This window comes from Rutidosis leptorrhynchoides, chromosome 1 (genome assembly GCF_046630445.1).
Source record: "Rutidosis leptorrhynchoides isolate AG116_Rl617_1_P2 chromosome 1, CSIRO_AGI_Rlap_v1, whole genome shotgun sequence".
Taxonomy (NCBI): Eukaryota; Viridiplantae; Streptophyta; class Magnoliopsida; order Asterales; family Asteraceae; genus Rutidosis; species Rutidosis leptorrhynchoides.
In genome coordinates, this window is record NC_092333.1 from 143070109 (window position 1) to 143142197 (window position 72089).

The 72089-nt window shown below is 34.5% G+C and overlaps 3 protein-coding genes across 3 annotated transcripts; all 3 read left to right on the top strand.

Moving 5' to 3' along the window:
* Positions 1-12623: 12623 nt before the first annotated feature.
* Positions 12624-16927, top strand: LOC139866000 (uncharacterized). The gene is made up of 9 exons (XM_071854131.1): positions 12624-12689; positions 13565-13811; positions 13985-14189; positions 14276-14366; positions 14586-14731; positions 14819-15062; positions 15175-15279; positions 15470-15854; positions 16343-16927. The coding sequence occupies exons 2-9, from the start codon at positions 13586-13588 to the stop codon at positions 16834-16836; spliced, it is 1896 nt and encodes a 631-aa protein (XP_071710232.1). The 5' UTR covers positions 12624-12689; positions 13565-13585; the 3' UTR covers positions 16837-16927.
* A 14288-nt stretch (positions 16928-31215) lies between these two features.
* Positions 31216-33261, top strand: LOC139889679 (uncharacterized). Its single transcript, XM_071872616.1, has 2 exons — positions 31216-32351; positions 33198-33261. Exons 1-2 carry the CDS (start codon positions 31216-31218, stop codon positions 33259-33261), a joined length of 1200 nt encoding a protein of 399 aa, XP_071728717.1.
* A 655-nt stretch (positions 33262-33916) lies between these two features.
* LOC139889684 (putative syntaxin-131) lies at positions 33917-34714 on the top strand. The gene is made up of 6 exons (XM_071872622.1): positions 33917-33971; positions 34053-34141; positions 34218-34291; positions 34382-34424; positions 34513-34548; positions 34667-34714. The coding sequence occupies exons 1-6, from the start codon at positions 33917-33919 to the stop codon at positions 34712-34714; spliced, it is 345 nt and encodes a 114-aa protein (XP_071728723.1).
* The last annotated feature ends 37375 nt before the right edge of the window (positions 34715-72089 follow it).

Here is a 72089-nt window from a genome sequence, read left to right on the forward strand (position 1 = left end):
TATGATTTAGGCCCCGCTAAATATAAATTTAAAACAGTACCCCCTCTTGGTGGTTAATTCTGACGTGTTGCGACCTAACGACACTGCACAAATAAAACTGTCCGTTTCGGCCATATCAGACACACTTGCCTTTTGGATCTCGACGCTTTGCTGTTGTCTTTCGAGACTTTATTGTTCCCTCTTGGAATATTGGCACAGGATGAACATGTGAATTTGATAGGTCCTTTATTCGTTTGATCTCTCCTTGCAACCGACTTCACTTTCATAAGCCTTGAAGACACCTTCTAAATACATCAGTCCTTTTTGATCGTACTTTTTATGCGTTTGGTATTTTTCTTATTAGTCGTTGTTGAATTACTAACACAATCCCTGCCTTGAATATTTGATTGGTCACGTGTGGATTTTGACCTACCAGACCCGTTAGGCCCAACATAATCGATTTTAGACTGGTCACGTGGAGAGTTTGACCTACCAGACCCGTCAGGTCCAAAATAATCGAATTTAGGATGAGGCCCATCGTATAAAATATCCTCATTAGCATTAGCCCATTTAGCAGTAATATGTGGACTACAAAAAGGTGTTAAAGGATTTTCCAGATTGAGCTCACAACTTCTAATTGGGCTGAAACAATTGTTCTCCTCATGGGCCATATCATGTAACTCCCTATTTTTGTTAAAAAAAATACACAACGGAAGTCTTGACAACGAAAATACCCTTAAACATGCATAAAATGTGATTACTACAAATCTATTAAGTTATATTATTACAAACGACCGGCGTTACATTAAAATACATTTTTTCATAGACACAAAAGCTTAGACATCAGAGTTCAGCTTTGTCAAACATATCGTCATCCGGAGCACTCCCTTTTATCTAGCATGCAAACTAATCAAAACCTGTAAGGGAGGAATGTGGGGGATTAGCGCAACGCTAAGTGAATGAACTACCTAACAGATATAGCATACAATACCAACTTGTACATAAACCACCGAACACAACAACCACAGCAAGTCACAACTCCAACTAGAGGATCCAACCTAACATATCGAGGTTGACCTCTTTGAGTTTCACCTGACAGATAACTCCCACTAGAGGACCCAACCTGACAGATCGAGATTGACCTCTTTGAGTTACCTAACAGATCGAGGGTAATAGTCACAACTCCAACTAGAGGACCCAACCTGACAGACTGAGGTTGACCTCTTTGAGTTTCACCTGACAGATAACTCCCACTAGAGGACCCAACCTGACAGATCGAGATTGGTCTCTTTGAGTTACCTGACAGATCGAGGGTAATCCACATAGTGTATATATACAGTCCACAAACAACTCAGCAATACAACCATAATACTAAGCATGGCAATCTAGCAACAGTATAAACAAAGTAGCACAACTTGCTACTCTATGCTACACCCAGAAGTAGTCCACTTACCAATTACCAGCAAGACTCAGTAGTCTAATGTCACTGAGTCTTCACATCCACTTTATCACCTGAGAATAATACGTACCAAGTCAGTACACTTATCTCAATCACCTTTTATTAAACTAAACAGTTTCAATCATCAAACGGTTTAGCATAACAAAATCTTAAAATATACAAACTATATCCATTACAAATTTTAACATATGAACAACATATATTTAGATTTGATCACTACCATATTAGTTATCATAACTAATAAAAACTAAATACTAATCCATATAACATAATTTTATACTTAGAACCATCTATTTTATCATATATAAATATCACATATTCATATAAATCAAGTTATATAATCCATAAAAACCTCATTATTGTGTAGCGACCCGACAAAATTGTCATTGACGGAGCCGTCTACTTAGGTCCCGTCACGTAGTTCAATGACAAGTTATATTACAACGTTTAAAGTACAAATGAAACCTATGCGACACGATTTAAAGTAAGTCAAAAGACGCTCCATGTAATGATGTATACTCGACATCCAATCAAGTATCAAAAAGTAGAGTGTGGAAGCATGTATCACTTAGCATTCAAGAACCTGAGAAAAACATATAGAAAACTGTCAACGAAAAACGTTGGTGAAATCATAGGTGTATTAGTAAGTGTATGTATTTGAACCACAAGATTTAGTTTAAGTTGATTATCCAAATCGTTTGCATTCCAAAGATGTTGTTTGTATCACGAGCACCCACTTATCAAGGCTTAACTGAATATTACCTCTGAATCCATAGTGTTAGAACATACACTATACTGATAAAATTATATTTCATTCGCTAACGGTAGCGAACCGTCTGAATGAGGGTTCGTCAACCCGTATGGCCACACAACATAATTACTCGCTTACACCCTACAAGTGTAACTAATGATAATTGAATTGAGGATTTTTGTTCTAACTCGTACGTGAAATGTTTGTTTTCATACTTGTGCTCAATGTATAAAAGTATAAATCGTTTATGTTTTCTCATCCCAAGTATAAGTATAAAAGAGTAAAAGTGGGACTATGATCTCACCTTGATTGCACGAATATAAATGTACTTCACAAAGTAACGTGTGCAAGAACAAATGCTAGTCTTGACCTAAACAAATAGGTTGTATCAATATCAGTAAACACGGTCGGTCAAAGTGTTCAATTAGTCCTATGGCTCGTTATAACTCAATTTCGTAGCATGTGAATCACGTTGTCAAGTTTCATGCAAGATACAAGTATAAAAGCACGCTAGAACGATCGCATAAATATTTGGTTAAGTTTGACTAAAAGTCAAACTTGGTCAAAGTCAAAGTCCACGGGGTCGGGTCGGGTATCCGACAATTTTTCTATGAAAGATAAGCATATATAAGCATGTTGGCCAAGTTTCATGTTAATCGGACATGTATAGCATAGCAGGAATTAAACGAGAAAAAAAGACAATTTGGACAGCCTGCTTCGGATGCGCCACATCCCTTAGTGATGCGCCTCATCTGTCTGCTGATGCACCGCATCCAATAAGGATGCGCCGCATCACTACCTGATTCCAGTGGAAAAAGCTGAAAAATTAACAAGTCTTGAACCAAACTTCTTTTAAACACAATTTATGAACCGAAGACACTAAAAACGCATACCATATATCGTTGGCAAGGTATTTTAACGAGGAATACAACTAGATACATATCATCAATCAAATATAACATTTACAATAATCGAATTTCCAAATTAAATGATCAATCAATGCTCATCATAAATGCTTCAAGTCCATAAATGCACATTGATGATTCGGGAATTAAATGCACGCATATAATACGCCGTTTCGTAGGTAATCATGTATACAATACAACTAAACACTCACAATTAACATTGCAAAGTATTTAATGCATCAAAAATCCATTTTACTTCTATCAAACCCTAACTCAAAATCATAAATTTTGTAATTATGTTTAAGGAGTCTTTCTAAGTCAACCTACACATCAAATTGAAGCTAGTGATGCTAGTAACACATTTAATACATGCACTTTTAACATCTAACAATATTTAAGTAACCAAATCTCAAGATCAAACACACCCATTTCAAGTTTAAGCTAGTTACATTAAAATAGCAAGAACAAGCAAATAAATCACACAAACATGTTAGACTTGAGCCCTAGACACTAATTAACACACTTTTAAGTCAAAAACATCAAGAACATAAAATTTAGTGTTTTTAGAAAGTTACCCAAATGTAATAAAGTTGGTATGGATTTGAAGAGAAAGATGCAAGGATTCCAAATATGCAATTTGTTTTGATGAACCCTTGCTAGATCGAATTTAGATGATGAATTTGTGTATTGGGTGTTTGAGAGAAAAAGTTGAAGTATTAGATTTGGAGGGGGTAAATGAATGGATGAGGAAGAAGTTGACCATTTGACCTAGTCACATCTTTAGTCACTTGGAAACATTGGTCCCTCAAGTTTAAAGCGGGTGTGTGAATTACCTAAACGAAATATTTTAAAACGCGTAATAACGAAAGATGTTATAATTATATAACGGGCTTTAAATTAAATAAACGGAAAGTAAACGGAAAAAGGCGGGATGTTACATATTGTAACTAATAAAATTCATATAGTTACCTTGATGTAGGAGCTAATAATCACCACAAGACTTGATTAAATCACAAAACTCAAAAGCTAAGAATTATGATTCAATGTGTGTTGATCTTTATATATATATATATATATATATATATATATATATATATATATATATATATATATATATATATATATATATATATATATAGTGAATGAAAAAGCATGAATCAACAATTAAAAGTATGATATTATGTCATGTGTCCAAGTCTATGCCATGTGTCAAATTCTATGCTATGTGTCAAATTCTATGTCATGTGTCAAATTCTACCATGATAGATTGCCATGTGTCAAGTCTACCATTCTATTTATTACAATTATATTTAAATTGAAATGTCCCGTTCTTATTGATTAAAAACGTTCCATATTAATTGATTTCGTTGCGAGGTTTTGACCTCTATATGAGACGTTTTTCAAAGACTGCATTCATTTTAAAACAAACCATAACCTTTATTTCATCAATAAAGGTTTAAAAAGCTTTACGTAGATTATCAAATAATGATAATCTAAAATATCCTGTTTACACACGACTATTACATAATGGTTTACAATACAAATATGTTACAACAAAATAAGTTTCTTGAATGCAGTTTTTACACAATATCATACAAGCATGGACTCCAAATCTTGTCCTTATTTAAGTATGCGATAGCGGAAGCTCTTAATAATCACCTGAGAATAAACATGCTTAAAACGTCAACAAAAAATGTTGGTGAGTTATAGGTTTAACCTATATATATCAAATCGTAACAATAGACCACAAGATTTCATATTTCAATATACATCCCATACATAGAGATAAAAATCATTCATATGGTGAACACCTGGTAACCGACATTAACAAGATGCATATATAAGAATATCCCCATCATTCCGGGACACCCTTCGGATATGATATAAATTTCGAAGTACTAAAGCATCCGGTACTTTGGATGGGGTTTGTTAGGCCCAATAGATCTATCTTAAGGATTCGCGTCAATTAGGGTGTCTGTTCCCTAATTCTCAGATTACCAGACTTCATAAAAAGGGGCATATTTGATTTCGATAATTCAACCATAGAATGTAGTTTCACGTACTTGTGTCTATTTTGTAAATCATTTATAAAACCTGCATGTATTCTCATCTCAAAAATATTAGATTTTAAAAGTGGGACTATAACTCACTTTCACAGATTTTTACTTCGTCGGAAAGTAAGACTTGGCCACTGGTCGATTCACGAACCTATAACAAATATGTACATATATATCAAAGTATGTTCAAAATATATTTACAACACTTTTAACACATTTTGATGTTTTAAATTTATTAAGTCAGCTGTCCTCGTTAGTAACCTACAACTAGTTGTCCAACGTTAGATGTACAGAAAAAAAATTGATATATATTATCTTGAATCAATCCACTATCCAGTGTATACACGTCTCAGGCTAGATCACAACTCAAAGTATATATATTTTTGGAATCAACCTCAACCCTGTATAGCTAACTCCCACATTACTGCATATAGAGTGTCTATGGTTGTTCCAAATAATATATACACATGGGTCGATATGATATGTCAAAACATTTGCATACGTGTCTATGGTATTCCAAGATTACATAATATATTAGAATACATGTAAAATATAATATAAGTTAGCTAGGATATGATTAATATAGATTTGTTACCAATTTTCACGTTGCTACAACAAGAAAAATTATCCAATCTTGTTTTACCCATAACTTCTTCGTTTTAAATCCGTTTTGAGTGAATCAAATTGCTATGATTTCATATTGAACTCTATTTTATGAATCTAAACAGAAAAGGTATAGGTTTATAGTTAGAAATTTAAGTTACATGTCAATTACTAAAGAGGTAGTCATTTCCGTCGAAAAAACGACATCTTGATGACCATTTTGGAAAATATACTTTCACTTTGAGTTTAACCATGATTTTTAGATATAGTTTCATGTTCATAATAAAAATCATTTTCCCAGAAGAACAACTTTTAAATCAAAGTTTATCATAGTTTTTAATTAACTAACCCATAACAGCCCGCGGTATTACTACGACGGCGTATGTCCGGTTTTACGGTGTTCTTCGTGTTTTCAGGTTTTAAATCATTAAGTTAGCATATCATATAGATATAGAACATGTGTTTAGTTGATTTTAAAAGTCAAGTTAGAAGGATTAACTTTTGTTTGCGAACAAGTTTAGAATTAACTAAACTATGTTCTAGTGATTACAAGTTTAAACCTTCGAATAAGATAGCTTTATATGTATGAATCGAATGATGTTATGAACATCATTACTACCCCAAGTTTTCTGGATAAAGCTACTGGAAATGAGAAAAATGGATCTAGCTTCAAAAGATCCTTGGATGGCTTGAAAGTTCTTGAAGCAGAATCATGACACGAAAACAAGTTCAAGTAAGATTTCCACTCGAAATAAGATTGTTATAGTTATAGAAATTGAATCAAAGTTTGAATATGAGTATTATCTTGTATTAGAAAGATATATTACTGTAAATAATAAAGATTTCTTGAGGTTGGATGATCACTCTACAAGATTGGAAGTAAGCTAGCAAACTTGGAAGTATTCTTGATTTTATGAAACTAGAACTTGTAGAATTTATGAAGAACACTTAGAACTTGAAGATAGAACTTGAGAGAGATTAATTAGATGAAGAAAATTGAAGAATGAAAGTGTTTGTAGGTGTTTTTGGTCGATGGTGTATGGATTAGATATAAAGGATATGTAATTTTGTTTTCATGTAAATAAGTCATGAATGATTACTCATATTTTTGTAATTTTATGAGATATTTCATGCTAGTTGCCAAATGATGGTTCTCACATGTGTTAGGTGACTCACATGGGCTGCTAAGAGCTGATCATTTGAGTGTATATACCAATAGTACATACATCTAAAAGCTGTGTATTGTACGAGTACGAATACGGGTGCATACGAGTAGAATTGTTGATGAAACTGAACGAGGATGTAATTGTAAGCATTTTTGTTAAGTAGAAGTATTTTGATAAGTGTTTTGAAGTCTTTCAAAAGTGTATGAATACATATTAAAACACTACATGTATATACATTTTAACTGAGTCGTTAAGTCATCGTTAGTCGTTACATGTAAGTGTTGTTTTGAAACCTTTAGGTTAAAGATCTTGTTAAATGTTGTTAACCCAATGTTTATAATATCAAATGAGATTTTAAATTATTATATTATCATGATATTATGATGTACGAATATCTCTTAATATGATATATATACATTAAATGTCGATACAACGATAATCGTTACATATATGTCTCGTTTCAAAATCATTAAGTTAGTAGTCTTGTTTTTACATATGTAGTTTATTGTTAATATACTTAATGATATGATTACTTATCATAATATCATGTTAACTATATATATAACCATATATATGTCATCATATAGTTTTTACAAGTTTTAACGTTCGTGAATCACCGGTCAACTTGGGTGGTCAATTGTCTATATGAAACCTATTTCAATTAATCAAGTCTTAACAAGTTTGATTGCTTAACATGTTGGAAACACTTAATCATGTAAATAACAATTTCATTTAATATATATATAAACATGGAAAAGTTCGGGTCACTACATAAATCATATTATAAAATAATATTATTTCTACATTTCGTCTAGACCATTAATCGGGGTGTTACAAATTTACTCCCTTTAAGAAGATTCCGTCATCGGAATCTGGTCAAAGTCATAGGTCACGACAACAAAATTTCATCAATTATTAGTCAGGCAACACGGATTATCATCAATTTAAGCAGTAACTTATCCTACTTCTCTTCTAAACTTACTGAAACTTCCGCATGATCTACCAAAATGTACGTACGTTGGCTAGACGTAATACATCTTCATAGATCATATCTCCATTTCACGTCAGAAAGTCTGAGAAATCTAAGTCCAAATCATATAAGCATCTAGCATAGTCAGACTACATTATCTACATCAAAATACAAACACGAAGCAACACATAAGTACAATCCCATGGTACTCTACTAGATACAACAATGTAATAATATGTACCTTTATAGAAAAGAAGACATCTTCTGTATCTATCAACACCTCGATCTCACCCGCACCCATGACCCTCCTTCCTTCTGCAACTAATTCTCATCACTGGAACACTATAGATGGTACTAAATAAGTCTTCCATTACTTCATCTCGCAGTCTCTTTTATTCCTCTAATTTTTACCAGTCCTTATCGAAATCCATCATGAAACCATCCTGCGAAGCTCTGACAATGTTGAGGGTCATCAGGGCATCGGCAAGGTTCGATTGATCTTCTCACCTGTCTCATCACAACATCTCACACAAAGCTTAGTAGATAACCAGTTAGTATTAATCAACTAACACACAAAACTCCTACATTCACTTAACTCGTCCCCTCAGATATGTTTGACACAACACTAGGTTTGGGAACATGACATTCAACACAATGTACATGCGGCCAAACCAATGCTCTGATACCAAGTTGTAACACCCTAATTTTTTTTTTAAATACACAGCGGAAGTCTTGACAACGAAAATACCCTTAAACATGCATAAAACGTGATTACTACAAATCTATTAAGTTATATTATTACAAACAACCAGTGTTACGTTAAACTACATTTTTTCATAGACACAAAAGCTTAGACATCAGAGTTCGGCTTTGTCAAACATATCGTCAACCGGAGCACTCCCTTTTATCTAGCATGCAAACTAATCAAAACCTGCAAGGGAGGAATGTGGGGGATTAGCGCAACGCTAAGTGAATGAACTACCTAACAGATCTAGTATACAGTACCAACTTGTACATAAACCACCAACCACAACAACCACAACAAGTCACAACTCCAACTAGAGGATCCAACCTGACAGATCGAGGTTGACCTCTTTGAGTTTCACCTGACAGATAACTCCCACTAGAGGACCCAACCTGACAGATAGAGATTGGCCTCTTTGAGTTACCTGACAGATCGAGGGTAATAGTCACAACTCCAACTAGAGGACCCAACCTAACAGATCAAGGTTGACCTCTTTGAGTTTCACCTGATACATAACTCCCACTAGAGGACCCAACCTGACAGATCGAGATTGGTCTCTTTGAGTTACCTGACAGATCGAGGGTAATCCACATAGTGTATATATATAGTCCACAAATAACTCAACAATACAACCACAATACTAAGCATGGAAATCTAGCAACAGTATAAACAAAGTAGCACAACTTCCTACTCTATGCTACACCCGGAAGTAGTCCACTCACCAATTACCAGCAAAACTCAGTAGTCTAATGTCACTGAGTCTTCACATCCACTTTATCACCTGAGAATAATACGTACCAAGTCAGTACACTTATCTCAATCACCTTTTATTAAACTAAACAGTTTCAATAATCAAACGGTTCAGCATAACCAAATCATAAAATATATAAACTATATCCATTATAAATTTTAACATATGAACATATATTTAGATTTGATCACTACCATATTAGTTATCATAACTAATAAAAACTAAATACTAATCCATATAACATAATTTTACACTTAGAACCATCTATTTTATCATATATAAATATCACATATTCATATAAATCAAGTTATATATATAATCCATAAAAACCTCATTATTGTAACTAATAAAATTCATATAGTTACCTTGATGTAGGAGCTAATAATCACCACAAGACTTGATTAAATCACAAAACTCAAAAGCTAAGAATTATGATTCAATGTGTTTTGATCTTTATATATATATATATATATATATATATATATATATATATATATATATATATATATATATATATATATATATATATATATATATATATATATATATATATATATATATATATAGTGAATGAAAAAGCATGAATCAACAATTAAAAACATGATATTATGCCATGTGTCCAAGTCTATGCCATGTGTCAAATTCTACCATGATAGCTTGCCATGTGTCAAGTCTACCATTCTATTTATTACAATTATATTTAAATCATATTATAAAATAATATTATTTCTACATTTCGTCTAGACCATTAATCGGGGTGTTACACATTACAATCTAGGTTTTGATCCACCACATCCATCTCGTCTCATTTTTCTGTCCCACCCCGATATCCCTAGACCTACGTGAACTATTGGTCTTGGGAGATGAACCATCGATATGCATGCCATACCCGTTATCTTCTTTTCGGGAACACCCAAAATTAGGGACATCCTTATTGTCATCATTAATGTTGCCATGGATATTGGACTCACCATTCACACATCCAGACTCCTCGTCTTCCACTGTCTTCCTTACCGGAGTATTGTTCTAGCCAGATTGAATCACCAGAGAAGGAACACCACCATTTTTACTGATCATCAACATGATCATCATCGGAGAAAGGATATTCATCATTTGATGACCCAAAAGTATCATCAACGAATTTGTCATCAGAATTAAATTTGTCATCTTTAACAGTTTCATCATCTTCTTCACCATTATCACACCCTGTACTCGGAATTTCACGATCAAGTTGAACAACTCTACTTGTACTTTCTTTGACATATATATATATATATATATATATATATATATATATATATATATATATATATATATATATATATATATATATATATATATATATATATATTAAAACTATATTACTCGTATATATTTTTATTAAAGAATTATCGCCTAACAAGTCACTGGAAAAAGTCAAACAATATATATATATATATATATATATATATATATATATATATATATATATATATATATATATATATATATATATTAAAACTATATTACTCGTATATATTTTTATTAAAGAATTATCGCCTAACAAGTCACTGGAAAAAGTCAAACAATCTCAACTTGACCAAACTAATCGCATTGAAAAATTGCATATCTTACTTAAAATATGAAGATTTATACTTATAATAACTTCAGTTAATAACAATTTCTTTATTCTAATATGTGTATTCAATTTTAGAATAATACTAGTAAAATGACCTGTGAAAATACGGGTTTGTTTAAACGAAACAGTTTACTGATATGTTTAAGTATTAAGTGAATGTAAGTATTAAAGTCATTTAGTTTATTGCCCCGTGGAACCACGGATTCCGACTAAGAAACTTGTCGTTGATTTTACAACATAAAGTTCGCTGAAAATTGAATATTTATATTTATATTTTTAATAATAATAATAATTATTAATAATAATAAATGCCTTTTAAATTTTTTTAGAAAAATAAAATTACAATTTAGAAGTGATTAATATTTTCGTTTATAAAAGATTTTGTATTATTTTTTAGTTAAATTAATATATAATTATGGCATCATCATTATGAAAAGTAAAAAGTAATTTAACTTAATGATGATGACATTATTTTAGAGGTTTATTAGACTATATAGAAGATTGCTATCAAGGTTACGTTGCCTTATGTCTATCGATGATCTCTTCATGAATGCAACATTTTTTTCTGTGTTTGTTTTTGTTTAGAATGTACGATAATTAGACAAAGATAAAGTCTCTCGGCACATATATATATCGACGATGACATGCCACAATCTTGATTTTTTTTCGCTTGGACTTTTGGTATAATCATCATAGAATACGTACATTCCAAAAAGAAATTTGTGATATACTCATTTACATCTTATTTCTAAGTTTGAAAACTTAATTTAGTACTAGTATTTATTTATTTTTATGTATTCATTATTTTAAGGGTAGTTTGTTGATAGAAGATAAGCCCCGTTTGTTTTTTAAAGACATTTGTAACGAATCCCTTGAAACGATCCAATGTTACGGGTCACGTTCTTTAATTGTATAACGATAACAACTTTCAAATATTAGATAATAAACCAAATATAACTACATCTCATTATATAACTTTTATAATTTAAACATTACTATGAGAAAATGATCTATACACGACACATTGATTTAACCTTTGTAGGCTATATGGTTCAAGTTTAGGTGAAACTATTTATAAATATTTGTGTATTTGTGTATATTCGTAATATATTATGAGATTTTTTCAAAAAACCATTTACATGTATTTGTTTCGAAATATTCAACGTTTTCACCTAATGAATAAGTTTTTTAGAAACTATTATGTGTAGATCTTATCTATAAAAAAAGAGTATTATCCATAATTAGATGTTTATTGACTGTTGGACTATGTATAATATATAAGTATAAGTATATAACATTAATATACGGAGTAAATTTTTTCATACACTAAAAAAATGCTTTAAAACCACAAAAAATTCTTCAAAATAATTCTTGACTAGTAAATACTCCTTTCGTGGAACAATACGATATTCAATATTTCCTTTTTCTTTTAATTTGAGATTTATTTGATGAGTCATGATGATGGTATTGTAATTATCATAACTGATAATTAATTATTAATTATGTTACATAATTTCAAAAACTAGACGTTAATCAACTGGTCATTAAACCTCACACTTATACACAGTTTCCTATAAAAACCACCATCACCTTCCCCACATTCTCCAATTTTCATCCTCTCCATTTTTCCATTATTATCGAATACCTCCAACACCAACATTATTCGTTTCTCATTCCAATTCTCTGTAAGCTCAAATCATAGTTTTTGTATTGATATAATTCTATATAAAATATAAATAAACATATAACATATATATTGTGAGTGTTTCTTGTTTTTTTTTTGTTTTTTTTTTAAACTTTGATGGACATGCAGTTGTTTTATGTTATTTGTTTCCTGTTAGAGTGTTTTCTCATTTAGTATACGGGTTTTTGATGTTATCTTATTTCTCTTTTTTACCCATTTGTTCAGAATCAGATCGATCTTTATTGTTTATGAAGTGTTTTTTGGTTGTTGTTTTGTTTATAAAAAGTTTTGATCTTTATAAATTGGCCGGGTCCACAAGATCTTGTAAAACATGTGTGTTTTTGGTTCCTAGTATTTATTATTAATAAAGGTGTAGCTATTTCATAAATTGACATAAAAAGTGTGGTAAATAAGCGGTAAATTACTATTCTACGAAGGTTGTAACTTCCACTCCAGGTATCATTTTAAATGTAAATGTAATATTTGAGTTGTTATGGATGGAGGGAGTATAAAGATTGCTATGATTCTTTTGTTTACAAATCTTTTTGTTCATGTGAATATAATGTTGAATTTAGCTTGCTTTGCCCCGAAAAGAACAATATACCCCTTTCCTTGAAAAGGGGCTGATGTATATAATTTTGTAATCTTATTCTCTGCCTGATGTTCTAAGAATTGGATATTTCTCTATGGAATTAACCTAGTTTTGGCTTATTCATTCTTTACTTATATCTATATTTTATTTTATTTGGATTTGAAAACAACTAGAAACTACCCCACAAGCCTAATCTTTTGGAGTGTAACAAAAGATTAAGCTAAAGCCAATGAATCAAATCACTTGTTAGTTTGATTTTCTAATCAGTGTATTACATCTTGTAGATAGCTATTGAAGGCATAAAAATGGCAAAACTTACATCATATGTTATGGTGATACTTATGATGTGTTGTTGTTGGGCCATTTCAACGGCTCAAAACGAATACATGAGATACAAAGATCCGAGACAACCTATAAATGCTCGAATAAATGATTTAATTAGTCGAATGACTTTGGAGGAGAAGATTGGTCAAATGACACAAATTGACAGATCTGTAGCTTCACCTGAAATAATGCAGAAATACTTCATAGGTAACAACACCAAACTACTCCATTTTTGTTTCTTTTGTTCAAGAATTCATGTTAATGAACGATGATCGATGTTTTTATACAACCTTAAATGGAGAGGTAGGATGTAGACAGTCGCATATAACTGATATTTTTTAAATAGTTTGTATTTTATAAAAGTGTTTGATTATGGGCAGGGAGTCTATTAAGCGGTGGAGGGAGTGTTCCGGCTAAAGAGGCGTCCCCGGAGACATGGATTAATATGGTTAACGAATTCCAAAACGGGTCGTTGTCGACTCGTTTAGGTATACCGATGATTTATGGGATTGATGCTGTGCATGGTAACAATAATGTCTATAAAGCCACCATTTTTCCTCACAATGTTGGTCTTGGAGTAACAAGGCAAGTATCAATCTCATTAAAAATTGAAGGGTATTTAGGTCATTTGACATATAGTTGAACTCTCATTTTGTGAGAAATTATTATAGGGACCCTGTACTGGTCAAGAAAATTGGAGCTGCAACTGCTCTAGAAGTTCGAGCAACGGGGATTAACTACGCATTTGCACCTTGCATCGCGGTAAATGATCTAGTGTCATGCGTTTGATGAAAAAAGTGTTCACAGTCTCATAATCATTACCTTTTTTTTGGCGAAAAAACGTAATAAAATTAAAAGGATCCGAAGATCAACAAGTACATCTGTCAGAAAGGGTTCACAGTCACACAATCATTACTTTATTACATAAAGAAAAAGGCGGTTAATTTTTTAAAACTTTATTTTTACAATACCTATTGACAGGTTTGTAGAGACCCAAGATGGGGTCGTTGTTACGAAAGCTATAGTGAAGACCCGGCCATTGTTCGTCAAATGACCGAGCTTATACCTGGACTTCAAGGAGATATTCCTAATAATGGTCGAAAAGGCGTACCTTTCGTTGGTGGAAAGTAAGCCCATCGCAAGTTGCACCTTTTAAATAATTTTGCAAATAATAATTGAAATATCATCTCTTATCGATTTTTGTTTGTTTGTAGAGAAAAAGTGGTGGCGTGCGCCAAGCACTATGTTGGTGATGGTGGCACAACAAAAGGCATCAATGAGAACAACACTGTTGTTACCCCTAATGAATTATTCAGTATTCATATGCCTGCATATTATGATTCAATAGTCAAAGGCGTTGCAAGCATTATGATCTCTTATTCGAGCATAAATGGAGAAAAAATGCATGGAGATCATGAACTTGCCACTAACTTCTTAAAAAACACCCTCAATTTCAGAGTAAAAAACCCAATAGTTTTCTAATTATTATTATTTTTTTTTTTTTTTTTTTCATATCTTTAATGAAGTAACTGAGATTGAATCTTTTGATGTTTTGTCTTTATTTTTTTAGGGATTCTTGATCTCGGATTGGGAGGGTATCGATAGAATTACGGATCCACCTCATGCTAATTATTCTTATTCTATTTTAAAGAGTATCGAGGCTGGTCTAGACATGGTAAGTTCATCATTCTTTCGTTTGTTTTAGACGTTTTTGTTAAGATAAATAAAACTGTTAGCGACTTAGCGGTACACCGCCCATTTGAACCCAAAGCCATCTTGACTCATTTTGTCACCCTAGCATCTATAGTGTATCCAAACTTGCAAAAGCTACGAAAATAAAATGTGTTCATATATTTCGACCGCAGATCATGGTACCACATAATTATACAGAATTCAAGGACGGATTAAGTTATCTAGTGAACAATAAGTACATCCCCATGAGTCGAATTAATGATGCGGTTAAGAGGATTTTGCGAGTGAAATTTGTGATGGGTTTATTCGAAGAACCATTGGCGGATCTTTCGATGGTTAAATACCTTGGAAGTCAAGAGCACCGGGAACTTGCTCGAGAAGCGGTTAGGAAATCATTGGTCTTGCTGAAAAACGGTAAAACCGCCAACGAGCCACTGCTTCCTTTGCCCAAGAAGTCTACCAAAATACTCGTCGCTGGGACCCACGCGAACGATATTGGTAACCAGTGTGGTGGCTGGACCATCGAGTGGCACGGGCAAAGCGGAAATATCACAGCAGGTAAATATTGCTAATGTGTGTTAAAATTTATGGGCGGGTTGGTAACATGTCAAAACGAGTAATGTTGGTTGCAGGTTGCATTGACCCAAAATACTTTTTGGCCATAGGAGTATTTTTTCAGAAATTTAATGTGTCAAATGTGCTTACAATAGTTCTATTATTTCATTGATATGATTTTAGGTTTTTGAATACATTTGGAGTTAATTACACGGATTATCCCCGTGTTTTATCAGATTTTACAAGTTTTGTCTATATACTTTTTTTCTTGTATGGATAGTCCCGTGGTTTGCAAATCTGGCACGGATAAAACATGGCCCGTTAAACCTGTTTTTTAGTAGCTAGTTTAATGCTTTGTATTTAATCTGTTTGACCTGTTATAGATAAAACATGATCCGAATCGGTCTAACGAATATATGGGTCAAAATTGTCGCCTCGTTAAACATAATCTACCCGGAAAGGATTTGAATCGTTCATCGCTAATTTTGTAGGTACTACGATTCTAACGGCTATAAAGAACACAGTTGATCCGTCAACCGAAGTTGTGTACGAAGAAAACCCAACACCCGACTTCCTCAAGTCCAATGATTTCTCATACGCCATTGTTGTAACGGGCGAGTTTCCATATTCCGAGACACAGGGAGATAACTTGAATCTAACTATTCCTGAACCAGCTACAAGCACCATCACGAATGTATGTGGGGCCGTTAAGTGTGTTGTGGTGCTCATTTCAGGCAGACCGGTTGTGATCGAACCTTATGTGGCTAGCATGGATGCATTGGTTGCAGCTTGGCTACCTGGGTCAGAAGGTCAAGGTGTTGCTGATGTTTTGTTTGGTGATTATGGTTTTACCGGTAAACTTGCACGTACGTGGTTCAAGACGGTTGAACAGCTCCCGATGAACGTTGGTGATCCACATTATGATCCGTTGTACCCGTTTGGATACGGGCTTACAACCGAACCGGTTAAGCAAGCTGTATATTGATTTGTGTTTGATTTTTGACGATTTGTATTAATTATTTAATTGTTCTTTTCTTTTTTAGTAACTAAATTAAAACTTTTATTATGTTTTTCAAGTGACTTAAATTATCTTGTGAGTTTTAATAAAAGTTGTATTTAATGAAGGATAACCCCTAAAAAAAAAAAAAAAAAAAAAAGTGTGAGAGAGAAAATCAAGTGAGAGAAAATCAAGTGAGAGAAAACCTAGAGAGAGAAAATCAAGAGGGTGTGTGGCAAACTGTAACAAGAAGAATCGGTACAAATCTAGGGTAAACGATGAACACAAGGAAGCTGGTAATCGAGGAAAGAACAACGGTAAACTCCATCAAGGTCGAGTTATGTGGTCGGACAACTCAAGGCTGACATCGTTCATGGTGTACAATTTTCCGGAGACATGGGGTATCTTAGATTTTTGGGATTTCTTCAAACCGCATGGGGGGTTTAGAGATGTGTATATAGCAAAGAAGAGACTACAAAACGGTCAGAGGTTTGCTTTCTTGCGATTCAAAGGTGTAAAAGATGAAGTCACTTTCCTAAGAAGACTAAACAATCTTTTTGTTGATAAGTGGCCACTATATGCATTCAAAGCATATGAGAGAAAAAAGAATGACGATGGAATACAGGAGGAAAAGCAAAACCCGGCATGTAAGACAAGCAACGTTCAGAACCAGGAGGGTCAAAAAACTCACAAGACAAGTGTTTTCAATGATGCTTATACTGATCATAGAGGCTATAATGAGGTGGTGGGTAATAAACTCAACAAAGACAAAGTTCAATGGGTGAAGAAGAGCACAGCAGAAGATTGCACTCATGTTCAAAGTAGTTCAAACATAGGAAAAGAAAGGGTAATTTCATTAGCAGAAGATAATCAAAACATGGAGTTTCTCAAAAGGGCTATAGTGGGTGATGTAAAAAGCATTGAAGTTTTACTCCAACTTAGAACAATATGCGAGGTAGAAGCGCTGAGAAACGTCGATATTAAATTCTTGGGAGGGTTAGACGTGATGTTGGTATGCGATACCGATGAAGTACTCCAAACCCTGATCAACAATGAAAACCATAGTATCCGTAAATGGATTAGTAATATCAAGAAGTGGGAGAAAACTACTAAAAATCCGGGTAGATTAACATGGCTTTCAATCATAGGAGTTCCAGTGCTGAATTGGCACGAATCTACTTTCAAAAAAGTCGCAAATTGGTACGGTAGTATCTTTTATACTCGAAACTGCTCTCTAAACGGAGATCAAAGTCTAGCTTGTGGAAGGGTGCTAGTTAAGGTTATGGGTCGAAACCTAATTAAGGATTGGGTAAAGGTCAAAACCACCGATGGTTGCTTTTATGCAAACGTTATTGAAGATCCAAGAGATATATTTCGTATCGAAGCAGATTCGGAAAATGTAAGTGAATGGGAAACGGATATCAATTCAGTCAACAATGATGACCCTGCAAATAGCGATATACATCTGGAGGGGCAAGAGTCACCGGATCATCAGAATTCTACGGCAAAGGCAGGTCAATCTAATGTAGAAGATCAAAGGTCAAGGTGTATGGGGACAAATGCTAGCTTTTCAAAAGTCGAGGATTCATTCAATAGGGATAATCATGAGGAGGAAAAAGCATGCGGCCAGAATATTCACGAGGTATTGGGTGTTGGGAACGAGGAGGATACGGGAAAAAGTGATGATAACGTAGCATTAAATGATGATGTTGGATTAGGTTTTGAGAAGATAATTTCGAACGGTCCAGTTGAAGAAGTAAATGGAAAGTCCAAGGATGATGAGGCTGATCTGGAAAGGCCCAATGATGAAGAAGTTATTGGGTTTATTGGGCCTGTTAAGTAGGTAAATATAGATTTAAAAAATGGGCTTAATGAAGAGTCCAATGATAAGGAAGATATTGAGGCTGTCGATAGGCATCCTGCTAATAAGAATGATAATGGGCCTGTTGGGCCTAACTGCGAAAACAAAATTAGAAATAAGGGTGGGCCTAAAGTGGGGAATAACGTTACTCGACCCAAAAAGGCTACCCTATCTTTGAATGAATGCATCGATAACCTCTCAACTGATTCCCCTAATCCGTTTCTTAGTGTTCCTTCAAAAGTATCGAATTCCCAATTAAAGAGATCCATAAAACCACGTTCAATGAGGTCGAAATCATCTTCATCCAATCGGAGTATTTCAATTGACTCGGTTTGGAGAAAGGTTGGGAGTTGGCGAGGGTCCTCGAAATTTCTTCGCCTCAAGAGTATTGCCCGCAAAATTCACATGATTCGGAAAGACAAATTGAAGAATGCGAAATTGGCAAACTTGAATTCGAAATCCATAATCAATCTTAAGGAGTCTCGGACTGAGTTGAGCAAAGGTGAACAAGTCAAACCTGGTATCAGTATTGGAAAAACTCAATTCGATGAGGACAGTGATGTTAGTGTAAACCACTGTGAGTTTGGAGAGCTCCTGGGCATTCGATATGAAGGTAAACCTCATTGTTGATGTGTACTTCTTAATTGCTTTTCAATATTAACTATGTTAGTTCTTTCAATTAATATTCGTGGGTTAAAAAGAAGGGAAAGATTGGTTGGTTACGGGATATATGTGCAGATACAAAACCTTATATATTAGCGATGCAAGAAACCAAATGTCAGGTAATTGATGAGAAATTTGTGGAGTTATTTTGGGGTAATCTTAGTTTTAGACTCATTCAAAAGGGATCGAATGGGAGGTCGGGGGAATTGCTCTTGTATGGGATAGCGAAATGTTTCGGGTTGATCAAGCGGTGGAGGGGGAATATTTTCTTGCGGTTAAGGGTAGATTGAAAGGACAAACAAGTGATGTCATTGTGGTAAACGGCTATGGCCCTCATGAGGATAACAAAAAATGCTTGTTCCTTGATAATATAAAATAGCTTCTTGAATTCGATAATGAAGATTGGATTTTATGTAGGGATTTTAATGAAGTTAGGAATGAAGACGAGAGACGTAACTGTGAATTTATTTGGAGTAGGGCAGTTAGGTTCAATAGTTTTATGTAAGACCCTAATCAGTTTGTACAGCAGTGTAAATATGTTACATAGAGTGTGGGTGATGTTGTGCAGTTAAACAGAAGTCACTGAGTGAGCTGAGCCTAGTACGCGCCGCGCACACTAAAGGGAGCGCGCCGTGCACCCCTTACTGTAGCCGGGTTCCAGCTTTTTAAATCAGATATTTTGATGGGCATTTTGGTAAATTCACTTATGGACGGGTTAAAGACAGATAGGTCAGTTTGTGGAGCACCATTACTCCATTATCAACAACCTTATCACTTTAAATTTAATTCTAGAGAGAGATTGTGATTTTTGAGAGAGAAAGCTTAAATCCAAGAGGAAGGAGCTTGTTTTGGGTTAAAGTTCAAGCATTAAAGTCGTTCATCTTATCTCTAGCTTCATTGTGGTAGTTGTGGTATGTTCTAATTTTATTTTCCTTACTTTGATTTAGTGTAAGGGTTAGGGTTTGAGTAAATGATGAACACAAAACCCATTATTGGTGATTTTGGGTGTTCTTGGGTAAAATTGAGTCTTGAATACTAATTGGTGACTAGTCTAGGGTTTCAAAGTATTAAATGATGTTTATGAACCCTAATTGGTGAGTTAATTGCTAACACACCTAGTTATTTAGTAAATGGGTGTTGATTAGTTAGTGGATGACCCGAAATGGGTGTGTTGTCTTAAAATGGTTATTTGGGTAATAAATTGACCTAGTTTGGAAAGATGGGTATGAATTACCCTAATTAAGTGTTAGTATTGAGTCCACTTAGCTTGTGTGTTGATCAAGTACTTATTATATTAGGTACTTTGCTTTGAAGCTTGTGGAGGTTGAAATCGTCATCTAATTGTTAAGGTGAGTGGAATAATTATATGCGTATGTATATAATGTATCTATTTGTTGTAGCGTGAAAGGTGTAGTGTCGAGGTGTTAAGACACCACGTTTCACGTGAAGGGTGTAGCATCGAGGTGTTAAGATGCCACTCGGGTGTAGCATCAAGGTGTTAAGATGCCACCTAGGAGTGTAATGTCGAGGTGTTAAGACACCACTTCGTAAAATAATGAGTGTTGCATCGAGGTGTTAAGATGCCACTCGGGGTGATGTGCCGAGGTGTTAAGTGCCACCCTAGGGGTTAGTGGTGCGAGGTGTTAAGTGCCCTAATGGATGTTATGAACACCGATGGCGTCTTCGCGAGCGCCGTTCCCTTGTACTATTGGTCGACCATGGTTACTTGTGTTGTAAGCATATTATATCATTTCGAGTTATATTATTATGTGGTTGTTGCTAGCTTGTGGTATTGGAGATTATAGCTTGTTAATGTGACGATAAGCTAATTGTGTTGCTAGCATGTTTGCGGTTTGTGTAAGTGTATGCAAGTAGGTATAATTATATATGTATTCGTATAATTATTGCATTCACTAAGCTTTGCTTACCCTCTCGTTGTTTACCATTTTATAGGTTCGGTTTTGGACAAGGGTAAGGGCATCGTATTGGACTAGAGATCCCGCTTGATACTAGGGGACGCTTTTGGCTTTAGTAGCTCTTGGAGTTTGACCGGTAGTTGGGTAGTTTAATCCCAAACGCCATGCTCATTGTGTAGTTTGGAACTTAAACTTTTTGGTGGTCGAAACTCTAAACTTGTATTAAACTTGTATTTTGGGTCGCGTGGGCCCCACTTGTAAAACATCATTTTTATGTTTGATTCGTGTTAGTTTTACATATATAAGTTTGTTGTGAAAAGCGTTCGGTCTAAAAGTGTCGGGAAGTCGAAGATCTTTTCGCGAAAAATGGACATTTTGATCAGAACTGTCTCAGGCCTTGTGCGCGCCGCGCACAGGCAGTGGTGCGCGCCGCGCACCCTCCAGATCAGTTTAAAATTTTTTTTTTATTCCGCGTTTTTGGTTGGTTAACGGGTTGGGTTGTTACAAGTGGTATCAGAGCATGGTCTAAGGGATTTAGGCGACTTGAGATAGGTGCCTAGACTTAGACCTTATTGTGTGAGCGCTTTATGCGGGACTTGTAGGACTTTGGGTCTAATCGGGAATTGTTAGTGCATTGGTTCATGAGAATTAACCTTGTGCTAATTGTTTGTGTTGTGTTTAGCAAGCATCAAGCGAGATAGGCGTTGTACTAGCGAGTTAATGCGACGTGCTAGCGTAGTAATGACTAGCTACCATTATTACGGGCGCAAGTCGTGTTAAAAAAGCAATGTACGACGATTGTTGAGCGAGATGGAGTAGTGTGGCATATATGTATATACACATGTAATTGTCCTTTCGTTTTTGTGGTTTAACCTATTTCGTTTTATAGAATGAAGACGAGAAACGGTCCCGATCATGATAACGGAAGTACAAGCGAGGACGCCGAGTTTTCGGCCAAGGTTGAGGCCGTCTTTAAAAAGTTAAAAGTGGATTTTCTTACGGACGTCCGAAAGGTCTTTCAAGATTCGGTCGATGGGCAGGTGACCGATTTGATAAATGAACGAATGAAGGCCACTATCGAAGAGGCCCTTGACGCTAGGAATATCTATCCTCGCTGTGAAGGAGGTGAAGGAAGGCAGGACTTCCACTACAAGAACTTCAAGGATGCTCAACCCCCGATGTTTAATGGGGTGCGGGACCCTTTAAAAAGTACATGTTGGATCTCCAATATTGAGGGAGCTTTCCGTACCGCGGAATGTCCTCCCGAAAAGAAGACGAGGTATGGTTCTAGCATGTTACGCGAAGAAGCTAAGTTGTGGTGGGACGATAAAATCAACTTGTATGGTGAAGAACAATGTATGGGTTTGACTTGGGAAGATTTCAAGAAAGAGTTTTTCAAAGAATACCGAACTTCTTCCGACCTCGATAGAATCCGGGACGAGTTGCACCATTTGCAACAAGGTTCCATGGATTTGGTTACCCTCAAGTCTACATTCTTGGCAAAGACTCGTTTTTCCCCGGAATATGTTGGTGATGATCATAAGCTCATGAAGGATTTCTACCGTACTTTGAATGATGAGTACAAGGGGAAGATTAGTCGGGGTATGGCTAAGACTTTTGATGAATTGTTTGAGTTGGCTCGGGGTTTTGAGCCGGAGGTTCCAAGAAAGAGTGATTTCATGTTTTCCAAAAGAAAGTTTGAAGGTTTTAGTTACTCTAACGCCTCAAGCAAGAAGAGCAAGAGCAAGAGGGGGTCCGAAAGTGTCAATAGTGCAAAGAAGGGCACTACCGGTGGGTTTTCTTATACGTGCTACAATTGTGGGTAACCGGGTCATATGGCTCGTGAGTGTCCGAAACCATCTTCCGGAAACAAGGTCACTTGTTTTAATTGCGGCAAAGAGGGGCATAAGAAGCCGGAGTGTCCCGACTTGCGAAACAACAATGTGAAGCGGTTAGAGAGGGCGGCAGGTACGGCTAGGTGTCGCAACTATCTGATGACCAATGATGAAGCCAAACAATCGCACGAAGTTGTCTCAGGTACTTACATGGTTAATTCTAATCCGGCAAGGATTCTTTTCGATAGCGGTGAAAATTTGTCGTTTGTGTCTCCTAAATTCGTGCCTAAACTTAATAGACCGTTAGCTAAGTTAAGTCGTCCGATAGAAGTCGAAATAGCGGACGGCAACACGGTGCTAGTGGTTGATGTGTGTGAAAATTGTGATGTTGTTTTGGTGCCGAAACCTTTAAAATTGATCTTATTCCAATGACCTTGGGCGACTTTGATATTGTCGTTGGTATGGATTGGCTCGATCGTTATAGAGCCGATATTGCATGCCATGATAAGTTTATTCGTGTGAAGACCCTAAGTGGGGGAGAGTTAATTATTCATGGTGATAAGCGAAGGAGACCGGTGCCGATATGCACTTTTGCACGGGCACGTCGTTTTATTGTTAGTGGTGGCATGGCTTTCGTTGCTCATGTTGTTGATACTTGTAATGAGCCACCACCTATTCGTGAAATTCCGGTTGTTAGTGAATTCGAAGACGTTTTTCCGGACGAATTACCGGGTGTTCCGGCGGAAAGACAAGTTGAGTTTCGTATTGAGTTGGTTCCGGGAGCTACTCCCATTGCTAAAACTCCTTATCGTTTAGCACCAACGGAAATGCAAGAGTTGTTAAATCAAACCCAAGAGTTGCTCGAGAAGGGTTTTATTCGACCGAGTGCTTCGCCATGGGGCGCTCCGGTGTTATTTGTGAAGAAAGATGGTAGTATGCGTATGTGCATTGATTACCGTGAGTTGAATAAAGTGACGATCAAGAATCGTTATCCATTACCTAGGATTGACGATTTATTTGATCAACTTCAAGGTGCAACGTATTTCTCTAAAATTGACCTACGGTCCGGCTATCACCAAATGCGGGTCCGTGAGGAAGACATAGAGAAAACGGCTTTTCGAACGCGTTACGGGCATTATGAGTTTGTAGTTATGCTCTTTGGTCTTACGAATGCACCGGTGGCATTCATGGATCTTATGAACCGAGTGTGCCAACCTATGTTGGACAAGTCAGTAATAGTGTTCATCGACGACATACTAGTCTACTCGAAAAGTATGAACGAACATGAACGTCATTTGCGTGAAGTTTTGACGACGTTAAGAAAGGAGAAGTTGTATGCAAAGTTCTCCAAATGTGAGTTTTGGCTAAGGGAAGTTCAATTCCTTGGTCATATTGTGAATGAAAGCGGTATCCAAGTAGATCCGGGGAAGATCGAGACGGTGAAGGATTGGAAGCAACCGACTACGCCTACGGAAATCCGAAGTTTTCTCGAATTGGCCGGTTATTATCGTCGGTTTATCCAAGATTTTTCTAAGATCGCTTCTTCGTTGACGAAATTGACAAGGAAGAATGCGAGGTTTGTTTGGGAGAACGAGCAAGAAATTGCTTTTCAATTGTTAAAAGAGAAGTTGTGTCAAGCTCCGGTGTTAGTGTTACCGGAAGGTGTTGAAGACATGGTGGTTTATTGTGATGCTTCCTTAAATGGTCTCGGGTGTGTTCTAATGCAAAGAGGTAAAGTCATCGCTTATGCCTCTCGACAATTAAAGGAACATGAAACGAGGTATCCGACTCATGATCTTGAGTTGGCGGCGGTTGTGCATGCGTTGAAAATTTGGCGCCATTACTTGTATGGTGTCAAGTGTACGATTTATTCGGATCATAAGAGTTTGAAACATCTCTTTAATCAATGAGATTTGAATTATCGCCAACGTAGGTGGATGGATGTGGTGAAAGACTACGATTGTGAAATACTTTATCATCCGGGTAAGGCGAATGTAGTCGCGGATGCGTTGAGTCGAAAGAGTCAACATCCGGCGATAAAAGTGGGATCGTTACGTTTGATTATTACCAACGATTTTCTTGAAAAGCTTGGTGAGATTCAAATAGAGGCTTATGTTCACAATAAGCATGTGGAACGAATCGTGGGCCAATCGGAGTTCATTACTATGGGCCCGCGTGGTTTGTTGTCTTTTCAAGGAAGGGTGTGGGTGCCTAAGATGGGTGATTACCGACGAGTGCTACTTGATGAAGCACATAAGTCAAAATATTCCATTCATCCAGGCGCGATGAAAATGTATCTTGAGTTGAAGAAAGATTATTGGTGGCTGGGCATGAAGCGTGATGTTGTAAAATATGTTGAACAATGTGTTACTTGTTTGTAAGTTAAAGTCGAGCACCAAAAGCCGTATGGTAAGTTGCAACCGTTAGAAATCCCGAAATGGGAGCACATTACCATGGATTTCATCACGAAGTTACCTAAGATAGCGAGAACCCAATTTGATACGATTTGGGTGATAGTTGACCGGTTGATGAAAAGTGCTTTGTTTCTTCCCATTAAAGAAGCGATATCGTCGGAGACCTTGGCTAAGTTGTTTATCAAGGAAGTGGTCGCTCGACATGGGGTTCTTATATCTATTATTTCGGATCGAGATACCCGTTTTACATCTCGATTTTGGGAAAAGTTTCATGAGGATATGGGTACACAATTATAGTTGAGCACGGTGTATCATCCTCAAACGGACGGTCAAACCGAACGTACGAATCAAACTTTGGAAGATATGTTACGGGCGTGCATTATTGATTTTGGTGGTAGTTGGGACGAGCATTTGCCTTTGGTGGAATTCTCATACAATAATAGTTATCACACTAGTATCGGGATGCCACCTTATGAGATGCTATATGGGCGGAGGTGTCGAACTCCCATTTGTTGGGGAGAAGTGGGTCAAAGAGAAATCGGGAGTACCGATTTGGTTTTAGAGACGAATAACAAGATTGATATTATTCGGGAACATTTGAGAAAGGCTCAAGATAGACAAAAGTCGTATGCCGATAAACGTAGACGAACGATCGAATTTCAAGAAGGCGATATGGTGATGCTTAAGGTTTCGCCATGGAAGGGTATTATTCGATTTCGAAAACGGGGAAAGTTAGCTCCTCGGTTTATTGGTCCCTTTAAAGTTTTAGCTCGTGTTGGTGAAGTTGCGTATCATTTGGAATTACCCGAAGAGCTTGCGGGGATTCATAATACATTTCATGTTTCCTATCTCAAGTGTCTTGCGGATGATTCATCATGGGTGTCGTTAGACGAAATTGAGCTAAATAACAAGTTGGAGTATGTTGAGGAGCCGGTTGCTATACTCGATGAAAAGGTTAACAAATTGAGAAATAAAGAGGTGAGTACTTTTAAAGTCCATTGGCGTCGAAGTATAGGTTCCGAGTTTACTTGGAAGCCCGAAGAGTTCGTGTTGGTATATCTTCCCTCTTGTCATGCGGCTTGGATCGCGAGGACGCGCTCCGAATAAGTGGGGGAGAGTTGTAAGACCCTAATCAGTTTGTACAGCAGTGTAAATATGTTACATAGAGTGTGGGTGATGTTGTGCAGTTAAACAGAAGTCACTGAGTGAGCTGAGCCTAGTGCGCGCCGCACACACTAAAGGGAGCGCGCCGCGCACCCCTTACTGTAGCCGGGTTCCAGCTTTTTAAATCAGATATTTTGATGGGCATTTTGGTAAATTCACTTATGGACGGGTTAAAGACCGATAGGTCAGTTTTTGGAGCACCATTACTCTATTATCAACAACCTTATCACTTTAACTTTAATTCTAGAGAGAGATTGTGATTTTTGAGAGAGAAAGCTTAAATCCAAGAGGAAGGAGCTTGTTTTGGGTTAAAGTTCAAGCATTAAAGTCATTCATCTTATCTCTAGCTTCGTTGTGGTAGTTGTGGTATGTTCTAATTTTATTTTCCTTACTTTGATTTAGTGTAAGGGTTAGGGTTTGAGTAAATGATGAACACAAAACCCATTATTGGTGATTTTGGGTGTTCTTGGGTAAAATTGAGTCTTGAATACTAATTGGTGACTATCTAGGGTTTCAAAGTATTAAATGATGTTTATGAACCCTAATTGGTGAGTTAATTGCTAACACACCTAGTTATTTAGTAAATGGGTGTTGATTAGTTAGTGGATGACCCGAAATGGGTGTGTTGTCTTAAAATGGTTATTTGGGTAATAAATTGACCTAGTTTGGAAAGATGGGTATGAATTACCCTAATTAAGTGTTAGTATTGAGTCCACTTAGCTTGTGTGTTGATCAAGTACTTATTATATTAGGTACTTTGCTTTGAAGCTTGTAGAGGTTGAAATCGTCATCTAATTGTTAAGGTGAGTGGAATAATTATATGCGTATTTATATAACGTATCTATTTGTTGTAGCGTGAAAGGTGTAGTGTCGAGGTGTTAAGACACCACGTTTCACGTGAAGGGTGTAGCATCGAGGTGTTAAGATGCCACTCGGGTGTAGCATCGAGGTGTTAAGATGCCACCTAGGAGTGTAGTGTCGAGGTGTTAAGACACCACTTCGTAAAATAATGAGTGTTGCATCGAGGTGTTAAGATGCCACTCGGGGTGATGTGCTGAGGTGTTAAGGTGCCACCCTAGGGGTTAGTGGTACGAGGTGTTAAGTGCCCTAATGGATGTTATGAACACCGATGGCGTTTTCGCGAGCGCTGTTCCCTTGTACTATTGGTCGACCATGGTTACTTGTGTTGTAAGCATATTATATCATTTCGAGTTATATTATTATACGGTTGTTGCTAGCTTGTGGTATTGGAGATTATAGCTTGTTAATGTGACGATAAGCTAATTGTGTTGCTAGCATGTTTGCGGTTTGTGTAAGTGTATGCAAGTAGGTATAATTATATATGTATTCGTATAATTATTGCATTCACTAAGCTTTGCTTACCCTCTCGTTGTTTACCATTTTATAAGTTCGGTTTTGGACAAAGGTAAGGGCATCGTATTGGACTAGAGATCCCGCTTGATACTAGGGGACGCTTTTGGCTTTAGTAGCTCTTGGAGTTTGACCGGTAGTTGGGTAGTTTAATCCCAAACGCCATGCTCATTGTGTAGTTTGGAACTTAAACTTTTTAGTGGTCGGAACTCTAAACTTGTATTAAACTTGTATTTTGGGTCGTGTGGGCCCCGCTTGTAAAACATCATTTTTATGTTTGATTCGTGTTAGTTTTACATATATAAGTTTGTTGTGAAAAGCGTTCGGTCTAAAAGTGTCGGGAAGTCGAAGATCTTTTCGCGAAAAATTGACATTTTGATCAGAACTGTCTCAGGCCTTGTGCGCGCCGCGCACAGGCAGTGGTGCGCGCCGCGCACCCTCCAGATCAGTTTAAATTTTTTTTTTATTCCGCGTTTTTGGTTGGTTAACGGGTTGGGTTGTTACAAGTGGTATCAGAGCATGGTCTAAGGGATTTAGGCGATTTGAGATAGGTGCCTAGACTTAGACCTTATTGTGTGAGCGCTTTATGCGGGACTTGTAGGACTTTGGGTCTAATCGGGAATTGTTAGTGCATTGGTTCATGAGAATTAACCTTGTGCTAATTGTTTGTGTTGTGTTTAGCAAGCATCAAGCAAGATAGGCGTTGTACTAGCGAGTTAATGCGACGTGCTCGCGTAGTAATGACTAGCTATCATTATTACGTGCGCAAGTCGTGTTAAACAAGCAATGTACGACGATTGTTGAGCGAGATGGAGTAGTGTGGCATATATGTATATACACATGTAATTGTCCTTTCGTTTTTGTGGTTTAACCTATTTCGTTTTATAGAATGAAGACGAGAAATGGTCCCGATCATGATAACGGAAGTACAAGCGAGGACGCCGAGTTTTCGGCCAAGGTTGAGGCCGTCTTTAAAAAGTTAAAAGCGGATTTTCTTACGGACGTCCGAAAGGTCTTTCAAGATTCGGTCGATGGGCAGGTGACCGATTTGATAAATGAACGAATGAAGGCCACTATTGAAGAGGCCCTTGACGCTAGGAATATCTATCCTCGCGGTGAAGGAGGCGAAGGAAGGCGGGACTTCCACTACAAGAACTTCAAGGATGCTCAACCCCCGATGTTTAATGGGGTGCGGGACCCTTTAAAAAGTACATGTTGGATCTTCGATATTGAGGGAGCTTTCCGTACCGCGGAATGTCCTCCCGAAAAGAAGACGAGGTATGGTTCTAGCATGTTACGCGAAGAAGCTAAGTTGTGGTGGGACGATAAAATCAACTTGTATGGTGAAGAAAAATGTATGGGTTTGACTTGGGAAGATTTCAAGAAAGAGTTTTTCAAAGAATACCGAACTTCTTCCGACCTCGATAGAATCCGGGACGAGTTAGATTGGGAAGACTTAAATTAAGAATGTTAAGCATGCCCTAAAGGAGTGGAGCAAAGTCATTTTTCGCAAATTTGATTCGGAAATTGAACAAGCAAAAAACGAAGCAAACGGGTGGGAAAAGATTGCAGACTCTAAGGTTATAAGTGAAGACGAACGCGCCAAGTGGTTAGATGCGAGAAGATGATGGATTGAGAAAGATAAGGTGAAAATCAATATGCTTAAACATAAATCAAGGTCAAAGTGGACAAAGGATGGAGAGGAAAATACCAAATATTTTCACTCTCTAATAAAGCGAAGTATCAATAAAAACTCGATTAGGGGTCTGTATATCAACGGAGTATGGGAAGATAGTCCAGGTTTGGTTAAGTCCGAGGTACATAGGTACTTTTCTATGATGTTTAAAGAACCCAAAAAGGTGAGGCCGATTTTTCCCAATATAGGTTGCAACAAGTTGTCGAATACTGATGTTATCCAATTAGAAAGTAAGTTCGGTGAACAGGAAGTCTGAAATGCAATTAAGGGCTGTGGGGGTTCTAAGGTTCCGGGACCGGGTGGGTTTAATTTTAAATTCTACAAAAGGTTTTAGAACATTATCAAAGACGATTTGATGTTGGCAATCGAGTGGTTTTGGTAAAAGGGGGAAATCTCAAACGGTTGTAACGCTTCTTTCATGACATCAATCCCTAAGACTAATGACCCGATGGAATTATGCGACTACCGCCCTATTAGTTTAATAAATAGCTATTATAAAATCGTAGATAAAATATTATCAAATAGGGTCCGCGTGGTCTTACATAAGGTCATCGGAAAGGAACAAAGTGCTTTTATTACGGGTCGTTCGATTCTCGATGGTATTCTCATGCTAAACGAGAGTGTTGCAGACTTGAAGAGAGGTAGACGTAAGAGTTTTATCTTTAAGGCAGATTTTGCAAAAGCTTTCGATAGTGTAAATTGGGATTTCCTCTCTTATATGCAAGAGCGGATGGGGTTCGGTCGAAAGTGGATAAAATGGATTGAAAGTTGTTTCAAGTCAGCGACCATCTCTATCTTAGTCAATGGGTCTCCTACCGAGGAATTTAAATTAGAACGAGGTATTAGACAAGGCGATCCTCTTTCTCCTTTTCTTTTTATTATTGCGGGCGAAGGGCTTAATTTTCTTTATAACGAAGCAATTGGTAAGGGACTTGTAAAAGGAGTAGAGATTGGTAAAAATTGCGTCCCGTTCTCACACCTTCAATATGCGGATGATTCCATTTTTATCGGGCTTTGGTCTAAAAGGAACCTAAGTAACACGTTGAAAGTCATCAAATATTTTGAGGATGTGTCAGGTTTAAAGATAAACTTTGTCAAAAGCAAGTTAATCGAAATTGGAGTAGATACATCAGAGGTCGAGGTGATGGCAGCCTGCATTGGATTCAAGTGTAAGAAAATTCCTTTTTTATATCTTGGATTACTGGTTGGTGATAAAATGAATAATGCAGAGGCCTGGGATCCCGTAGCTAAGAAATTCCGTAAAAGATTATCGGAATGGTAATCACGTACGATGTCATTCGGGGGTCGTCTAACGCTCATAATATTGGTCCTTAACAGTTTACCGTTGTACTTCTTCTCGTCCTTCCGTGCTCCGTCGTGCATCATCAATTTACTCGAAGGTTTACGTAGTAACTTCTTTTGGGGCGGGTCGGGGGAAGGTCACAAAATGGCTTGGGTTAAATGGGATTCTATTTTACTTTCATACGGGGCGGGGGGTCTTAATATTGGGTCTTTAAAGGCAAAAAATTTAGCTCTTTTAGGAAAATGGTGGTGGAGGTTCCGTACCGAAACCGACGCTTATTGGGTCAAGATTATTAAAAGTATATATGGGCGGGACGGTGGGTTGGGATATACAAGTGGTTCTCGGGTTGGTAATGGTGGGTTTGGATATTCGCCTTGGAAAGACGTTATAAAAATCGGGAAGGATATGGATAAATGTGACATTTCATTTAACAATTCTTTGGTGAGATTTATTGGTGAAAACAGGGATATCTTGTTTCGGGATGATACATGGGTTGGAGAGCAATGTTCCAAGTCCAAGTTTCCAAGATTATACAAATTGGATGAAAATCAGAATGCACAGGTCATAGATAGGGTAGTATGGTCCAGGTCGGGTGCTATATTTGATTGGCAGTGGTGTAGAGAGCCTCGGGGCAGAAATATAGATGATTTGCAGGAGTTGATCCGGCTTATTAACGGTGTGCCTCGAGCAGATAGTGGACGGGACGAATGGAAATGGGTTCTCAGTGGGGATGGTAAATACAATACTAAGAATCTAGCGGATAAACTTGACGATAATCTTTATGGGAGCAATTCATATGATTCAGAAACCGATCGCAACAGACTACTTCCACAATCGATTGGGATCTTTGTTTGGCGCGCGAAACGTAGACGGCTTCAGGTAAGAATAGAACTCGATAACCGGGGAATTGATCTACACTCGGTTAGGTGCCCACTGTGTGATGAAGATATTGAATCATTGGATCATGCTTTAGTATTGTGTAAGCATTCGCATGAAGTTTGGGAAAACATATATCGATGGTGGGGTGTGGCTCCATTCACTAGTACATGTGTGGCTGATCTTCTCAATGGGACGGGACATAATATTAGAGGACATCTTGGAAAATCGTTATGGCAAGCCGTGGAGTGGGTGACGGGGTACTTGTTATGGAAGAATAGGAACCACAAAGTCTACCACAACACATCCCGTTCAACCGCAACACTTGTTAACGATATCCAAGTAAAAAGCTTTGAATGGATCTCCAAAAGGGCAAAAAAGTACAATCTTCAATGGCATCAATGGTTAGTTAATCCCTCATCCTTCGAAAACATGGATCAAGATCGAACCGGCATCGGCTAGGATTATGTGATTTGCGTCTGTAGCTCATGTACATATGTCATTCTAGAGTTATGCATAGTTGTAGGCTCTACAGCTAATACTTGTATATAATATATATGTCATGATGTAATCCTCTTTTCTATTGATATATAATATTTTGGCTTTTCAAAAAAAAAAATTTTATCTTACTCCTAACTTGTAAGAGATTTTTATGGGATATATTTTTGGAACGGAATCACGGATAGAGTAAATAGAGAAATAATATATTCACAAAAAATAAACAAATTGTTAAAATAGAGCAAAAGCGTGCCTTCACAGTTCTTTCCTTTTGCCCATGCATGAATGAGAGTGAGTCCAGTCCATCTTCTTTTGCATGCATCTCTATTCCTTTCATTCCTTATCACAATAAAACATAATAAAAACCCTTCCCCAATTTTCAATTTCACTTGTCATTACGTACCAACAATCAAATATGAACGACCTACTATCTGTAAGTTTCTTCATCTTTTAATTATATTCTGCGAAAACGATTAAACTTTTTGTTGCATAGATTCTAATTGTTCATACGTTTCGAGCTATTTTGTATATATTTATGCTTATATGAATATGAAATACAGTAGCTAGCTGAGCTGGAGACAGAAGTTACTTTGTATAAAGCGTTGATAACACACAACCCTAATTGTTCCACATCACGTTTTAAGTACAATATGTGGCTGGCGATGTTGACTATGCAACTCACATTATTTGAAAATTAGGTTATTTATTTGTTTTTATTCATTGTTTAAGCTACATCTGCAATAACTATGTAGTGTATTTTTCCCCGAAGATGCTGTGGAGATATCGAAGATCGAAAACGGTCTGCAGCACAGATAGAGTTAGATGAGTTTTTTAAGAAGGTGAAGTTGTAACTTCTTTTATGTCCAGACCTAATTTGGCAATTTGAATTTAATGTATGATTTTTTTTTTTTTTTGTATTTTTAAAGCTTAATGATACGAACCGAATGCTCGTATCGTAGTTAAAATAGTAAATACTCAGTAGTAAATAAGATAGATAATCTATAATATGTTCCAGAGATCTGTTTACTTGTGCAAGGGTTACATTAAAGAGGCTAACCAACTCTTCTTTTAATAGCCAAAATTATAATTACTTCATAATATTCACCCTGATAACTCTTCTTTACATAGTGATAAAGCCCTGATAATACTTTTCTAATAGTAAAATATCTCCAATTTAATAAAATATTTCTTAATATTATCTATAACTAAATAAGATCCTAATAATACTTTCCTAATATTAAAAGAATATTAAATAAAAAAAACTTAATTTATTTACTAATAAAGTAATCTAATTCGAATCACTTAACTACTACTTTCTTTCATTAGGTTCAAAACATCAAGAAAGAGTTTGAGAAGATTAATAAACTTCTCAAGAAACTTCAGGTTATCTCCTCACTATCTCATTCGTGCGTGTAAATGTTCATGATTAACAATAAAAATGTCTTAAATTTGCTTCGTTTGGCTACGGCTAATGCATGATGCTCATGAGGAATCAAAATCCATAACTAGAGTTGCTGCTATGAAAGGTAATCATCAAATGGTGTTTTAAGAAACAAATGGAGTATAAATGATTATTAACTGATAAGCTTGTATTTGTTTATATGTAGCAATCAAGCAACAGATGGAGTATGATGTGGACGAAGTTTGTATGGTTGCTCGTTTTACTAAAGCAAAAATCGAGGAACTTGACAAGGAGGTTAGACCATTTTGAATTCGATTTTCCACATTTTGAATTCTCGAACTTATGATTTCTGATTTACTTTTGGTTTAAGAATATGACCAGCAGACAAAAACCTGGATGTGGATCAGGAACCGTAGTAGACCGATCAAGAACAGCGTATACATTGTAAAAATATCTCATTCTTTATGAATTATTATTCAATTATATAATATTTTACTTAAATTTGTATTTGATGATATGGATCCATGTTGGCAGTGCGTTGAAAAAGAATTTAAAAGACAAGGTGACGGAATTTCAGGTAATTTGTATTTGTTTACAGCTCTTGACCTTCTTATAATCATATAAACAAAGTTCTAATCTTTATGCTGTAATGAACATTTTGCCAGGATCTAAGACAAAGCATACATCAAGAGCATCGTCAGGTTGTTGAGAGATGCGTCTTTAAAGGTTTTATACTTACCTTAGATGCTATAGGTGGCAATTTTGACTCATTTACCTATAATTGAGTCAATTTGGGTTATATTTGTCTCAAATGGGTAGAATGTAGATTTAGCTAATAGCAGTAATGGGTCAAACAGTTTGAAATAAACCAGAAGTCTATTTTTAATGCTATAGGTGGCAATTTTGAACCTTGATGGAATTTAACAAGTTTCAAAACAACATGTTCATGAAGTTAACACAATCATAAAACCAATTTTAAGATAGTTAATACGAGCGGAAGCATTAATAGAACAAGTATATATATATATAAAACCATTTTGTTAAATTCCATATTAATATCAAGTCTTGGAATCATACTTACATATAATACAAGTAAAAGAAGAAGATTATACCTCTTCAATGGTGAGTAATGAGCTGAATGGACAGCAGGATATGAAGGAGAAGATGATGGAGAATATAGCTTCTAACTTGAAACCTCAAGTGTGTAATACCCACAAGCCCTTTTGCACCAACACCCCCTTTGATAGAGTTAGGATTTAGGACACTTAATCACCTAGATTTAGCAAGCAAAACCACTTCCTTCCTCCCCTAAAGGTCACGGCCAGCAGGCCTTATTTCAGCAGAAAAAAAGTTGCAGTTTTCTTTAGTATTTGCTTGTTAACCTCTCACTTGAGTCAAGGAATGCTTTGGTTAAAAGGAGACTTGCATGCTTAAGGAATATCTTGTTCCAAGTTACCAAGCAAGCATGGGAATCACACCTATGAGTCCCAAAAAAATGCATCCTCCTTTTTATTTAAATAACAAGTGCAATTTATATAAACTTGTAAATACATTTATAAAACTTGTTAAATAAAACCATGCATTATTTATGTTTCTTATATTTTATAAAATTTTTATAAAATATAAAATAATATAATCATTTAAACCTATAAACAATTATATATATAAATTATCCAAATAATTTACCTCAAGTGATAATACTTTAGAAAACCGATTTTCTAAAATCCTAGTGTCGCGTATTTACATAACAATCCAATCGTTAAAATAAATACATATAAAGTGTTGGTAAGCTTGTTATTGGGTATGACCCGACTTGGATCATAACATAGTGGCCACTTTAATTTAATATGTCTCTCGGGCATACGAAATACCTACAATCTCCCACTTGCACGAGAAACATAAGAAATTAATGCAAGTGATGGATACCACCTAACGACCGTCCATCACCACCAATATATTATGACTTTTGCCATTCAATAACATCATCTCTTTCAAGTTCCCATCTCGAATATGAATAGGTGAATCTTTCATTGATCCTTTCATCCTAGATGTCATGTTGAATCTAAGAGATACAGAGTGATCACTCTCTTATAGATTTAACTTTATCAGGCCTTAGACATCTGACTCTCAACGAATAAGAGGGATAAATTCCATCTTGACTACATACGTCCTAAATATGTACCTTGCATTGTACCTGAGCTCTTCCTTATGAACTACCATATTTCAGAATAGCGAAGGAAAGAATCAAGGCACAATACTTGGTAAATATCTGAACCCAGTATGTATCTCAGGTCAGAGGATACAATGATATTTGCCTTTACTCAAGATTACATGTGATCAACCACAAAGGCTCCATTTATCAAATCTTGAGGGCGGGTCTTCCAATATTTGCATCCTACAAATATCTATGAACCTTGGTAGCAACCTTGCCCCACATTCAGTCCGTGAATGTATACCAATCCATGTTCATAATAGTCTAAACCTCACACTTGTTCCCACAAATGTGATCGACTATGGAATTTAGAATAATTACTTATTCATGGATAAAATATGCAAAATAAGAACATAACTCAAAATGAATTAATACCATAATTATATTAATGAGTTTGAACAATTTCGTTCCATTACAATACTTAAAACAGATCATGACCAATCACTAGAATATCGAAGCCCTAATGCACCAACATGTCCTGCATGTTTAGATCCATGTAAGAGCTTCGTGAGAGGATCTGCTATATTAAGATCTGTGTGAACTTTGTGAATACATATCTTTCCCTTTTCAACTTCATCCCTTATGTAGTTGAATCTCCGCTCAATGTGACGGGTCTTTTGGTGAGCAAGAGGTTCCTTGATTTGAGTAATCGTACCCTCGTTGTCACAAAAGATCTCAAGAGGGTCCTGAATGGAAGGGACTACTCCTAAGTCGTCGATGAATTTCTTCATCCATGCAGCTTCCTGAGCTGCCAATGAGGTGGCAATGTACTCCGACTCTGTAGTGGATAACGCAACAACATCCTGTTTTGAACTCTTCCAAGAGACCGCACCTCCATTTAATGTGAAGACATAACCGGATTGTGATCGAGAATCATCACGATCAGTTTGGAAACTCGCGTCCACGTAACCTTTTACAGCGAGTTCCTCCTCACCAGACCTGTATATAAGAAACATATCCTTAGTCCTCCTAAGGTATTTCAATATACTTTTAACCGCAATCCAATGACTATTTCCTGGGTTATTCTGGTATCTACTTGTCAGGCTTAGAGCGCATGACACATCTGGTCTCGTGCATATCATTGCATACATGATTGACCCAATGGCAGACGCATATGGGACTTTCTTCATTCTCTTCTGTTCATCTTTCGTGGTGGGGCACTGAGATGAACTGAGAAGTGTTCCCTTTTGAATAGGTACCAAACCTTTCTTAGAGTTCTCCATCTTGAACCTTTTCAAGATCTTTTCAATGTATGCACTTTGATTCAAACCTATCAGTTTCTTGGATCTATCCCTGTAGATCCCAATCCCCAAAACGTATTGTGCTTCTCCAAGATCCTTAATGGAGAAGCATTTACTTAGCCAAGTTTTAACACCTTGCATTGTCAGAATATCATTTCTAAATAACAATATATCATCCACATATAGTACAAGGAACATGATTGTGCTCCCACTAGCCTTCTTGTATACACAAGCTTCATCACCATTTTTGATGAAGCCAAATTTCTTGGCTTCCTCATTAAAACGATGATTCCACATTCTCGATGCTTGTTTTAATCCGTAGATTGACTTCTTTAACTTGCATACCCTTTTAGGATATTTCGGATCAACAAAACCTTCAGGCTGAACCATATAGACATCTTCCTCAAGATGCCTATTTAGGAAAGCGGTCTTGACATCAATTTGCCATATTTCATAATCATAATGAGCAGCAATGGCAAGTAATATCCTAATAGACTTTAGCATTGCCACAGGTGAAAAAGATTCATCATAGTCAACCCCTTGAGTTTGAGTGAAACCTTTTGCTACAATTCTAGCTTTATATGTATCCAAGTTTCCATGTATGTCGGTTTTCATTTTGAAAAGCCATTTACAATCAACTAGCCTTGAGCCAGTAGGTTGTTCAACAAGTTCCCAAACTTAGTTGTCATACATGGATTGCATCTCAGTGTTCATGGCTTCCTGCCATTTATCCTTATCAATCCTTGATAAAGCATCTTGGTAGTTTGTTGGTTCATCCAAATCAACCACATAGCAACCATCCATGAGAAACCCATATCTCTCAGGATTACTAATCCTACCAGATCTGCGAACGTCTTGTGTATTTTGATCATTCATTTGATCACTCTCAACATTTTCATGTTGAGTGCTAGTGTCAACCAATCGTGTATCATCTACTTGATCTTGAACCTCTTCAAGATCTATCTTCCTTTCACTATTTCCTTCCATTAGGAACTTAGTTTCAAGGAATTCAGCCTTTCGAGCAACAAATACATTTTGCTCGGTTGGATCATAGAAATAGTATCCCATATCATCCTTGGGATACCCTATGAAGATACACTTCATGGATCGAGCATTCAACTTATTAGGGACGTAACGCTTAGGGTAAGCTTCACATCCCCATACCTTTAAGTATGATAGAGATGGAGTTTTTCCAAACCATATCTCATGAGGTGTTCGTTCCACTTTCTTGGTTGGGGCCATATTTAAAATACGAGCCACGGAGCATAGACAATAACCCCAAAATGATAGAGGTAACGAGCTTCTAGCCATCATAGATCGAACCATATCCATTACGGTTCGGTTCCTCCTTTCGAAAACTCCATTAAGTTGGGGTGTTCCAGGAGGAGTAAGTTGCGAGATAATCCCACAACTTTTAAGATGATCTTGGAAAGCATCGCTTAGGTATTCACCTCCTCTATCGGTACGAAGTACCTTGATTGTCTTATTGAGTTGATTTTGTACTTCGTTTTGATATTCCTTGAATGCTTCAAAAGTTTCGTCCTTGTGTCTTAATAAGTAGACATATCCGAAACGACTGAAGTCATCAATGAAAGTAACGAAGTATCTTTCACCATTCCTAGTTATGGGCTTAAAGGGTCCACATACATCCGAATGTATTAATCCCAATAAGTCCTTAGCCCTTTCATAGGTCCCTTTGAAAGGTGCTTTAGTCATTTTTCCTTGTAAACAAGATTCACATACATCAAACGAGTCTAGTTCATTTGATTTCAAAAGGCCATTCTTTTGAAGTGTGTGCATTTGATTCATGTTTATGTGACCAAGGCGACAATACCATAAGTAGGAATCACTCAAATCCCTTTTGAGTTTCTTGGTGTTTGCATGGTATATTGAGCTATTGTATGATGTGTCATCATGAACCAATTCATAAATACCATTCGAAGGCGAAGCTTTAAAATAGAACACATTATCTAAAGAAACATGGATATCATCATTAATGAAATTAAGATTAAAACCATATTGTTTCAAACGGGATACAGAAATAATGTTTCGAGATAAATCGGGTGCATACAAAACATTTTTCAAAACAAGCTCCAAACCACTTGGCAGCTCTAAAACAAAGTCTCCTTGAGCTTTCACTTGCACCCTTGCACCATTTCCCATGAAGAGACTTGTTGTTCCCGCATCTTGATCACTTCTTTTGAACCCCTGCAAAGTATTGCAAATATGAGTTCCACATCCTGTGTCTAATACCCATGTATTAGAAGAAGTAATACTAAGCTCAATGTATACCATATATACATTACCTGAGGTTTGCCCTTCATCCCTCTTTTCCTTCAACTCCTTAAGGTAGACCGGGCAGTTGCGTTTCCAGTGACCCATTTCACCGCAACCAAAGCACGGATCTTCCTTGGGGTTAGCCTTTCCGGCAACCTTTTGCTTCTTGTTGTTGTTGGTTGGGGTAACCATCTTCCCCTTTCCCTTGCCCTTGCCTTGGTAGGCGGGTCCTTTCCTCTTAGCCGCCTTTGGCTTAGAAGTGTTATGGTTTTTGGACCCGCCTTCATTGATCGTAAACACGGGTGAAGCCCTTTTACCCATGCTTGCTTCTGCCGTCTTAAGCATGGCATGTAATTCGCCATTGCTTTTATCCCAACCATTCATGTTATAGTTTAACACGAATGTGTCAAACCTCTTTGACAATGAGTTAAGGATAAGGTCCGTGGCTAATTCATTAGACACGTTGCAATTTAGACGGTTTGCTCGATCAATAAGGCTTTTCATCTTAAGGACATAAGATGAAACGGATTGGGTGTCGTCCATCCGACATGCATGAAGAGCTCGGACCGTTTCAAAGCGCTCGACACGAGCTTGTTGAAGGAACATCTCCTTCAACTGTGTGATCATGTCATATGCACTATGATGCTCAAAATCCTTTTGGAGTTCGGGTATCATAGTCCCAAGCATGAGGCAAGAAACTTGCAACGAATCGGTGCAATATTTCTCCCAATAAGCCATGGCTTCCGTATCATCCTCGTCCGGTTGATCGGGAATGGGGTCTTCCAACACATACGCCCTGTCCTCTAGTTTGAGGACAATTCTTAGATTGCGGAACCAATCCATGAAGTTCGTATGGTTGAGTTTTTCCTTTTCGAGGATTGACCTCAACGATAGGTTGTTAAAGTTTATAGGTGCGTTAGGAATGTTGTTGTTGTTATTGGCGGCCATCTACGAAATTTAACAAAGTTGTATAAGTATCAATTTTAATTTAACAATCAATACCCTTTAAAACCAATTGATTTTTATTAAATTTTAGAATCCAACGGTAAACCAAATTTTGGTTAGGTGACCTATATCCCGTCATTTGATTTAGCTAGGTAGTCATTGTATGACAATTGCAATCCTTTTGCAACTTCTAAGTTATGGGATCATGCAATCCTTTTGCATGGCATATTTTCCCATCAACGCCTATTTGTTCATCATGCTTCGGTGACCCTAAGTTCATGATTTCCAAATCAAGTTGTCCTACTTGTATAGACATGTAAACTTAGCATACAAGTGGTTAGGTGACCTTTATCCCACAAGTGTGCGAAATTTACCTTAATCATATTAGTTTGCTCATAACGGTTAGGTGACCTAATAATGCTAAAAACGAACACATATTTCATAGCATTATTCCTCAAGAAAGACAAGCTTTTAGTTGCAATTGTTCTATTTAAAAGTGATATTCGTTTAAATATTAAAAGGTGAAGACAAAAGACAGATTCGACGAATTGAAGATGCAAACGACCAAAAAGCTCAAAAGTACAAAATACAATCAAAGAGGTTCCAATTATTGATAAGAAACGTCTCGAAATTACAAGAGTACAAGATTCAAAACGCAAAGTACAAGATATTAAATTGTACGCAAGGACGTTCGAAAATCCGGAACCGGGACCAGAGTCAACTCTCAACGCTCGACGCAACGGACTAAAAATTACAAGTTAACTATGTATGTAAATATAATATAATATATAATTAATTATATTAATTATATATATATTATATTTATAAAATAAATCATCGGCAAACAAAGAGCCAAATGTGGGTGAGCTGTGAAAACGATCTCCGCGACTTGCGGAGTTTGAAGAAGGAATGGGCCGCGAGTTGCGGAGCCCCAAAAACTGAAACTCCCTATAAAGCCCAACGAATTCTGATCAATTTTTCATCAAATATCCATCAATCTCTCTATCTATATACGTAATATTTATATTTTAATTTTAATTTTAATCCTAATAATAAAGGTATGTTAGCGAATGTTGTAAGGGTATAAGTCGAAATTCTGTCCGTGTAACGCTACGCTATTTTTAATCATTGTAAGTTATGTTCAACCTTTTTACATTAATGTCTCGTAGCTAAGTTATTATTATGCTTATTTAAATCCGAAGTAATCATGATGTTGGGCTAATTACTAAAATTGGGTAATTGGGCTTTGTACCATAATTGGGGTTTGGATAAAAGAACGACACTTGTAGAAATTAGACTATGGGCTATTAATGGGTTTTATATTAACTAAACAATACCTTGTTAATTTAATATACAAACTTATAATTCGACGTATTTATATATAACCACATACGCTTGACTGGGTACGGTGGGCGGGATATCTATAAATACCAATAATTATTCATTTTACCGGACACGGAACTGGATTAATAGTTAAATAGACTTGTTGAAACAGGGGTGAATTACATTCAAGGGTAATTGGTGTAATTGTTAACAAAGTAGTAAAACCTTGGTTTACACGCAGTCGGTAACCTAGTGTATTCATTAAACAAAGTATTAAAACCTTGTTACAATTCGAATCCCCAATTAGTTGGAATATTTGACTTCGGGAATAAGAATAATTTGACGAGGACACTCGCACTTTATATTTATGACTGATGGACTGTTATGGACAAAAACCAGACGGACATATTAAATAATCCAGGACAAAGGACAATTAACCCATGGGCATAAAACTAAAATCAAAACGTCAAACATTATGATTACGGAAGTTTAAATAAGAATAATTCTTTTATTTCATATTTAATTTCCTTTATTTTATATTTAATTGCACTTCTAATTATCGCATTTTATTTTATTATTATTGTATTTAATTGCACTTTTAATTATCGTACTTTTTATTATCGCAAGTTTATTTTATCGCACTTTCATTTATCGCAATTTCATTATCGTTATTTACTTTACGCTTTAAATTAAGTCTTGTATTTATTTATTATTTTACATTTGGTTTTAACTGCGACTAAAGTTTTAAAATCGACAAACCGGTCATTAAACGGTAAAAACCCCCCTTTATAATAATAATATTACTTATATATATATTTGTATTTTTATAAAAGTAAACTAATATAGCGTTAAGCTTTGTTTAAAAAGATTCCCTGTGGAACGAACCGGACTTACTAAAAACTACACTACTGTACGATTAGGTACACTGCCTATAAGTGTTGTAGCAAGGTTTAAGTATATCCATTCAATAAATAAATAAATATCTTGTGTAAAATTGTATCGTATTTAATAGTATTTCCTTGTAAAATATAAAGCTATTTTATATACACCTCGTACGACATCAAGTTATTTTTGGCGCCGCTGCCGGGGAACAATCTAGCTTAAAAGCCGGAAGCGCAACGCTACATAAAAAAAAAGATTTTTATTTTTAGTTTACTTTTATTAAAATTCACTTTTGTAAAAATACGTTTTTAATTATTCGAAAATATAAAAAGAAAAACAAAAATTTATATATTTTTAAGATTTTATTAAATATTTAAGTTTTATAAAGTTTCTTTATTTTTATTTTATAAAAATATAAGTTTTTATTATATAAATATTTTAGATTTTAAAACAGAAAACAGAAAAAAAAAATATAAAATAAAATAAAATAAAAACGCGTCAAATTTTAAACTGTACCTGAGTTGAAAATTGGAACCCCGCGACTCGCGGAGTTTGCTGCTTGGAATACCGCAACTCGCGGAGCCACCCTGACACCGACAGAAACCCTAATCAGCATTTATTACGGGTAATTATTAATTATTATTATTAATAAATCCTAATTACTTAATTATTAATATAATTAGTTTAAGTTTTTAAATTAAATTGTATTTTAAATTTTAATTAGTTTTATTATATATATAAATTAATAGTTTTATAAAATAAATAATATAAAAATAATATTTTTATAAAAATTGTACTTTTTACAACTTTTAGTTTATTTTTATATTTTGTCCCTTTTTAATCGTTTTAGCGTAATATTTGTATTTTTAGCTCATATTTAGTTTTAAACTTAGTTTTTGCCATAGTTATTTTTACTTCTAGATTTTTAGGCTTTGCCGTAGAATTCCTTAAGTGCTTTTTCTTTAGACTAAGATTTAGGTACTTTAGAATTTTGCGACGCCTTTTTAAGTTTTAGTTTCTTTTTAAGTTATTTCCATTTGGGATTTAGTTTTTCCTGTAAGCTTTAATATTTTTAGACGACTTTTACCTATGTATCAATTATCATTCCAATTAGTAATCTCAATTTGCGATTATAATTTTAAGTTAGTTGTAGTAATAAGGTTGGTTAGTCAAGTGTTTTTAAGTGTTATAAGTTTCTTTTATTTTTCCATCACCTTTTATTTTTCAACCATTTTTCTTTTTCGACCTTTTTCGACGAACTCTTTTTCTTTCTTATTTCTCGCTATTCTAGTTTTAGGACATTGATTTTTATTCTACTTCTTATCTAAATTTCTTAAAATTACGAAAATTTATTTTAAGTGGTTAAATTGATAGACATCAAAATTTTCTGGTTCGTAGTAATAGTTGGATTTGTATGTGGACCGGGTTATTGGAGCCAAACAGTCCTCAATTATATTAAGACCAAACGAATCCTGCCCCTCTGCTGCATCTTTTGGCTATTCGAAACGTGGGCAAAATCAGAAAAGTCTATTGATTGGATAACTTATTATAATTTTTCTTTCCTTTTAAAAACTAATAGGATATTCAGTGAATGCACCGAGCAAGACGTTCACCACCTTTTGTACGTTCACCACCTGTAACTAGATCAAGACATTTAGCAAATATTACTGCCGTTGATTTTTCTTTAGAATCGTCATCCAGTCGACCAAGTACTCCAGTTCAAATTTCCGATAATCCATTTTTTGAACCCGACCTCACAATTGAGAATCCGGAGAATATTCAGGGACGATTCATAGATCCTGAACCATTAAATTTTCCTCCGGAACCACCAATCATTCAAACAGAGATTGTTGAGGAACGAACCATTAAATCAGAATCCTCTAGTGATTCCGATTCAACAAATTCAATTATGAAGAATCTGGAACCTTTAAGTATGGAAGACCGAATGAGAGCTAAACGCACTGGCCAAGGTCACGCAATTACTCATCCAGACATTAATGCGCCAGATTATGAAATCAAAGGACAAATTCTACACATGGTGACTAATCAATGCCAATTTAGTGGTGCGCCGAAGGAAGATCCAAATGAACATTTACGTACCTTTAATAGGATCTGCACACTATTTAAAATCCAAGAAGTAGAGGATGAACATATATATCTCATGTTATTTCCCTGGACTTTAAAGGGAGAAGCCAAAGATTGGTTGGAATCGTTACCTGAAGGGGCAATCGATACATGGGATGTTTTAGTTAAAAAATTTCTTAAACAATTCTTTCCTGCATCTAAAGCCGTAAGACTTCAAGGTGAAATTGTTACATTCACACAGAAGCCAAATGAAACTCTATATGAGGCTTGGACAAGATTTGGAAAGTTATTGAGAGGATGTCCGCAACATGGTTTACATACCTGTCAAATAGTACAAATATTCTACCAAGGATGCGACATCACTACAAGAAAAGACATAGATATAGCAGCTGGTGGTTCTATTATGAAGAAAACCGAAACTGATGCTTACAAAATTATTGATAACACTGCTTCCCACTCACATGAGTGGCACCAAGAAAAAGATATCGTTAGATCATCTAAAGCAGCTAGAGTCGATTCTAGCCATGACTTAGATTCCATTTCCGCAAAGATAGATGCTGTCGAGAGACGAATGGAAAAGATGACTAAAGATATTCACTCAATACGAATTAGTTGTGAGCAGTGTGGAGGACCACATTTGACAAAAGATTGTCTCGGTATTGAATTAACAATGGAACAAAGAGAGAATGTTTCATATCTAAACCAAAGGCCTGGAAATAATTATCAGAATAATTATCAACCGCCAAGACCTATTTACAATCAAAATCAGAACTATAACCGAAATCTTCCATACAACAACCAACAAGGTCCTAGCAATCAACAAGTATCCAACAATACTTACAATCAGCAAAGACCTAATTTTCAAAACAAACCACCACAACCCGATGATAAAAAGCCGAATTTAGAAGATATGATGACAAAGCTAGTAGAAACTCAAACGCAGTTTTTCACATCTCAAAAACAAACTAATGAACAAAATGCTCAAGCATTTAGAAATCAACGAGCTTCTATTCAAAACTTGGAACAAGAAGTAAGTAACCTAGCAAGGTTAATAGGTGAAAGAAAACCGGGAAGTTTACCTAGTGATACAAATGCTAACCCCCGGAATGAAACAGCTAAAGCCATTACCACAAGAAGTGGTACAACACTTAAACCACCTGAAATACCTGTAACTTCTGATGAAGCTATTCCTACTCCACAAGAACCACAACCTGATCAAGATAAGGAAAAAGAACCGGTAGTTGAAAAGGTTAATGAAGATAACACAATTAAGGATAAACCTTATGTTAAACCATACCAACCACCACTTCCTTACCCGAGTAAAATGAAGAAAGAGAAACTTGAAGCCGAGCAATCCAAATTCTTGGATATGTTTAAACAGATAAATGTAAATCTTCCTTTCATTAATGTGATTTCAGGAATGCCTAGATATGCTAAATTCTTGAAAGATCTGATCACAAATAGAAACAAAATGGAAGAACTCTCGGCCGTTACTATGAATGCTAATTGTTCAGCAGTACTGTTGAATAAGATACCAGAAAAACTATCTGATCCAGGAAGTTTCACAATTCCATATTTTCTGGGTAGTCTTAGTTCAATAGAAGCATTGGCAGACTTAGGTGCTAGTATAAATTTAATGCCGTTTTCACTATACGCTAAACTAGACCTTGGAGAATTGAAACCAACAAGAATAAGCATACAACTAGCCGATCGATCAATAAAATATCCTAGAGGGATAATGGAGAACATACCAGTTAAAGTTGGTACTTTAGTATTTCCAGTAGATTTTGTTGTTCTGGACATGGAAGAAGATTCTCAAGTTCCTCTCATATTAGGAAGACCATTCTTAAACACGGCTAAAGCAATGATAGACGTGTTCGGTAAGAAATTGACCCTAAGTATAGAGGACGAGAGTGTTACCTTTTCAGTTGATAGAGCAATGCAACAACCACAATCTGCAGATGATACATGTTATTATATTCAAACTATAGATGCACATGCAGAATTGTTAGAAGAATTTCCAGAATTACAAGGAACAGGAGAATGTTCTTTAAGAGAAGGAACTGAACAAATTGATGAAGCTGAAATGTTAGCTACACTTATAGCTAATGGATATGAACCAACAACAGAAGAAATTCAAATGCTAAAAGAAGAAGACAGATATCGATATAAATCATCAATAGAAGAACCTCCGAAATTAGAGTTAAAGCCACTTCCAAACCATTTAGAATACGCTTATTTACATGGTGAATCTGAATTACCTGTAATAATATCGTCTTCTCTTACTGAAAATGAGAAATCACAACTCATTTTTGTGTTGAAAGCTCATAAACCAGCCATTGCATGGAAGATTTATGATATTAAAGGAATAAGTCCTTCGTATTGCACGCATAAAATTATAACGACCCTCATTTTTCCATTCTATATTTTTCCAATATTAAAAGCCCAAACAATATAATTAAAACTTAATGATTAAACTTTAATCAACAATTGTTAAGTGTTAAGAGTTAGAAAACATATTAATTAACTTTGTACAAAAATTGACAAGTTAATAAAAGATGAAAATAATAAACTGTTAGTCGACACTCACTGCTAATTAAAATTTATGCATTTATGTAATATTATAACTAATAACCTATAAGTAATAAATAAAAAGTGACATTTATATAAATAATAAAACAATTGGGAACTAAATATATACAAGTCATGAATTAGTAAAAAGAAAATAATACTTATCATGTAGTAAATGTAAAAATAATAATAATAATAATAGTAATAATAATGAGAAAAAAAAATATTACATCCTTATGTTGACTAAAAATAAAGTATAAACTAGTACATCCTTATGTTGACTAATTATAAACTAGTACCACCTATTGTTGACTAAAAATTATAAAACAAAATAAAATCATTAATTAGAACATCCTTATGTTGACTAACACTCTAATACTTGCACTATATAAACACTCCTAGACTCCTAGTTTCTCATTCACAAATCACACCAAAATCCTCTCTCAAAAACAATCTCTCCCTTTCCCTCTCTTGTGGTATTCGAATCTTCAAGCTTGTTCTTCGTGTTCTTCAAGAATCTTCAAGGAGTTCTTCAAGATTTTCAAGGCTTTGATCTTCCATCTTCATCGTGTTCATCTTTTCTTTGTTAATTATCTTGAATCTTCAAAGGTATAACATAAACCCTAAACTATTTACATAAACTTTGATCTTTGATAATTCATATTCATATTATAAACTTGTTATTCATAAGTATATACATAAACACACCTAGATTTATATATACATATATACATGTAAAAAAATATTTATATATATATATATATATACATATATATACGAATTATATATACATATACATATTAAAACCTTAAACCCTAATTACACCTAAACTATAATTCTTAAACCCTAATTAATTAAACTCTAAACATTTATGAAACCCTAGGACATTAATTACTAAACCCTAGTTATTAATTACTACTTTAATTAACTAACCCTAATTAATGAAACCCTAATACTACTTATACTAGTACTTAACATGTATACACTATTACTATTACTAGCACCTATAACCTACTAATTATATTGTAGCACAAAAACATTTTGGGATATGTATTAGAGATGTATAGATCTTCGAACTTTCTTGACGAATGGTTTCTACGAGATTCTAGGCAGAGGGTTTGGATTTCCGATTTAAAGGGTCCTATGGCTCAAGCCCCTAGATCTAAATTAGCCATTCGAAGGGAAAGGGGTGATTGGAAGCTTATCTAATACGGCAAGTATTCTAAAATGGAAACACTCATAAAAGTAGAAACTCTCTAGTCATAGAAACTTAGTAAAATAAGAAACTTTCTAAAAATAGAAACTTTATAAAAATAGTAACTTACTAGGAATAGAAACTTAGTAAAACAAACTATACTTAAACACATACTTAAACTTAAACATGGGCAAAACACTTAACTACTCTTAAATGTCAATAGGTTGACTTTCTTGCTCACTCGTTCAACTCTTTATTCCGAGGAATAACTCTCTCTCTACTTACTAAGGTGAATTCATAGCCCCACTCTTTATTGCTAGCAAACTTATTTAACTTATTTGGGGTGAGACACATGCTGCTTTTACTATTTACAATTTAGACACAAGTACCAACTGCTAAAACTATGCTATACCCGGCTACGTCCGACTAAGTCCCTACAGTGATATTTTTAAGTGCTGCGGCATGCTTATTTATTGGGGGTAGGCCTATCGGGAGTAACGTCCCCGATACATTTGACTCAGTCTTTGTATTACTTGATAATGAAATTTAAACCGACAAGGACAGACACAACTTGTCATGGGGCAAACTTGAACGTTTAGTCTAAATATCACGCACTGGCATAACTTTTGGATCTGCGAGATCTACTTTTTGATCCTGCGGGAGATCAACTTTACAACTAAATCTTGTGGTCTAAAAACAACGATAACTACTTTTGTTAAACCTATGAACTTCACTCAACCTTTTTGGTTGACACTTTAGCATGTTTTGTCTCGGGTGCTGTTTGATTCAAGCTTTCTTATCTACTACTTATGTGATGCTACTTGGACTTAGGATCAAGAGATATCGCATTTATTACTTCTGCATATGAACAATTACTTTATCGTTATTTCCATTATTGTAACGACATTTCATTTTCCGCTGCGTACTCAATAAAGTTAAATTTTCTCATTTAGTATTGTTCTCGTATTATAATATGTTGGTTTATTTGATATTAGTAACGTTTCTTCCAGACCCTATTGGGAGGACGTTACAGATTGGTATCAGAGCATAACCAGGCTGTTATAGAGAACCAGGATTGCATTTTTATGTGTGCCTTACTTGCTAGCTAGGGTGCCTTAGCAATCTAGGAAACTATAACCTTTCCTGCCTTACACTTAAAGCACTTAGGATTGCCTTATAATCTTAACAATCATGCTTTACCAAACTTGACTTAAAGATTCTGATCAAAGTCTCTTTCCTAATGTAGGACTACAACTTTTCTTGACCATAGTGCCTTTAATTGTTGTCTTTAACTGTTAAATGCTACACTATACTTTATAAACTTTACTTATCTTAGAATGCCGAGCTAATCTAAGAACTCTGCTCACTTTCCTGAGTACTATCCAATTACACCACCGCATCTAAATGCGACACAATGATTTCAGAAATTCTTGACATTCATAAGTCATCTATCATGGTTATGTGTATTACATATGTATTACATGAAATATTATCCATGATTTTGAAACTCTTATAATTGTTACTACTCACACACAAACGTATATAACTCCCTGTTATATCACGTACCTATATGCCTTATGCCTTTATGCATCGGTTTATGAATCGAAAAATGTCATTGGGTTATCACAGTATACGAATTGAAAGTCTTTAATCAAAAGATTATTAGATTACATACTTATCACTTTATGATCTCGACACGTCATACTGCCATTATTAAAGTATAGACACATCATATCTTATTATATCTTATCGTATCTATCCCAATAGATTTTGTCTAACACTTTTCCTAAATTCCCTCCATAAATTACGGAAATCTTTTTGCTATATACACGTATTCGAGGAGACGAATATATCATCCAGTATTCAACACTAATCTCATATCAAAAACCCTAATTCCAAACACATAATATGGATTCCTCGAACTCTTCGAGCTCCAATGGCAGCGTAACCGGAATGAACCAACCAATCAGCCATCATCTATTTTGGATGAATTGGGGATGGGTTCGTAGTAAACTTAATCAATGGAGACAAGAAGAAGGTGATCCCTTCCACCAACCGAATTCACCTCTTGGTGAAGAACCTGAAGCACTTACTGGCGAACCCGTTCGGAACACTATTTTCACCCTCATTTCCAGGATATCCAGTCACGGATATATAATATCTAAAATTTTAGATCTTATTCATCCACTTGTCCGAACCGCCAATCATCCCGGAATAATAGAAGAAGTCAACGAGCTTCGCGCTCGAGTAGTGGCTCTGGAGAATATGGTGCGAAACCTACGAACACCAGCAGCAGCACCAGCAGCATAACCAGTACCACCAGTACCATCGGCATCACCACCAACATCACCAGCTTCACCAACGACAACATCCGCATTCCATGCCTCAACATCACACTCAGTACCTCAAACATCAACGTCATACGCCCCATAGATACCAAGGAATATTAGTAATAATGAGTTAAGATGTATTGACTCATTCTTCCTGAAGAATTACATATGTATACTTTATATATATGGATTGGAACAATAATAAATCTTTTCGTACTAAGCTATTACGTGTGAATCTTAACTAGTATGTACTACATGGTTAATTTATATCACAATATGCTATGATGTACATCTTTTGTTAATAACTTAACAATCGTTAATCATTGCTTCAATACAATAAACTCCATTTCGTAATAAACCAAGTGTATTACTCAAATACATGATTGATTGTATACTTTAATTTTTGATGTACTCGAAACTTTCTAGAAAATATCATTAGTGCCTTATGAATTTCACAAGAATTCCAAGAGCACCAACATCATATACCGAAGTATATCAATAACAATGAACGATGAAGTATTAATTCATAACTTCATTAGCGAAATATTTCACGACAATTATGAAATCTCTAAGGTTTTGGAGATTATTTATTCTCGTTTCAACAGCAAATCAAATGAGTTTAATATTATATTAGCTCATTAAAACCATGATTACATCTGAAGAATACATATATGAACGTATATCTTCTCTTTTGTACAAACTGTTAATTGTAAAAAATATTTTAACGGGTAGGTAAAACCCGAGAGATATTCATATCTCATATAAATATGTTACATTGTACATTCTTCCATTCTGATTCAGCAGTTGTTAACTATACTACTTACATTCACATGATATATGTATATGTTCACCAAAGAAAAACCATTTTCATACAAATTCAGTTACATACTCTGATTTTGACATATCGGAACTTAAGTAAAGCTTTAGCAAGTGTTATCTTCCTAAAGATCACTACATTCATGAATTATATTCATTCGTATTCTATGATGAATTATCAAATCAAACCACCGAACTTACCATTCCTTACTTTTGAAAATCACAACATTTCTTCATCAACCGTTAGATCCATTGATGGATGCATCTTACGCTTAAACACTTCAAATTCAAAATTCTTGAAAACATCCTTTGAATCTTGACGATCGCAATCAGCGTTTAATCATCTAAAAATGAAATTTCTTGAAACCATTTCGGATTGATAACCGATGATTCAAATATGGCTGCATTAAATGCAGAGGAAACAGAAAAATTGTAGATGGTCTTAAGGGCCAACAGTTTGATAATAAAGAATGGTACGTTGGAAAAGCTCAAAAGAAAATTTGGAACTGAAAAACGGATTGAGCTAACCATGGAGGAGACCAAGGACAAACACAAGGGCCAAACCCTATATTCAAAGAATCCAGGTAATTTTGGATCCGGTGAAATCTTTAGAGAATATCTTGCTCCGAAGTCATGTTAAAAGCTTGCGGAAAATTTTTCTTCATCAACTTTCGAACTTAGAAATTCCAAAATATCATCATAAATATCCTCTATATTTCGGAAGATATCTTCATAACGATTCATGTCCGCAATTAAGTATCTCTTTGCGATATCTTTATAAAGGAAACTGTTTTAGTTTTTATATTCTGTAAAATTCAAGTTTAAATTATAAATGCTTTGAAGAAGTGTTGGGAATTGAAGCATGAGTTAGTATAATATAATGACGTCAGGCCAACGTGATTATATTACAGTAAGTCATGCTAAGTTTTTAATGGAAGATGATGATTCATAGATTTTATAATCATCATTTTCCATGTTACACGACTCTTACATTCTATTTAACCTCTAAACATATCAAGAAAATATTTTTCTTGATGATTCGGTCTTTTCCGGATATTCTGGTAATATGACAAATCAAGTTGTGCTATTACCTTTCCTTTCTACTTTATATATTATGATCATTCGAAACTTCATACCTATGAATTCTGGACCATTACTCGCTTGACTTGAAGTCGGGAAGAAGAAACAAAAGCATAAAGCTCCGACATATAAGGGAAAATATAAAGCCCGATAACGACTCCGAAATTACAAACCGTGTATATCAATGCGTATAGCAATATAAAGACACGGGATAATTAAAAACACTATAACCCCAAGAGCATAGTAGAAGTAAACAGATTCCTCTGACGGTAAAAGAAAAAGAAGAATGACTGCATAGATGGTCAATATAATAACCAGGATCAGAACTGGATTAAGCATTTTCTTAATCTTTTGGAAGTTTGAATTGAGAAAGAAAGTATAGAAGTGGTGAAGATAATGAAACGAAAGAAGCTAATTTATAGCAAAATTCCAAACACATCAATCGAGGCAAATCACCGCATTTAATCAAACAAATCTCAAAAATTCGTAAATACCGGAGAATCAAATCTTATAGATTACGAAGATTTCCTTTAATTCCTTGAATTCCGGAAATCAATCGTGACTACGTCAAAAGTTAAGGCGAACATTTAATTTTCTCATTTCACTCTTTTATGATAGCTTCATTTATACTCTTCCTATAAATGAATCGTTTTATCCATATTATTCAATAGTGATAAAACTTTATTTTTCAACTTATATTCATCATTAAAATATTCTTGTTGTAAACAATGAAGATCTGTATCAAATTTCATGACTGTGATTGTCACGAACACCTCTTTGTTTGTCTGCCCTAATATTGTGGCATAAAATGCTCAAGGTTTTAAATGAGCTCAATACTATTCATAACACATTTCATGTATCCAATTTACTGAAATGACTTGTATAACATCATCATTTTGAATGATCTTCGCATTAATGATAAAATGCACTTCGTTGAATAACCTATAGAAATCATGGAAGGAGAGGTCAAACAAACGCGTAAAAGCAATATACCTATCGTTAAAGTCCGTTGGAATTCGCGTAGGGGCCCCGAATATACCTGGGAACGCAAAGACCATATGAAACGGAAATATCCCCATCTCTTCTCAACTGCTGATGCAAACGAGGAAACTACCTAAAAACTTCGGGACGAAGTTTTCAATAACGGGGAGGTACTATAACGACCCTCATTTTTCCATTCTATATTTTTCCAATATTAAAAGCCCAAACAATATAATTAAAACTTAATGATTAAACTTTAATCAACAATTGTTAAGTGTTAAGAGTTAGAAAACATATTAATTAACTTTGTACAAAAATTGACAAGTTAATAAAAGATGAAAATAATAAACTGTTAGTCGACACTCACTGCTAATTAAAATTTATGCATTTATGTAATATTATAACTAATAACCTATAAGTAATAAATAAAAAGTGACATTTATATAAATAATAAAACAATTGGGAACTAAATATATACAAGTCATGAATTAGTAAAAAGAAAATAATACTTATCATGTAGTAAATGTAAAAATAATAATAATAATAATAGTAATAATAATGAGAAAAAAAAATATTACATCCTTATGTTGACTAAAAATAAAGTATAAACTAGTACATCCTTATGTTGACTAATTATAAACTAGTACCACCTATTGTTGACTAAAAATTATAAAACAAAATAAAATCATTAATTAGAACATCCTTATGTTGACTAACACTCTAATACTTGCACTATATAAACACTCCTAGACTCCTAGTTTCTCATTCACAAATCACACCAAAATCCTCTCTCAAAAACAATCTCTCCCTTTCCCTCTCTTGTGGTATTCGAATCTTCAAGCTTGTTCTTCGTGTTCTTCAAGAATCTTCAAGGAGTTCTTCAAGATTTTCAAGGCTTTGATCTTCCATCTTCATCGTGTTCATCTTTTCTTTGTTAATTATCTTGAATCTTCAAAGGTATAACATAAACCCTAAACTATTTACATAAACTTTGATCTTTGATAATTCATATTCATATTATAAACTTGTTATTCATAAGTATATACATAAACACACCTAGATTTATATATACATATATACATGTAAAAAAATATTTATATATATATATATATATATATATACATATATATACGAATTATATATACATATACATATTAAAACCTTAAACCCTAATTACACCTAAACTATAATTCTTAAACCCTAATTAATTAAACTCTAAACATTTATGAAACCCTAGGACATTAATTACTAAACCCTAGTTATTAATTACTACTTTAATTAACTAACCCTAATTAATGAAACCCTAATACTACTTATACTAGTACTTAACATGTATACACTATTACTATTACTAGCACCTATAACCTACTAATTATATTGTAGCACAAAAACATTTTGGGATATGTATTAGAGATGTATAGATCTTCGAACTTTCTTGACGAATGGTTTCTACGAGATTCTAGGCAGAGGGTTTGGATTTCCGATTTAAAGGGTCCTATGGCTCAAGCCCCTAGATCTAAATTAGCCATTCGAAGGGAAAGGGGTGATTGGAAGCTTATCTAATACGGCAAGTATTCTAAAATGGAAACACTCATAAAAGTAGAAACTCTCTAGTCATAGAAACTTAGTAAAATAAGAAACTTTCTAAAAATAGAAACTTTATAAAAATAGTAACTTACTAGGAATAGAAACTTAGTAAAACAAACTATACTTAAACACATACTTAAACTTAAACATGGGCAAAACACTTAACTACTCTTAAATGTCAATAGGTTGACTTTCTTGCTCACTCGTTCAACTCTTTATTCCGAGGAATAACTCTCTCTCTACTTACTAAGGTGAATTCATAGCCCCACTCTTTATTGCTAGCAAACTTATTTAACTTATTTGGGGTGAGACACATGCTGCTTTTACTATTTACAATTTAGACACAAGTACCAACTGCTAAAACTATGCTATACCCGGCTACGTCCGACTAAGTCCCTACAGTGATATTTTTAAGTGCTGCGGCATGCTTATTTATTGGGGGTAGGCCTATCGGGAGTAACGTCCCCGATACATTTGACTCAGTCTTTGTATTACTTGATAATGAAATTTAAACCGACAAGGACAGACACAACTTGTCATGGGGCAAACTTGAACGTTTAGTCTAAATATCACGCACTGGCATAACTTTTGGATCTGCGAGATCTACTTTTTGATCCTGCGGGAGATCAACTTTACAACTAAATCTTGTGGTCTAAAAACAACGATAACTACTTTTGTTAAACCTATGAACTTCACTCAACCTTTTTGGTTGACACTTTAGCATGTTTTGTCTCAGGTGCTGTTTGATTCAAGCTTTCTTATCTACTACTTATGTGATGCTACTTGGACTTAGGATCAAGAGATATCGCATTTATTACTTCTGCATATGAACAATTACTTTATCGTTATTTCCATTATTGTAACGACATTTCATTTTCCGCTGCGTACTCAATAAAGTTAAATTTTCTCATTTAGTATTGTTCTCGTATTATAATATGTTGGTTTATTTGATATTAGTAACGTTTCTTCCAGACCCTATTGGGAGGACGTTACAAAAATCCTTATGGAAGAAGGTCATAAAACGTATGTGCAACGCCAACGAAGACTAAATCCTAATAGGCAAGATGTAGTTAAGAAAGAGATTATTAAACTGCTAGATGCAAGTTTAATATATCCAATTTCTGATAGTCCATGGGTAAGCCCAGTTCAATACGTGCCTAAGAAGGGTGGCATGACTGTCATTACAAATGAAAAAAATGAGCTTATTCCTACTAGGACTGTAACAGGATGGCGTGTATGTATTGATTATAGAAAATTAAATGACGCCACCAGAAAAGCTCACTTTCCCTTACCTTTCATTGATCAAATGTTGGAAAGATTAGTCGGAAATAGTTACTATTGTTTTCTAGATGGATTTTCCGGATATTTTCAAATTCCAATAGCACCCGAAGATCAAGAGAAAACCACATTCACGTACCCTTATGGTACTTTTGCTTACAAACGCATGCCATTTGGACTTTGCAACGCCCCTGCAGCCTTTCAAAGGTGTATGATGGCGATTTTTCATGACATGATAGAAGAATGCATGGAAGTTTTCATGGATGACTTTTCAGTCTTCGGTGATACATTTGAATCATGTCTAGCTAATCTGGAATGAATGCTTATTAGATGCGAACAATCAAATCTAGTACTTAATTGGGAGAAATGCCATTTCATGGTTAAAGAAGGCATCGTTCTTGGTCATAAAATTTCAAAAGAAGGAATTGAAGTGGATAGAGCTAAAGTAGATGTAATTGCTAAACTTCCACATCCCACCAATGTTAGAGGAGTTAGGAGTTTTCTAGGGCATGCCGGTTTTTACCGACGTTTCATAAAAGATTTTTCTAAAATTGCCACTCCTATGAATTAACTCCTAGAAAAGGATGCTCCATTCATATTTTCAGATGAATGTATCAAATCTTTTAATATTCTTCAAGAGAAACTTACTAATGCGCCGATCATGATAACACCAAATTGGAATTTACCATTTGAACTAATGTGCGATGCAAGTGATTTTGCAATGGGAGCCGTTTTAGGACAAAGGATTGAAAAACGATTTCAACCTATATATTATGCTAGTAAGATGTTACAAGGAGCACAAACGAATTACACAACTACTGAAAAATAACTCCTTGCTATTGTCTTTGCTTTTGACAAATTTCGTTCATATCTCGTTCTAGCTAAAACGGTGGTCTATACCGACCATTCTGCTCTTAGATACCTATTTTCGAAACAAGATGCCAAACCAAGATTATTCCGTTGGATCTTACTCTTACAAGAGTTTGATATTGAAATCCGAGATAAAAGAGGAGGAGAAAATCTCGCCGCTGATCATCTTTCTCGTCTTGAAAATCCCGAATTAGAAGTTCTAAATGAATCGGCCATACAAGACAACTTTCCTGATGAATATCTATTGAAGATAGATTATAATGAAATTCCATGGTTTGCAGACTATGCAAACTACTTAGTTTGTGGATTCCTTGAAAAAGGATTATCGTACCAAAAACGAAAGAAATTCTTCAGTGATATAAAACACTATTTTTGGGAAGATCCACATTTGTTTAAAAGTTGTCCAGATGGAATAATACGCCGATGTGTATTCGGAGATGAAGCTAGTAAAATTTTAAACCATTGTCACACAGGACTAACAGGAGGGCACTATGGGCCTCAACTAACAGCAAGAAAAGTTTACGATGCTGGCTTCTATTGGCCTACAATATACAAAGACGCACACCTTCTTTGCAAATCCTGTGATGCTTGTGAAAGGGCCGGAAAAATAAGTCAACGTGATGAAATGCCACAAAATATCATACAAGTATGTGAAGTATTTGACATTTGGGGTATTGACTTTATGGGTCCATTTCCAAAATCTCATAATAATCTTTATATTCTCGTAGCCATTGATTATGTATCTAAATGGGCAGAAGCACAAGCTCTCCCAACTAACGATGCACGAGTTGTAGTCAACTTTTTAAAACGTCTTTTTGCAAGGTTTGGAACACCGAAAGCTTTAATAAGTGATCGGGGGTACTCATTTCTGTAATAATCAACTTGAGAAAGTTCTTAAAAGATATGGAGTAACTCATAAAATCTCCACCGCATATCATCCACAAACAAGTGGACCAGTTGAAAATACCAACCGAGCTTTAAAACGTATTCTAGAGAAAACCGTAGGATCAAATCCGAATGAATGGTCCATTAAATTGGAGGATGCACTCTGGGCTTTTAGAACAGCCTACAAAACTCCAATTGGAACCACACCTTTTAGACTTGTTTATGGAAAAGCATGTCATCTTCCAGTAGAAATTGAACACAAAGCATTTTGGGCTTTGAAGACATGTAATCTTGATTTACATGAAGCTGGACGTCTACGATTAAGTCAACTAAACGAATTAGAAGAATTAAGACATGAAGCATACGAAAATTCATTAATCTATAAAGAAAGAACGAAGAAATGGCATGATAAAAGAATCAGAAGTTCAAAAGAATTTAAAGAAGGAGACAGAGTTCTTCTTTTCAATTCACGATTCAAGCTATTTCCTGGAAAATTGAAATCAAGATGGTCTGGACCATTCATAGTCAAAAGAGTTTTCCCATACGGAACGATAGAATTAATAAATTCAAATGGGATTGAATTTAAAGTTAACGGTCACAGAGTTAAACATTACATACATGGTTCAATGGAAGTTGACAACGAAGTTAATCACAATTTCGATACCACAGCTAACTAAGTGTGGGGAGAATCAAGTCTTTTAAAGGATAATATGTATTTCTGTTAGAGTTAGATTGTCTGTTTTCGTGTAGTTCTCGAAAATGGAACTCGAATGGTCTTTCCCTAGCAGACCCTAAAGAACTAGTCTTCTCCCCCCATTCTGAATTTTTATTTTTTTTAGGAAATGAAGACTGCCTGTGAACTAAACCATGGTCTAATGCTACATGCTTTGATCACTAAATGTAATAATGACACACTTCCGAGTGAAATAGTATCAGTAATCAGAGAAAGATTGGACGGAGTAAGAAAAGAATCCAGATGCGAAGATAATAAGTTACAATTTGGTAAAGGAAAATCAAAATCCGCAGCGAAAAGAAGAGCACGACACCTAGAAAGATGTCACAAATGCGGAAAATGGTCACATGGAGGTAAATGTTCAAATAATCAAACCTATTCAAACACCGAATTTGTTACTTTATGCAGAGACGGACCGTTCATATGTTTAGAAGAAAAGACACTGAATGCTCGAGGTTACGCCTATGTAGCTATGGAAAACCAATTAAACCGACTATCTTATGAATGGGATAGATCATATAACTAAGAATACTATCTCACAGGTAAGTCTGTACAGTTTTTATTATTATTTTTTTTTTTAACCTTTTGATAATAAACGCTAATTTGTTCGCTATAAAGTATTAAATTGGTATTGAATAAAATTAGGTTTGGCGACCGAAATTATTGATATCATTCAAAAATTTATTACATCACTGCGAAATTTAACGTTTATTCTTAAGGTATAAATATCTTTAATCAATCAACCCAAAATATTTCAAAAATTCGTCATGAGTTAAATTAGGTCTTGGAACCGAAATTACTTTACCGAATAGAGGGGCGCATATTTTTGATAATATTTGATTGATTAAAGTGGGATAAAAAGCCAAAAAGATTTTTAATTTTATTTTTATCATGTTTTTAAAATTAATATATAAATCTTAAATTAATATTGTAAACTTTGTAAAATCAATATATTTAAAATTACAAATATTTGAAAAATATAATATAAGTTTGGTGTGAATTTATAATATGAAATTTTAAATTTTAAGTTTGGTGTGAATTTTTAATTTTTAAAATATGAATTTTATTTTTATGCATTTTAAATTGTAAGTTTGGTGTGAATTTTTAATATTAATTTTGAATTTTATATTTTAAGTTTGGTGTGAATTTAAAAACAAAAATTTACTTTATCTCATTAAGTTAAAAATATGATTTTTAAAATTCGTCGTAAGTTGAAGACTAGGTCGTTGAACCGAAATTGCTTTACCCGAGGGAGGGACGAGAACTTTTATTATCATTATTTTTAATCTTATTGAATTAAAGTATGCCAAAAACATTAAAAAAAAACTAAAAAAATCTAAGCTTTTAAAACAATCGCTTGAAAAAGACAAATTTTAAAATTTTGTCGAAGGATGGACTAGGACATCGATCCGAAACGACCTCGTCCTAAATAACAAGGGAAACAAAATTTTAAAATTAATTACTTAATTGTTTCAATTAGTATAAGATGTTTAAAAAAAAAAAAACACTCCGCGACTCACGGAGTTTGAAGGTTCAAACACCGCGACTCGCGGAGGGACCGAAATACAGAAAAAAAAAATAAAACGCAAAAAACTGATCAGTTGAACACCACAACACACAAAATACTGCGAAAATAACCCGAAAAACCCGAAAAAACACCCCCAAATTCACAATTTTTGATCGTTAATCATCAAATCTTTTACTAAAATCATGTTGAGAAGGATGCTATCAAGGAATTACTTAAGAAAAACGGTAAATTTCTACACCTAAACACCATTTAATCCGAAAATTAGTGTTCTTGAGTAATTTTTTCCCCAATTTGATTTTGATGCTTTTTAGTGTAATTATGCTTAAATTGTTTATGTATTATGCTTGTATAACCTAGATTGATGCTATTTAACATGATTAGAAGCCTTAAACTTCAAATTTTGAGTAATCTAGGGTTTGTGTTCTTGAGCAAATTTGGGGCTTTTTGATATAAACAGGTTATGGCCGATTTTTGTCATGAATTGTTGCTAAATTAAGTAGTGTAACATGTTTAGGTAGTTAAATGATCCAAACTTTGAGCCTAAACATGATTTTGAGAATTAAAGTGGACTTTTTCAAGTCTAAAATTCATGAACTTGATTTTTGAAAGATAATGCCATTTGAAACTTGTTTAATTGCTAGTAATGATTATTTTGACAAGTTATTTGAGTTGAATGCTTATGAACTTGGCGAACATTTTCGTATATGCTTATTTGAAAAAGTGTAGATTTGATGAAAATATGAAAATGAGCTTAAGTTTGATATAAATTGATCATGTCATTGTAATTATTTTGATTGATGATTTTGCTGACACTAATGCATATATGGATGCACAAAAATTGTGTTTGATGTGTTTTGCAGACTGAAAGGGGTGAATCTTCATCCCAAGCTCGCAATGCTCCTGCTGAGAATGCGGAACAACAGGAGGTGGATAACTACTACAAACAAGATATACCTCATCCAGTCATGACATTTTCTGATATGCACTTGGAAGATTTGCACCCGAACCTGAGATTTGACAAACTTTGAATAGATTATCCAAAATACCAAAGGGGTTTGCATACTCTTCATTCTAAAGTTGTTGAGGTACCTAGGGTCATAGAATGGGGACCATTAGAAGCTGTAGAATTGGCCGGGCCAATTAGGGAATTACTTGCACAGAGGTATGGTAATTCTACTTTTAATGACTGGGTACGTTTATTTACCATGCGTAGACCTGTATATAAAGTATGGTATGAAGAATTGTTATGTAGTATAGAATTAAATGATCGGGTAGCTAGTTTAACCGATCGATCTTTTATTAGATTTTTGTTAGGAGGTTCGATGCGCCACATGTCTTTACTAGACATGGCTCAGGCTTTACGTATATATACGCCTGAGGAGTTAGCATCAGTCGATTGTAGAGGGTTGATACTAAATGGTAGAAAGATAGACGAAAATTTTGATACGCATGGTGTATGGAGTCAAATGACTAGCCATCACCAATTTAAAGGGGGAAATTACTCTTATTTGGATATAGATAGAGCTGAATTAAGAGTAATTCATAGGTTTTTAGCTAATTCGATTACACAAAGAGGTAAGAACAAGGAAAAGGTAAATGAACAGGATTTATTTTACCATATGTGTATTCGAAACCCACAAAGCGCTGTAAGTATACCTTATTGTGTGGGTTATTATTTATCAGCTATCGTTAGGAGGATGAGACCGCATAGCATAATAGGAGGTGGTATATTTATTACTTTGATTGCTGAATATCTCGGTGTGGATATAAGTCGGGGGGATTATTAGTCGAAGAACCAGAACCCCGCGATACAATAGGTTTAAATGTATACCATGGTGCGAAAGTTTTGAAGAGGCAAAATAACGCCGCAGTACGATATAATGGTAGACATCCACAGGTTGAGAGAATCCAACAGCAAGGTAATGTAGGAGGGGGAAATGAAATGGCAGAAATGCAAAGGTTTATAGCTTCACAAGAGTATGAAAATGCTAGACATAGAGCATTTGAAGATTGGCAAGTTCATCAAAACCAAATCATAGCTTATTGCCAACATATAGGTAGAAACTATATTCCTACTCCATCACCCATATTCCCTCCCTGGTCTATAGAGATTCAACCACCGTATCCTACGTATAACCCAGCCGAAGCATTTTATAGCACCTATGGTTATGCATGGAACCCCTATTGGTATCAGTATCATCCCTAGTCTACTTAGTTTTATTTATTTTGTAATTTGTAATGTTGATAATTTTTAATACTTATTTAATATTGTATTAGTTTTTATAATTTTCTAACTTTTATTCTTAGATTTTAATAATTTTTGAATGTGGGGTAAAATACCAAACTTCAAAAATATGTATATATGTTTGCAGTTTATCTTATGTACACAACAGGGTAAAACAACGCATTTTCAAAGACTGACATTAAGTTCAGTAAAAGCAACTAATTTTGACGACAAGATGCAAAATATATGTGAAATAACAACAAGACGAAATGAACAAATGATATGCACCATTTATCATTCAGCAAGCAAACACAAATATGTTTGGAAACTTTGGTAAAATTTAATCATTTTCACACAAATCACCCTCAATAATTAAAATTGTTACTGAACTCTTACAAATGAGGGCATTGCAAGATCTTAAGTGTGGAAAGGGGTTAAATTCTTTAGGATTTTTAAAATTTTTATCTTAAACACTTGGTTACCATTAAAAAAAATACTAGTAAAGTAGTAGTTATATTAGAATCTAGTGCTCTCTGATAATAAAGAACAGCCCTAGTCTTATATACTGACTACCCAATTCTAGTAAAAATTTTCAAAATTTTCAATTAAATGAACTCAAAATCATGTTTATACATATTTATGAACGATAAAACTAGGTTTTAACACCGAAATTATTGTTACCTCGGAAAGGACATAAATTGAGAAACAAACCAAAATGTTAAAATTCATTTAAAATGGAATAGAGGACAATAAAAAGGAAAATAAAAGCCAAGTGTGGGAAAATTTACCAAGTTATCTTAAACATATGTCACATATATCTGTAACAAATAACTGAAAATACTTTTGCTTTGGACTAAACTAAACTGTTTTACCCGATGAAAGAAAAGAAGAGATGGATCTACACGATGAATCAATTCCATCATTAAAAGGAAGTAAAGTCTTCCGAAAAAGACACGCGCTTCTTGATTTAGGTCAGGAAGTTGTCGTCCAGACCAGCTGTAGGTTGACGAAAAATCTAGAAAAGTCATCACTAAAATCAGCAGGAAATTCACGGACCTCAGCATTAAACAGGGTCGCCAAGTGGTCAGACTTATCCTAACCATGAGAGGATCTGTCTTGTAAAATGGGGAGGGCACCGTGCAAATTAGCTAGATAAGACTAATGAATCAGATCCCCAGAAAGGATAATCTCCTTAAAGATTAAAAATCAGCTTTTAAGCCTGATATTACTCAATCCTAGAGATTGACCTTAAAGATTGAGAATTCAAACTCATGAAATTCAATGATATCTAAACTCGAGCTTGAACGAGAAAATATTTTGATAAAATTACAAACCGATTTGTTTTCTAAAAACCCATTTTCAATGCATTCATTACCATTGAACATAAAATCTTAGAAATTCACCTGGAATTCATTAGGTCACCTGAACCAAATCGGGTGTCAACCGTAAGAACGGTGGTTGCATAGCATGGTCAAAGATAGGACCTTGTGCCAGACCAGAAAATTATAAGGGTGAGCTTTGCTATTGCTCCTACAAAGGATAGTAATTGCGTTCGACACGTTATAGACCATAATTAAAAGCATGTCAGGGGACATTGCCTTAACAGTTGCTTATTCAACGCTTTCCTTTACAACCGGACGGTAGTTTACCGAAAGGTAATATACGGGACAAGTAAACTGGACGTGTTACTTTTCTAATACAAGGTTAGCAAGTGGGTGACACAAAACCGCAAGTTTTGAGCTAAAATTTTCAAATCTGAAACCCACCAAACCCACAAAAATATTTTGCAAACACCGGTGAAGGGTTATTCCGGAAAACTTATCTAGGGTAAAAACTAGATTTAATTTTCAAAAGATCAAATGTTTTCATAAAGATCCAATTTCCTTAATGGATCTAAATTTTTATAGTCATGTGGGACTGTAAACCATATCGTTACTACCATTGTTTATACCGCCGTATAGAAATCACTGATGTACAAAGTGTGAAGAATAAAGAAGTGATTCTAGTATTTCAAAACGATATTGCTTGAGGACAAGCAACGCTCAAGTGTGGGAATATTTGATAATGCTAAAAACGAACACATATTTCATAGCATTATTCCTCAAGAAAGACAAGCTTTTAGTTGCAATTGTTCTATTTAAAAGTGATATTCGTTTAAATATTAAAAGGTGAAGACAAAAGACAGATTTGACGAATTGAAGACGCAAACGACCAAAAAGCTCAAAAGTACAAAATACAATCAAAGAGGTTCCAATTATTGATAAGAAGCGTCTCGAAATTACAAGAGTACAAGATTCAAAACGCAAAGTACAAGATATTAAATTGTACGCAAGGACGTTCGAAAATCCGGAACCGGGACCAGAGTCAACTCTCAACGCTCGACGCAACGGACTAAAAATTACAAGTTAACTATGTATGTAAATATAATATAATATATAATTAATTATATTAATTATATATATATTATATTTATAAAATAAATCGTCGGCAAACAAAGAGCCAAATGTGGGTGAGCTGTGAAAACGATCTCCGCGACTCGCGGAGTTTGAAGAAGGAATGGGCCGCGAGTTGCGGAGCCCCAAAAACTGAAACTCCCTATAAAGCCCAACGAATTCTGATCAATTTTTCATCAAATATCCATCAATCTCTCTATCTATATACGTAATATTTATATTTATAATTTATATTTTAATTTTAATTTTAATTTTAATTTTAATTTTAATCCTAATAATAAAGGTATGTTAGCGAATGTTGTAAGGGTATAAGTCGAAATTCTGTCCGTGTAACGCTACGCTATTTTTAATCATTGTAAGTTATGTTCAACCTTTTTACATTAATGTCTTGTAGCTAAGTTATTATTATGCTTATTTAAATCCGAAGTAATCATGATGTTGGGCTAATTACTAAAATTGGGTAATTGGGCTTTGTACCATAATTGGGGTTTGGATAAAAGAACGACACTTGTGGAAATTAGACTATGGGCTATTAATGGGTTTTATATTAACTAAACAATACCTTGTTAATTTAATATACAAACTTATAATTCGACGTATTTATATATAACCACATACGCTTGACTGGGTACGGTGGGCGGGATATCTATAAATACCAATAATTATTCATTTTACCGGACACGGAACTGGATTAATAGTTAAATAGACTTGTTGAAACAGGGGTGAATTACATTCAAGGGTAATTGGTGTAATTGTTAACAAAGTAGTAAAACCTTGGTTTACACGCAGTCGATAACCTGGTGTATTCATTAAACAAAGTATTAAAACCTTGTTACAATTCGAATCCCCAATTAGTTGGAATATTTGACTTCGGGAATAAGAATAATTTGACGAGGACACTCGCACTTTATATTTATGACTGATGGACTGTTATGGACAAAAACCAGACGGACATATTAAATAATCCAGGACAAAGGACAATTAACCCATGGGCATAAAACTAAAATCAAAACGTCAAACATTATGATTACGGAAGTTTAAATAAGCATAATTCTTTTATTTCATATTTAATTTCCTTTATTTTATATTTAATTGCACTTCTAATTATCGCATTTTATTTTATTATTATTGTATTTAATTGCACTTTTAATTATCGTACTTTTTATTATCGCAAGTTTATTTTATCGCACTTTCATTTATCGCAATTTCATTATCGTTATTTACTTTACGCTTTAAATTAAGTCTTGTATTTATTTATTATTTTACATTTGGTTTTAACTGCGACTAAAGTTTTAAAATCGACAAACCGGTCATTAAACGGTAAAAACCCCCCTTTATAATAATAATATTACTTATATATATATTTGTATTTTTATAAAAGTAAACTAATATAGCGTTAAGCTTTGTTTAAAACGATTCCCTGTGGAACGAACCGGACTTACTAAAAACTACACTACTGTACGATTAGGTACACTGCCTATAAGTGTTGTAGCAAGGTTTAAGTATATCCATTCAATAAATAAATAAATATCTTGTGTAAAATTGTATCGTATTTAATAGTATTTCCTTGTAAAATATAAAGCTATTTTATATACACCTCGTACGACATCATGACCTTTATCCCATTACAAGTTCCCTAATATTTTTAAGTGTCATACAATAGGATGGCGTTTAAACTTGTTGACCTAGTGTAAAGGGTTTTAAGTTTCCTTTAATTCTAGTTTGAGAAAACTTTTGTGTTATACACCAACATGCATTTAGTGTATGGTTCATTTGAAATCCATTTTCAAGTCATGTAATTAAGCCAATTACTTGATATAAACCAATTTATATATATGATCCTTTTCATGTTCTTAATAACTGTTTATTAATGTCCTTTTGCCACTTTTAATTTAACCATTTAAATTGTCGATTTGCATGTTGTTAATAATGTTAATTTAACCAATTAAATTGTCATTTTAGTTTGTTGTTAACTTGTGTGATTAACTTGTAGCATACAAACATACAATCCACAATCATACAAGAAATAAAACAACCACGCATGCAAAACAAATGTGTTCACAATCAAGCCAATTTGGTGGACATTTGTTTAGCCGAAAACAAATGTCACCGGTTAAGGGTTAAAACACAAAGTAAGAGGTTTTAACCTCCCACTTAAACTTGCATCCAAATGCATCTTCATGTGTTCTTCAAGTCTTCATCATCTTCATCATTTTACAAAATATATCCTAATACATTTTGTCTAAAATTGAAATTACAACCGAATCTACTTTACATACCAAATATAAAATAAATTACATAACCAAATGAATTATTACATGCCAAATGAATAATTATTATTACAAACTAATTGAATAAATATTAATCAACCATGCATGCAACCAAACACAAGGTCAAGGCTTAGATTGTGAACATTTACATTCAACCAAAATTAGACCAAATGGAAGAACCCAAAAACCCATTTTGGGTCTCCTTAAAATCGGCCTAAATTCCAAACCCACCCAAACCTGACAATTTTTGCATTCCATTCTCATGCATGTACTTGAAATGCAAATATAGTGGGTTTAAAGACCATATAAGAAGCATAACCCATAGACCTCGGCTCTAGATACCATTGATGAAATTTAACAAGTTTCAAAATAACATGTTCATGAAGTTAACACAATCATAAAACCAATTTTAAGATAGTTAATATGAGCGGAAGCATTAATAGAACAAGTATATATATATATAACCATTTTGTTAAATTCCATATTAATATCAAGTCTTGGAATCATACTTACATATAATACAAGTAAAAGAAGAAGATTATACCTCTTCAATGGTGAGTAATGAGCTGAATGGACAGCAGGATATGAAGGAGAAGATGATGGAGAATATAGCTTCTAACTTGAAACCTCAAGTGTGTAATACCCACAAGCCCTTTTGCACCAACACCCCCTTTGATAGAGTTAGGATTTAGGACACTTAATCACCTAGATTTAGCAAGCAAAACCACTTCCTTCCTCCCCTAAAGGTCACGGCCAGCAGGCCTTGTTTCAGCAGAAAAAAAAGTTGCAGTTTTCTTTAGTATTTGCTTGTTAACCTCTCACTTGAGTCAAGGAATGCTTTGGTTAAAAGGAGACTTGCATGCTTAAGGAATATCTTGTTCCAAGTTACCAAGCAAGCATGGGAATCACACCTAGGAGTCCCAAAAAAATGCATCCTCCTTTTTATTTAAATAACAAGTGCAATTTATATAAACTTGTAAATACATTTATAAAACTTGTTAAATAAAACCATGCATTATTTATGTTTCTTATATTTTATAAAAATTTTATAAAATATAAAATAATATAATCATTTAAACCTATAAACAATTATATATATAAATTATCCAAATAATTTACCTCAAGTGATAATACTTTAGAAAACCGATTTTCTAAAATCCTAGTGTCGTGTATTTACATAACAATCCAATCGTTAAAATAAATACATATAAAGTGTTGGTAAGCTTGTTATTGGGTATGACCCGACTTGGATCATAACATAGTGGCCACTTTAATTTAATATGTCTCTCGGGCATACGAAATACCTACAAACCTTTAAATCAATCATTCTGAAATGTCCCGTTCATATTGATTATAAACGTTCCATATTAATTGATTTCGTTGCGGGGTTTTGACCTCTATATGAGACGTTTTTCAAAGATTACATTCGTTTTTAAAACAAACCATAACCTTTATTTTATCGACAAGGTTAAAAGGACACCACCTAGATTATCCAGAAATGATAATCTAAAAATATCACACTTACACACTACCAATACATATTGGTTTACAATATTAATATGTTACAACAAAGTAAATCTCGAATGCAGTTTTTAACAATATAATACTAGCATGCTGACACCAAATCTTGTCCATATATTAGCATGCAACAGCGGAATCTCTTAATAATCACCTGAGAATAAACATGCTTTAAGCGTCAACAAAAATGTTGGTGAGTTATAGGTTTAACCTATATATTTATCAAATCATAATAATAGACCATAAGATTTCATATTTCAATATACATCCCATACATAGAGATAAAAATCATTCATATGGTGAACATCTGGCAACCGACATTAACAAGATGCATATAAGAATATCCCCTATCATTCCGGGAAATCCTTCGGACATGATAAAAATGAATTCGAAGTACTAAAGCATTAGGTACTTTGGATGGGGTTCGTTAGGCCCAATAGATCTATCTTTAGGATTCGCGTCAATTAGTAGATCGGTTTACTAATTCTTAGGTTACCAAGCAAAAGGGGCATATTCAGCTTCGATCATTTACCCATATGATGTAGTTTCATTTACTTGTGTCTACTTCGTAAAACATTTATAAAACTGCATGTATTCTCATTCCAAAATATTAGATTTTAAAAGTGGGACTATAACTCACTTTCACAGATTTTTACTTCGTCTGGAAGTAAGACTTGGCCACTGGTCGATTCACGAACCTATAACAAATATGTACATATATATCAAAGTATGTTCAAAATATATTTACAACATTTTTAATACTTTTTAATGTTTTAAGTTTATTAAATCAGCTGTCCTCGTCAGTAACCTACAACTAGTTGTCCACAATTAGATGTACAGAAATAAAGCAATATATATTATCTCAAATCAATTCACGACCTCGTGTATACAAGCCTCATGCTAGATCACAACTCAAAGTATATATAATATTTTGGAATCAACCTCAACCCTGTATAGCTAACTCAAACATTACTGCATATAGAGTGTCTATGGTTGTTCCGAAATATATATATATATATGGGTTGATATGATATGTCAAAACATTGTATTCGTGTCTATGATATCCCAAGATTACATAATATATTAGAATACATGTATAATACAATATGAGTTAGCTAGGATATGATTAATATAGATTTGTTATCAATTTTCACGTAGCTACAACAAGAAAATTTATCCAATCTTGTTTTACCCATAACTTCTTCGTTTTAAATCCGTTTTGAGTGATTCAAGTTGCTATGGTTTCATATTGAACTTAAGTTTATGAATCTAAATAGAAAAAGTATAAGTTTATAGTCAGAAATACAGGTTACAAGTTGTTTTTGAAAATGTAGTCATTTCAGTCGAAAGAACGACGTCTAGATGACCATTTTTGAAAACATACTTCCACTTTGAGTTTAACCATGATTTTTGGATATAGTTTCATGTTCATAAGAAAAATCATTTTCCCAGAAGAACAACTTTTAAATCAAAGTTTATCATAGTTTTTAATTAACTAACCCAAAACAGCCCGCGGTGTTACTACGACGGCGTATATCTTATTTTACGGTGTTTTCGTGTTTTCAGGTTTTAAATCATTAAGTTAGCATCATATAGATATAGGACATGTGTCTATTTGATTTTAAAAGTCAAGTTAGAAGGATTATGTAGTGACCCAGAAAATTTCGACTAATTTTAAATCAAACTCTCGATACGATTTAGTATTTTGGCACGATAAGCAAAGTCTGTAAGGTTGAATCTCAAAAACTTTGAACTGTGTTCATGTATTCATTTACCCTTCGACTGTGCTCGATGATTCATGAACAATTAATTGTAAATCGATATGTGTGTATGTATATATAAATAATAATTCGAAATATAATTTGAAGTATTATATGTTGTTGTTATTAAAAATTAATAAAATAAAAAATAAGATATCATAATAATTATTATTTAAAATATATCTCTATATATAAATAAAGTATACTAAAAATAAATATTAAATTATTGTAATACTCGTTTGATGTTTCGATTGATATTAAATTATATAGTTTTAAAATAAACGGTGATCTAAAAATGAGTAATATAAATTTTAGGCTTATTAAAAATGTATTTAGGAACTATTTGTTGAATTTTAAAAAATTTTATATTTTACTTGGGGTTGGGAGTGAATAATTAATGTAATTTTTATTTAATAGTTAATGATCGAATTTTATATTATAATGACCAAAATAATTAAATATATTTAATATAAAAATTTGGGATTTTTTCGAAGACTTTTATCCGCCACTAATTTCAAATAGTGCACGATACACATCCCGTAACAAATGTCGGCAGTCTAATAGTATTAATGTCCGTGAATATTGAAATCATAAAATAAGATTATCGTGCTTGATTTCAATCAACCTGAATTATATAATTATTATATAATTATTATTATTAATTATTATTAGTATTATAATTATATATATACATTTGCATAACCGCTGCATCCTATAACATCAAAACCCACTTCGGGTTCTTCATACCGCCACCAATCCAAACACCCATCGAGATACACTTGTTATCTGTTTCATGTCGAGAACTACATCACCAACAAAGCATTCGAAACTACTACTACAATTGTTAGAACCACTTAACCACCGAGAATCACCACTCGATCAAACTTCTTCCCCATCATCATCATCGACCACTATCACCGAAGCCTGCCACCACAGCTGGCTACCATCAGGCCACCACCAACGAGCCACTCTACCTTCATCTTCAACCCCGGTACCACCATGAGAAACCGTCACCATAAAACGAACCATCACCTCTCTCTCATTCTCTCTCTCCACCTTTGTTTCTGTTCACATTCAAAAACCCAAAACAATCACCACCATGTACAATCACCTCAACCGCCACACTAAACCACCACTTCCACCATCATGGACAACCAAACCACCACCATCACTATGATTTATTACTAACTGTTCCTGT

Excerpts from the sequence above, each read along its gene's own strand:
- LOC139866000 (XM_071854131.1), top strand. The coding sequence starts at position 13,586 with ATGGCAAAACTTACATCATATGTTATGGTGATACTTATGATGTGTTGT. Across the intron at positions 13,812-13,984 it reads AATGCAGAAATACTTCATAG|GGAGTCTATTAAGCGGTGGA; the intron begins GTAACAACACCA and ends GATTATGGGCAG. Across the intron at positions 14,190-14,275 it reads GTTGGTCTTGGAGTAACAAG|GGACCCTGTACTGGTCAAGA; the intron begins GCAAGTATCAAT and ends AAATTATTATAG.
- LOC139889679 (XM_071872616.1), top strand. The coding sequence starts at position 31,216 with ATGGCTTGGGTTAAATGGGATTCTATTTTACTTTCATACGGGGCGGGG. Across the intron at positions 32,352-33,197 it reads AATCTTCAATGGCATCAATG|TGTATTTTTCCCCGAAGATG; the intron begins GTTAGTTAATCC and ends ATAACTATGTAG.
- LOC139889684 (XM_071872622.1), top strand. The coding sequence starts at position 33,917 with ATGCATGATGCTCATGAGGAATCAAAATCCATAACTAGAGTTGCTGCT. Across the intron at positions 34,292-34,381 it reads TCAAGAACAGCGTATACATT|TGCGTTGAAAAAGAATTTAA; the intron begins GTAAAAATATCT and ends CCATGTTGGCAG. Across the intron at positions 34,549-34,666 it reads TACATCAAGAGCATCGTCAG|AATGTAGATTTAGCTAATAG; the intron begins GTTGTTGAGAGA and ends TCAAATGGGTAG.